Raw genomic sequence first — 71494 nt, 5'->3', positions numbered from 1 at the left:
AGTAGGGACAATGGGCTTAAGAGGTTGGTAAAACAAGCCACTGGATTGGACACAAAGACTGAACTGCTTCCTACTCACACTCACCTGTTCCTCAAACTGATGTTTTCAGGTTTGAATACCTCTCGGTACGCCATCTTGTTGCTAACAATCACGTCCAATCGATGAACTGCATCCACCACAGCCCTGCAAAACAGGTCAGAACAGCTTAAAATAATGTTTATTTCTATAAAACAACATGTACATCTACTTGCACTCAGCAAACTCCCACCAACAGCCGGGTGACAAGTTCAAACTAAATTTACTATCAAAGTACATATGTTACAATATACTACCTTAAGAGTTAATTGCAGGCATTTACAGGATGAAAAAGCAACACAATAGAGTAATAGAGCACTTAAGCACAGAAACAGCTCTTCAATCCATCCAGTCTGTGCTGAACTATTATTCTGCCTAGTCCCATTGACCTGCAGCTGGACCAGAGCCTTCCATACCCCTCCCGTCCACGTACTTATCCAATTCCTTTTTAAAGTGCTGAAATTGAACCCGCATGCACCATTTTCACTGGCAGTTCGTTCCATACACTCACCACTGCTAGCCATGGTTCCCCTTAAATATATAATCTTTCTCCCTTAACCTCTAGTTTTAGTCACACCCACCCTCACTGGAAGAAGCCTGCTTGCATTTACAAACTTTACAAAAAACTATAATTCTACTGTACTTCTTTTTTCCCCTTGTAAGAAAATGAATCTCAAGGTAGTAATTGGATGGAGGACATCAGGGTGACCGTGGAAATGATATTGAGTTGAAGTCCCAGACAAGCCTCAAGCCCAGAATCCAATTTGGCGTACTGTGTAACATCTCATCTTGATGGGGTGAAATATTTGCCATATCACCTTTCACAAATTTGTGGAGATTTCACTCCAGTGAACCAGGACCTATAATTCTTCCTGAGCTACAGTGAAATGATGACACGGGGTCTCAGACTGAATCAGCCATCATTGTTGCTGCCTGATTTACTGGGTTCTTCCAGATTCTGCACCCAATGAAATTGAAATAACCTGGTGATTGGCACAAAGTGTGGTGGGGGGGGGGGGGGCTTACTGCCCACAATGTCTGTGGTGAACATGTCAAAGAGAGCTGAATATCTACTGCCTGCATGTAGTCTACATCCAGCCATTCCCTGCTTGTTCATCTGTCAGTGTAAATGTCCCAACCTCAATCATGTCTGTCCAATTTCCTCAAAGATTCAAGTTCAAAATAAAATTTATTATCAAAGTATATATTCAAAATAGTTTAATATCATTTCCTATACACAAGTGTAAAGGCAAAGGAAATTATTGTTACTCCAATCCGATGCAGCACAAAAGCAAAAGATAAAGAACACTTAAGTATAAATAAATAAGTTTATATACTTAGATTGTTTGTCCATAAAAGCACAGGAGTGTCTGCACAGATAGTACCTGACAGGAAATTCTGAAGCAGTGGTGAAGGTGGGCTTATGGGGTGGAAGTGTTGAACAGCCTTATGGCTTGGGTTTTTGAGTCTGGTGGTCCTGGCGTGGATGTGATGCCTCCTTCCTGATGGGGAAGGAGGCAACACTTATAGCACTGACAGTCATTTGCAGTAGAAATACAATAGAATCCATGAAAAACTACAGACTCACAAGTAACCAATGCACAAAAAAGACAACTGTGCAAATACAAAAAATAATAGGAATAATAAATACATAAATACTGGCCAGCATGAGTTATAGACTCATCAAAGCCTTTCAAGTTTATAAAACATAGCCTTCCCTATACAAAGCAATGCTGGCAATCCCTAATGAGTCTGATCTTCCACATAAGAGTAGATCCCATTCCCAAGAATCTTTCCAATAACTTCCATCACTGACACAAGATTTACCGATGATAATTTCCTGCCTTGTTTCATTTAAAGAAGGTAAAACCTCGGCTCTCTCCAGACTGTGGGACCTTGTCGGAGGCTAAAGAAGATACAAAGATCTCTATTAAGGTCCCAGAGGTCATCAGTCTTAATAATTGTCCATTCAATACCACCACTGTCTGCAAAAAGATTGCGTGCTTTCCCTGTGACTATGTGGTTTTCCTCCGGGTGCTCCAGTTCCTCTCCTTATTCAAAAGATATGCAGGCAAGACAAATTGGTTACATGAATGTAATTGGACTCCACAGGCTTATTGGGTCAAAAGGACCTGCTACCATGCTGTAACTCTGAATAAATAAAATCTATCACTGCAACAACACTTCATTGGCTGTGGAGCAACACTCCGGTAGGTGCCCGATATTGGTCCACCCTTTTTTTTCTGGTAAACAAAAAACAAAATCAGAGATGTAAGCTCATAAACACAAGAGATTCTGCAGGTACTGGAAATTCAGCGAAACACACCCAAAATGTTGGAGAAATTCAGTAGTTCAGGCAGCATCTAGGGAAATTACTAAACAGTCGACGTTTCTGGCCAAGACTCTACTTCAGGACAGGAAAGGAAGTGGGTAAGACACCAGAATAAAAAGTAAGTGGAAGGGGGACTAGCTAGGTGGGTGGAAAAGGTAAAGGGCTAGAGAAGGAGGAATCTAATAGGAGAGTGGACCATGGGTAAAAGAGGAGAGGCACCAGGTGATAGGCAGGTGAGGTGAAAAAATAAGAGGACTGAGTGGGGAAGAAGAGGGAAGGGGTGAGGGAAAAAAAATCAATGTAAAGGGGCAGGTGTTGTTTTTCTGCTGCTTTCAGGGATATTTGCCAGGAGGGAGATTAGTGAGGAAGGATGAAAAGTGAGGTACAGGGAGGTGTGGAGGAGTGACACCAGCCAGTGAACAGCAGGAAAAGCACTTGGCCCCTACGTGACCACATCTATGGTGGAATGCCACACACTCTCAGGTTGTAGGAGCAACTCCTCATTCTATCTGGGTAGTCTCCAACCTGATAGCATGAATGCCAATTCATCTATCTGTAAATCCCCCCCTCTCTCTTTTTCAATTCCTCATTCTGGTTCCCCGTTCCCTTTTCTCTTCTCTTTCCTTTCCCCTATGGACCATTCTCCTCGCCTATTAGATTACCCCTTCTTCTGCCCTTTACCTTTCCACCTATCACCTCCAAGCTTCTTAGGCTACGTCCACACTAGACCAGATAAATCCGTAACCAAAGCTTTTTTTCTTTGTTTTGACCCTCCGTCCACAAAAACGTTTTCCTCCGTTTTCCTCCCCCAAAAACGGAGCTTTTCTAAAACGCCCTCCAGAGCGTGTAAATTTGAAAACGCTGCTTGGGCAAGAGTAGTGTGGACGGGGTAACCGGAGATTTCTAGAAACGCTGTCATGACGTGCCGGAATAGATGGCAGCATTTCATTGCTTTCCTGAACGCAACCCCCCACACAACCTAACAATTTCAAAACAGAAGGCAACAAGACTGAAGCCAGAAGAGTTAGAAATGTACTCACCAAACACTCTTACCCATAATTTACTGAATAAGTATATTCACTTTGCCCTGTTTTCTGTCCTTGCTCGTATGAAGGTGGTTTACCGATTTATGAAAGTACTTCTCTGACAATAGATGTGTCACAGCCTAATGTACTATTGTATGGAAATATAAGATAACACTGATGCAGACATGTTTTATACATTTAACAAGGTGCTTTATTAATGCAACAGAGTTAGTCAGTTTTTCAATGTTCGTCATCAGCCGAGTCATACTGTTCGTGAACTCCCTGTCTCCATACACTCCAGTATTTGTTTTTTTTTGTTTTAAGTCCTCCTGCGCGAGAGCCAACAGCTCTCCATCGTTTGGCAATTTCCTTTTACATTTTCCTAGTCTGTAACTGCACAAACGCGCACTTTCACTGCAAGATTCGACACCAAACATGTCGCTTGTTTTCTGTAGATGTGTCCTGCGCATGCCCAGTAGGTGGGGGGGCAAATTGCCCAAATACCCGTTTTAATGTGCACGGAGGTCTTTTCAAAAACGGTTGGTGTGGACGCCCATTGTTTTTACACGAAACTGATGTTTTCAAAATTATCCGATCTAGTGTGGACGTAGACTTACTTCATGCCAGCTATCATCTGCCAGCTTGTAAACCTTCCCCTCCTCCCACCTTCTTATCCTGTCTTCAGCCCCCTTCCTTTCCAGTATGATGACCAGTCCCAGCCCGAAATGTCAACTGTTTATTTCCCTCCATAGATGCTGCCTGAGCTGCTGATGTTCTCCAGCACTTTGTGTTTGTGGTTGTTTAACAGATACTGGGTTCACCGATGAACAGTTGCACAGCAGTGCTGGCAAAAGAAACAAGCAGGGAGAAAACACAAATATTTCAATCTGCAAACTAATCTTCCTTCAAATAAATCCAACCCAACACTAAACCTCACAGGGGTTTCCCTGCCATATTGAAAAATAAAACCAGCACATGCCTGGAACATCACTATGGAAACAGAAAGTTCCTGTTTCTCAAAAGAAAGCCTAATTTCTAAGAATACCACGACCACTTCTCATGGTTATACTCAAGGTGGTGGTACAAGAGCACTCAACATTTCAAGAACTTGTTCCCCTCCGCCATCAGATTTATGAAAGGAAAATTAATCTAAAATTAATCTATGTACATTATGTCAATATTTATTCATTTTTGTACTAGTTAATTTTATACACATCTATTTCTTACTGTAATTTACATTTTTGTTATGTATTGCACTGTACTGCTGCTACAAAACAACAGACTTCATGACCTATGCCGGTGATATTAAATGTGATTCTGATCGTTTGCCATGTGTACCTCAATGATTTGGACGTGGAATAACTCAATCAGGTGTAAGCTGACCAGAGTCCACAGTGACTGCTCCACCTACTAACCTCCTTTGCCACCAGATCTTCTTGAGCTAGCTAACCACCATGATGAATATTAAGAGGGTTAATGGGATTCTAATGGGCCCTCTGTTGGTCGGATGTTGCATCCTCACTGTCGATGTTCAGTTGATAAGCCAGGGCAGTATGATATGGAGAGAAAGCCATTGCCAATGCAGCACCCCACGTGGCTGATGAATCCAAAGGAATGGCAGAAACTGATACAGTTTGGCACTAACAGCATCACAGAAGTTGCCAGTCAGTGTTGAACTCAACGTAGGTCTGCCTTAGACTCCAGCTCCAGATTTTTCCTAGGTGTTTACTAACAAAACCTTCTCCTTGAGTGAGTATAGCTGCAAGGCAGCAGAGGTTTCAGATGAGAATTTTCCTTCTCCTAAATGAGCTGCTGGCCACAGCTACGAGCCCCATCTACCTGAATCATCAACACAGAATCCAGAACACATAATGTGTGGCTTACAAGAGAGGGACAAAATCTATGGAATAAACTGTCAATATTTCGGGCCAAGAGTCTTCATCAGGACTCTAAAGCAGAATAAACACAAGAGATTCTGCAGATGCCTGAGATCCATAACAACACACACAAAACATTGGAGGAACTCAGTAGCTGAGGCTGCATCTACAGAGGAGAATAAGCAGTCAAGGTTTCAGGCTGAGATCATCAGCTTGAAGTCCTAATGAAACATCTCAGCCTGAAACGTTGACTGTTTAGAAACCAGAATGTAAAAGGACAATCTTATTCTGGCTTCTGCTCTTCTTCTTTCAAGACCTGATGAAGGGTTTAAGCCCAAATCATCAACCATCTATTCCCCTCCAGAGACGCTGCCTGACCTGATGATTTTCTCCAGCATCTTGCGTGTGTTGCTCTGGATCTCCAGCATCTGCAGACTCGTGTTTTCCATTTTTCTCCCAATTCACTTGCTTATCAAGAACCAAATGAATCAAAATCAATTTTCTGAATCTAAAATAATTAAAGAATTTTCCTCAAAGAGATATGGAGAAAGGCTTTTAGAGACTCTCAACCCTAATATTATTGCTTCCTCCATCTAAAATTGGCAACCAGTATTTCTAGATTCCCCAGAAAAGCAGGCTTACAATATATTAGTGGTAGTGTAGTGGTTGGCATAAAACTATCACCGGCCAGTGTTCATCGATCAGGATTGATTTTCTGCCGCTACCTGTAAGGAATTTGCATGTTCGTTCCATGACCACATGGGGTTCCTCCAGGTACTCTGGTTCCACATTCCAAAGACGTACGGGTTAGGGCTAGTGTGTTGTGGTCATGCGATGTTGACAGTGGTGGCACTTGCAAGTTGCCCGGCGCAATCTTTTCTGATTTGATTTGACACAACAATGTATTTCACTGTATGGCGAGGTATGTAACAAATAAAGCTTTTTCCCAAATATTTTGTCTTCACAAAAATCAATCCAAGTATAAAAAAGGGTAACCATATATTCCCCACAACAGGATAACAGCACCGACTAGAAGTCTGCAGACAGTCCCGACTTGAGTGTGAGTCAATGCATCCCTCCTTTCCTCAGGGAGCGAACATTTAATTATTTTATTTGGAGCTAGGGCGTTGACAGACCCTTCCACCCCAATGAGCACAGCAACTCCTGATTTAGCCCTGGCCTAATCACAGGACAATTTACAATGACAGGTTAACCTTCTAACCAGAACTGTGGGAGGAAATCAAAGCGCATATTGGAAAAACATACAAACTTTTTTACCGAGGACATTGGAATTGAACTCTGAACTCTGACAGTGTGAGCTATAATAGTGTTGCGCTAACCGCTAGGACACTGTGGCACCCTATTCTTCACTCACTCCCTGATTCACTGTACCCTTCCATAGGACTATTTTCCCTCCAGATGAGTTTCCTTGCCTTCACTACACCTCCCTCCAAAATCATTCAAAGCATGGTACATTTCCTCTGTCCCAGGGCCCATCAAACATCCCTTCACCAAACCCCAAGGCATTCTTCAATTATGTGAAGAACAAAAGGATGACAGGAGTGAAGATAGGACCGATTAGAGATAAAAGTGGGAAGATGTGCCTGGCTGCTGTGGAAGTGAGTGAGGTCTTCAATGAATACTTCTCTTCAGTATTCACCAATGAAAGAGGAACTTGATTACGGTGAGGACAATATAAGTGTGGTTGAAGTTCTGGACCTGTTGATATTAAGGGAGAGGAGCTGTTGGGAGTTTTTAAAATAAGTCCCCGGGACTTGACAGAATATTCCCCAGGCTGCTCCATGAGGTGAGGGAAGAGATTGCTGAGCCTCTGGCTCAGATCTTTATGTCCTCGTTGTCCACAGGAATGGTACCGGAGGATTGGAGGGAGGCGAATATTATCCCCTTGTTCAAAAAAGGTAGTAGGGACAGTCTGGGTAATTATACACCAGTGAGCCTTTTGTCTGTGGTGGGAAAGCTGTTGGAAAAGATTATTAGAGATAGGATCTACGGGCATTTAGAGAATCATGGTCTGATCAAGGACAGTCAGCATGGCTTTGTGAAAGGCAAATCTTGTCTAACAAGCCTGTTAGAGTTCTATGAGGAGGTGACCAGGCATATAGATGAGGGTAGCACAGTGGATTTGATCTACATGGATTTTAGTAAGGCATTTGATAAGGTTTCATATGGTAGGCTTATTCAGAAAGTCAGAAGGCATGGGATCCAGGGAAGTTTGGCGAGGTGGATTAAGAATTGGCTTACCTGCAGAAAGCAGGGGGTCGTGGTGGAGGGAGTACATTCGGATTGGAGTGTTGTGACTAGTGGTGTCCCACAAGGATTGCTTCTGGGACCTCTACTTTTTGTGATTTTTATTATCAACCTGGATGTTGGGGTAGAAGGGAGGGTTGGCAAGTTTGCAGATGACACAAAGGTTGGTAATGTTGTAGATAGTGTTGAGGATTGTCGAAGATTGCAGAGAGACTGATAGAACGCTGAAGTGGCAGATGGAGTTCAACCCGAAAAATGTGAGGTGGTACACTTTGGAAGGACAAACTCCAAGGCAGGGTACAAAGTTACTGGCAGGATACTTGGTAGTGTGGAGAAGCAGAGGGATCTGGGGGTACATGTCCACAGATCCCTGAAAGTTGCCTCACAGGTAGATAGGGTAGTTAAGAAAGCTTATGGGGTGTTAGCTTTCATAAGTCAAGGGATAGAGTTGAAGAGTCACAATGTAATGATGCAGCTCTATAAAACTCTGGTTAGGCCACACTTGCAGTACTGTCCAGTTCTAGTCGCCTCACTATAGGAAGCATTGGAAAGGGTACAGAGGAGATTTACCAGGATGCTGCCTGGTTTAGAGAGTATGGATTATGATCAGAGATTAAGGGAGCTAGAGCTTTACTCTTTGGAGAGGAGGATGAGAGGAGACATGATAGAGGTATACAAGATACTAAGAGGAATAGATAGAGTGGACAGCCAGCGCCTCTTCCCCAGGGCACCACTGCTCAATTCAAGAGGACATGGCTTTAAGGTAAGGGAAGGGAAGTTCAAGGGGGATATTAGAGGAAGGTTTTTCACTCAGAGAATGGTTGGTGCGTGGAATGCACTGCCCAAGTCTGTGGTGGAGGCAAATACACTAGTGAAATTTAAGAGACTATTAACAGGTATATGGAGGAATTTAAGGTGGGGGGGGGGGATATATGGGAGGCAAAGATTAAGGATCGGCGTAACATTGTGGGCCGAAGGGCCTGTACCGTACTGTGCTGTACTATTTTATGTTCACCCCTACCCTGCTCTCCCCATACCTTCCTACCTCCCTCTGTCCCTCCACTGGTAATTGTGTGGTTCAGCATTGTGCACATGCTATGTCGCTGCTGGAATGCGTAGCAACACTTGCAAGCGGCCCCCAGCACATCATTCAGTTCAAGTTTGTTATTCAACTGTACACATATACACAGCCAAAGGAAACAATGTTCCTTCAGACCAAGCTGCACAACACAGTACATACCACAATGCACAAAGTAATATTACCACAAATTAACAATTAATAAGGTGCATTTATGATACGTTTAATAGTAAACAATATAACACTACTGTGCATCATTGTGTGATGAGACCTCAGCGGTGGCAGGGAGTTCTGTAAGCTCACAGCCTGGGGGAAGAAGCTGTTTCCCATCCTGTTTTTGTCCTAATGCTATGGTACCTCCTGTTCAATAGTACAGGTCAAAGAGATAATTGTACAGATGGTAGGGATCATTGACAATGCTCATGCAGTGCTCCTGATAAATATCTCAGCTGGGTGGAAGATGATGGTTGTGTTGGTTGTAAATGCAAATGACACATTTCACTGTACAGGTGACAAATAAATGAATCTAAATCTGTACTTCTGAGCACACAGGAGTTGACTTGAATTAGGGCACGGGCAATGGAGTTTTGCAGACTTGAGAGAACAAAGAGCAAAATAAAAGTCAAAACCCCACCTCCAAACTTACTGTCAACTCATCAGATTTACAACTGTTCATTCTTGGCACCATCATCTCCCTGACGATTTTATTCTGAGTCTTAACTATGAAGGTCAAACAAAAAAAATTGTGGCTTCCCAAGATCGTCAGCCCAGGCTCAGTGCAAGTGCGTTCACTGCCTGCTGCAATAGAAGTTGAAAGTACGTTCCACTGTCAGAGAGACAATGTGAGGGAACAAAGACCCATGCTGACACATAGGAAGCAGGAAACAGGTCACTGACACTCTGTCTATGTGGGATGTTTCTGTGGCCTCATGCAGTGAGCAGGAAAAGGACCCAAACTCCAGACCCAGCAGTTAAATAGGCACAGTATCATATTACTGTTAAAATCAAAGCTCTCTGACCTCTAACATTTCCTTTCAGTGGTACCAACCTCCTCCTCATTTTATACACCATCATCTCTCTCCTCCACATTCTCTGAATCCCCCCCATCCCCAACACTCATCCCACCTCCACTCCCACTTGCATACCTGGCCTGGAGACAGATGCACAAACACAAGAGGTTCTGCAGATACTTCAAATCCAAAGCAATACACATGAAATGCAGGAGAAACTCAGCAGGTCAGGCAGCATCCACGGAAATGAATAAACAGTCAATATTTCAGGCTGTTCACCCTTCTTTACTAGTTCTAATTAAGGCTCTCAGCCTGAAGAACCAACTGTTTTTTCATCTCCCATAGATAATGCCTGACTTGCTGACCAATCACCCTCCACTCCAGGTACTAGGTCTCCTGTTCCCCACACCCAATCCACCTTGAGACAACAGTTTAAACCACAGAAGCTGGATTGTATTCAATGTCTCCCTCCTTTCTTCAGGAAGGGAGCATTTTTCTACACCTCCCCCACCCCCAAAATTGTTCAAATCAGAATACATTTCCTCTATCCCATTGCCCATCAAATGTTCTCATCCCTTCCCTCCTCAGTTTCTTTCCCCTTGGCACTTCCATTCCCCCTCCCTTCTCTCCACTTCTCCCCATCCCGGCTCTCCCTTCACTCTGGTCTCCTCCACCCCCTCTCCCTGCTCTTCCCCACTCCCTCTCCCCCTTCTCTCTGCTCTTCTCCACCCCTCTCCCCCTTCTCTCTGCTCTTCTCCACCCCTCACCCTCTTCTCTCTGCTCTTCTCCACCCCTCACCCTCTTCTCTCTGCTCTTCTCCACCCCTCACCCCCTTCTCTCTGCTCTTCTCCACCCCTCTCCCCCTTCTCTCTGCTCTTCTCCACCCCTCACCCCCTTCTCTCTGCTCTTCTCCACCCCTCTCCCCCTTCTCTCTGCTCTTCTCCACCCCTCTCCCCCTTCTCTCTGCTCTTCTCCACCCCTCTCCCCCTTCTCTCTGCTCTTCTCCACCCCTCTCCCTCTTCTCTCTGCTCTTCTCCACCCCTCTCCCTCTTCTCTCTGCTCTTCTCCACCCCTCTCCCCCTTCTCTCTGCTCTTCCTCACCCCTCTCCCCCTTCTCTCTGCTCTTCTCCATCCCTCTCCCTCTTCTCTCTGCTCTTCTCCACCCCTCTCCCTCTTCTCTCTGCTCTTCTCCACCCCACTCCCCCTTCTCTCTGCTCTTCTCCACCCCTCTCCCCCTTCTCTCTGCTCTTCTCCACCCCTCTCCCCCTTCTCTCTGCTCTTCTCCACCCCTCTCCCTCTTCTCTCTGCTCTTCTCCACCCCTCTCCCCCTTCTCTCTGCTCTTCTCCACCCCTCTCCCCCTTCTCTCTGCTCTTCTCCACCCCTCTCCCTCTTCTCTCTGCTCTTCTCCACCCCTCTCCCCCTTCTCTCTGCTCTTCTCCACCCCTCTCCCCCTTCTCTCTGCTCTTCCTCACCCCTCTCCCCCTTCTCTCTGCTCTTCTCCACCCCTCTCCCCCTTCTCTCTGCTCTTCTCCACCCCTCTCCCCCTTCTCTCTGCTCTTCTCCACCCCTCTCCCCTTCTCTCTGCTCTTCTCCACCCCTCTCCCCTTCTCTCTGCTCTTCCTCACCCCTCTCCCCCTTCTCCCAGCTCTTCTCCACCCTGGCTTCCCCCTCTCCCCGCTCTTCACCACCCTGGCTCCCCTTTCTCCCTGCTCTACTCCCCCGTTCACGTTCTCTCCGCTGTTCTCTATGCCCTCTCTGCTTTTCTCCACTCCTCTCCCCTTGTTTTCTCCACCCCTTCTCCATTTCGCCTCCTCCCTGCTCTCCCCCTTTCTCACTATCCCCACTCTCACACCCGACCATTCCTTCCCTCTCATGCTCACCCACTCCTCCCGCTGCCTGCCCCGCTCACCGGTACAGCCGCTTGGTGTGGAGCAGCTTGGCGTCGGGCTCGCCCTCAGGCTGCCCATCGCCATCGGGGTGACTCATCTTCAACCACCACTGCCGCCTCAATCTCCCGGGCCCCCCACCACTACCGTCGCCGCCATTCCGGCCCTCAAGACGGCCACCCTCGCGAGATCTGCACCCGCGACCCAGTCTCGCGAGACTCCCACTACGGGATCGAGTTTCGGAGCAGACCGCGGAGGTTGGGGGTGAGCATGTGACGAGCACGGGCCAATCCGGAATACCTTCTGGATAATTCACCCTCCCCTCCCCTCCCCTGCCTCCTCCCCCACCTGCCTCCGGCCCCCTCTCAGTGACTCCCTACACCCTTCCCCATCTCTGTAACTTCCTCCAATTCCTACACCCCTCCAGCCCTTGCAATCCTCCTATCTCTCTGACCCTCTACAACCTCCTCCATACGATGGTGGAATTCTTCATTAAGATGGAGAGTGACATAGTTAATTCAGAAACAAAGGTTCTGAAATTAAAGAAGGGTAACTTTGAAGGTATGAGACGTGAATTAGCTAAGATAGACTGGCAAATGATACTTAAGGGGTTGACGGTGGATATGCAATGGCAAGCATTTAAAGATCGCATGGATGAACTACAACAATTGTTCATCCCAGCTTGGCAAAAGAATAAACCAGGGAAGTTAGTGCACCCGTGGCCGACAAGGGAAATTAGGGATAGCATCAAGTCCAAAGAAGAAACACATAAATTAGCAAAAAAAAAGCGGCACACCTGAGGACTGGGAGAAAGTCAGAGACCAGCAGAGGAGGACAAAGGGCTTAATTAGGAAAGGGAGAAAAGATTATGAGAGAAAGCTGGCAGGGAACATAAAAACTGACTGTAAAAGCTTTTATAGATACGTGAAAAGAAAAAGATTGGTCAAGACAAATGTAGGTCCTTTACAGTCAGAAACAGGTGAATTGATCATAGGGAACAAAGACATGGCAGACCAATTGAATAACTACTTTGATTCTGTCTTCACTAAGGAGGACATAAATAATCTTCCAGAAATAGTAAGGGACCTAGGGTCTAGTGAGATGGAGGAGCTGAAGGAAATACATGTTAGTAGGGAAGTGGTGTTAGGTAAATTGGGGGGATTAAAGGCAGATAAATCCCCAGGGCCAGATGGTCTGCATCCCAGAGTGCTTAAGGAAGTAACCCAAGAAATAGTGGATGCGTTAGTGATAATTTTTAAAAACTCCTTAGATTCTGGATTAGTTCCTGAGGATTGGAGGGTGACTAATGTAACCCCACTTAAAAAAGGAGGGAGAGAGAAACCGGGGAATTATAGACTGGTTAGTCTGACATCGGTGGTGGGGAAAATGCTAGAGTTGGTTATTAAAGAGGTGAAATCATCAGACAAAGTCAGCATGGATTTGTGAAAGGAAAATCATGTCTGACGAATCTTATAGAATTTTTTGAAGATGTAACTAGTAGAGTGGATAGGGAAGAGCCAGTGGATGTGGTATATTTAGATTTTCAAAAGGCTTTTGACAAGGTCCCACACAGGAGATTAGTGTGCAAACTTAAAGCGCACGGTATTTGGGGTATGGTATTGATGTGGATAGAGAATTGGTTGGCAGACAGGAAGCAAAGTGTAGGAGTAAACGGGACCTTTTCAGAATGGCAGGCAGTGACTAGTGGAGTACCGCAAGGCTCAGTGCTGGGACCCCAGTTGTTTACAATATATATTAATGATTTAGACGGAATGAAATGCAGCATCTCCAAGTTTGCGGATGACATGAAGCTGGGCGGCGGGGTTAGCTGTGAGGATGCTAAGAGGATGCAGGGTGACTTAGATAGGTTAGGTGAGTGGGCAAATTCATGGCAGATGCAATTTAGTGTGGATAAATGTGAGGTTATCCATTTTGGTTGCAAGTACAGGAAAACAGATTATTATCTGAACGGTGGCCGATCAGGAAAAGGGGAGATGCAACAAGACCTGGGTGTCATTGTACACCAGTCATTGAAGGTGGGCATGCAGGTACAGCAGGCAGTGTAAAAGGCAAATGGTATGTTGGCATTCATAGCAAAAGGATTTGAGTACAGGAGCAGGGAGGTTCTACTGCAGTTGTACAAGGCCTTGGTGAGACAGTACCTGGAATATTGTGTGCAGTTTTGGTCCCCTAATCTGAGGAAAGACATTCTTACCGTAGAGGGAATATAGAGAAGGTTCACCAGATTGATTCCTGGGATGGCAGGGCTTTCATATGAAGAAAGATTGGATCGACTAGGCTTATACCCACTGGAATTTAGAAGATTGAGGGGGGATCTTATTGAAACATTTAAAATTTCTAAAGGGATTGGACAGGCTTGATGCAGGAAGATTGTTTTCGATGTTGGAGAAGTCCAGAATGAGGAGTCACAGTTTAAGGATAAAGGGGAAGCCTTTTAGGACCGAGATGAGGAAAAACTTCTTCATACAGGGAGTGGTGAATCTGTGGAATTCTCTGCCACAGGAAACAGTTGAGGCCGGTTCATTGGCTATATTTAAGAGGAAGTTAGATATGGCCCTTGTGGCTAAAGGGATCAGGGGGTATGGAGAAAAAGCAGGTACAGGGTTCTGAGTTGGATGATCAGCCATGATCATACTGAATGGGTGTGCAGGCTTGAAGGGCCGAATGGCCTACTCCTGCACCTATTTTCTATGTTTCAATGAACCCTTCTCCATCTCTAACACTCTCCTGTCTCTGCACCCCTCCCCGTCTCTGTAATTTTCCTCCAGCCCTTACACACTTCCCTGTCACTGTAACCTCCTCCTCCAGCCCCTACACACCTCCCATCTCTGTAACCCATGTTGCCCCGTACACCATTCCTGTCTCTCTGAACCCCTATACACCACCCTCTCTGGCTCCTACACCTTTCTCTGACTCTGTAACCACTCGACCCCTACACCCTCCCCAACAGAGTTTTACAAGGTGGCAGTCAGTTCAGTTTTGTCTCATGGCCAGGGAGAATTGAGACTCCGTCTCACAATAATAATATCAACCCTATTTACAGATAATTTTTCATACAGATGCTGCAGTTTAAACTGTTTTACAATAGGATAAAAGTACAAATATGAAAATGAAATGAAAAAATAAACATGAAGATAAAAGATTTTAAAAGTTAGTTAAAAGCAAGGTTACATAAAAGGATTTTATTTAACATGCAGGAGATGGGCAGAAGACCTGAAATGAGCAGAATTATAAAACAAGAAAGATTGAAAGAAAGCCACTCATCACATGAAGGGCCAGTAGATTTATACTGTTGACTTTATAACTTGGATTATAAACACACCTTCTGGAAAATATTTTATAATTGTTAATGTATTTGTGGTAATATTCATTTATGTATTGTGTTAGTTATGCGTATGTGTTGTGCAACTTGGTCCTGATTCATTTGGCAGTATACGTGTATTGATCGAATAATGACAAACTGACTGAATTCAAGATTATGGGAAGCGTAGATAGAGTAGACATCTTTTCCCCATGATCGAAAAGTTTAATACCAGAGGCGTGCATTTAAGATGACAGGAGCAAGTACTTTTTGAAGAGAGTGGTGGGTGCCTGGATTATGCTACCAGGGGTGGCAGTGGAAGCAAATACAATAGCTCAATTAGGCATTTCATAGTGTAATTCATTTGGCACTACACGGGGGCCGTAAGATCTGTTCCTGTGCTGTTTTGTTTCTCTCACCTTCGATCTACGTCTTCTTTTACCCTCCTATACACTAAGAACAAAATGTTCTTTGTGGGGTGGGGGGGGAGTTGTCCCTCAGATCCATTTCAAACTTCCTACAACTCACTTAATAGTAATAAATTATTTATTGAGCACTTTTCATGCAGATGGTGCAATGGGATAAAGTGCAAACATGAAAATAAAACATAAAAAGATGTTTGTTAAAATAAAGGTTAGTTAAATATTTTTGAGCTGGTATTTAAAAGTACCAACTGAGTCTGCAGTTTTTAGGTATCAATTTCACAGTGGAGGAGCACAGTTCAAAAAAGCAGACTTGCCAATTATTTTCTGAGGGAGATGGGTTATATATAAGAGACCTGAGAGCTTGGGGAGGATTATAATGATTCTGTGACGTACTCTCAGCCCAGATCATCCAGACCTTTAAAAGCAAGTAAGAGAAACTTAAAAAACAATTATGCTTGGTCCAGAGGGCATGTGCTATCACAACAGGTTGGATAAACTTGGGTTGTTTTCTTTGGAGCACCAGAGGCTGAGGGGAGATCTGATAGAGGTTTACAAGATTATGAGAGGCGCAGATAGAGTGGACAGAGAGTATCTGTTCCCCAGATTTGAAATGTCTGATATCAGACGGCGTGCATTGAAAGTAAGAGGGATGTGAGGGAGAAGTTTTTTTACTCAGAAAGTCGTGGATGTCTGGTAAGGTGGGAGAAGCAAATACATTAGGGGCTATTAAGAGAAGTTTGGATAGGCACATGGATGTGAAGAAGATGGAGGGATATGGACATGGTACAGGAAGGAGAGATTAGTGTTTGGCCGCTTCTGATTTGCTTTTCAGCTGGTTCGGCACATCATTGTGGGCCAAACGGCCTTTTCTTGTGCTGTATTGTTCTATGTTCAACATCCCTTATTTTAGACATTCACCAGCAAGGGAAAAATTATTTTTACTATCTGTCCCCCTTATAATTTAGTATACCCCTGTCAGGTCATCTGTGAGCTGGTTCAGTCGTGATCCTCACAGCAGTAATAAGGAAATTATTGCAAACCTTTCCGAGGGACAGGATTATTATTTACTCGGTAAGGTGGGGACTAATCAGAAAACGTAATAGCTGTTTAGACAGTTAAATCAGATCTTACATTTTTTGATGCGGTAACAAAGTACAGTGGATTCTGGTTAATTGGGGCACATCGGCACATTTTGGCCCCGTTAAGCAGCTGCCCCATTTAGCCAAAGTTCAACAGGAATAGTTATAAAAGTATAAACAAAGACAAACTAACATTTAACTGGGTAACAAATTATGTATTTAAATGAAGTACAGAATAAATTAGAACACTAACAACACTACTACTGTACTATAAAAGTGTGCAACACCACACAAAATGCCAGAGGAACTCAGCAGGCCAGGCAGTATCTATGGAAATGAATACTGTTGACATTTCGGGTCGAGACATTTCAGCAGGACTGGAGAGAAAAGGGTGAGTAGATTTAAAAGGTGGGGGGAAGGGAGGGAGAAACACAAGGTGACAGTTGAAACCAGGACGGGGTGGGGTGAAGTAAAGAGCTGGGAAGTTGATTGGTGAAAGAGATACAGGGCTGGAGAAGGGGGAGTCTAATCGAGGAGGATGGCGGCCATGGAAGAAAGAAAAGGGGGGAGGAGCTTCAGAGAGAGGAGATGGGAAGGGTAAGGAGATAAGGTGAGAGAGGGAAATGGGTGGGGAATGCTGAAGGAGAGGGGTGGGGAGGCATTATTGGAAGAACATGCCATCAGGTTGGAGGTTACTCAGGCGGAACATAACATGCTGTTCTTCCAACCTGAGTGGAGGAGGCTATGGGAATGGGAAGTGGGATTAAAATGGGTGGTCTCTGGGAAACCCTGCTTCTTCAGGTGGACAGACTGTAGGTGCTCAGTGAAGCAGTGTCCCAATCTACTTTGGGTCTCACCAATTTTCAGGAGGCCACACCGGGAGCACCAGATACAGCAGATGATTCCCAACAAACTCACAGGCAAAGTGTCGCCTCACCTGTGTAGGGCCCTGAATGGTAGTGAGGGAGGGGGTGTTCCACTCGCAAGGGTCAGTGCCAGGAGGGAACAAGTGTGGAGGAACAAGCATAGGGAGCAATCCCTGCAGAAATGCAGAAAGGGGGGGAGGGAAATGTGTGCTTGGTGGTGGGATCACTCTGGAGATGGCAGAAGTTACAGGGAATTATGTGCTGGATGCGGAGGCTGGGGGGGTGGTAGGTGAGGTCAAGAAGAACCCTATCCCTGGTAGGGTGGCAGGAGGATGGGGTGAGGGCAGATGTATGTGAACTGGAAGAAATGCAGTACTGATGGTGGAGGAAGGGGAGCCCCTTTCCTTGAAAACTGAGGGTATCTCCTTCGTTCTAGAATGAAAAGCCTCAGCAGATGCGGCAGTGACAAAGGAATTAGAGAAGGAGATGGTGTTTTTACAAGTAACGGGGTGGGAAGAGGTATTGTCCAGGTAGCTGTGAGAGTCCGTGGGTTTATGATAGACATCAGTAGATAAGCTGTCTCCAGCATTAGAGACAGATCAGGAAAGGGAAGGGAGGTGTCGGAAATTAACCAAGTGAATTTGAGGGCAGGGTGAAAGTTGGAGGCAAAGTTAATGAAGTCGACGAGTTCAGCATGGGTGCTGGAAGCAGCATCAATGCAGTCATCAATGTAATGTAGGAAAAGTGAGGGACAGTCATGTGTGTAGGCTTGGAACATAGACTGCTCAACATAGACAGCAGGCATAGCTGGGACCCATGACTACACCTTTTGTTTGAAGGAAGTGGAAGGAGCCAAAGGAGAATTTATTTAGAGTGAGGACTAGTTGCGCTAGGCAGAGGAGAGTGGTGGTGGAGAGGGACTGGTTAGATCTGGTGTGCAGAAAAACAGAGAGCTTTGAGACCTTCCTGGTGAGGATGGAGGTGTATAGGGACTGGACATCCATAGTAAAAATAAGATGATGGGGGCCAGGGAACCTGAAATCACTGAAAGGATCCAGAGCGTTTGAAGTGTCATGGATGTAGGACTGAACTAGGGGGGATAAAAAAGGTATGCAGATATGAGTTTCAGTGGGGCAGGAACAGACTGACACAATGGGTCTACCTGGATAAGCAGGTTTGTGGGCCTTGAGAAGGAGGTAGAAACAGGAGGATGGGAGATCACCAGAGCTAATAAGGTCGGTGATTGTATGGAGATAATGGTCCCAGAGTGGTCCTGTCCAAGGGGTAAGTAAGAAGAGATGTCTCAAGCTGTCACTGAGTTACAGCAAGGTAATCCAAGAAAACCCCACACCATCACCAACCTTATTAGCTCTGGGGATCTCCCAACAATCTCATAGTTCCCGCACCTATGTGACTCCCTTGTCCATTTATCCCTCCCCACTGATTCTCCCTCCTGGCACTTATCCTTGCAAGTGGAACAAGTGCCACACCTGCCCCTACATCTCCTCCCTCACCACCATTCAGGGTCCCAAACAGTCATTCCAGGTGAGGTGACTCTTCACCTGTGAGCCTGTTGGGGTCAGTCCAGTGCTCCTGGTGTAGCCTCCTGTATATCAGTGAGACCCAATGTAAAATGGGAGATCAATTCCCGAGCACACATTCCATCTGCTAGAAGAAGAGGGATCTCCTAGTGGCCACCCATTTCAGTTCCGCATCTCATTTCCGCTCCTATACGTCAATCCATGCCCTCCTCTATTGTTGCGATGAGGACACATTCAGTTTGGGGAAGGAACATCTTATATTCTGCCTGGGTAGCCTCCAACCTGATGGCATGAACATCGATTTCTCAAACTTCCGGTAATGCCCGTCCTCACCATTCCCATCTGTTCTCGTTCGTTCTCTCTCCTCTCCTCTCCTCTCCTCTCCTCTCCCCTCCCCTCCCCCTTACCTCCTTGCCCACCCATCACCTCCCTCTGGTGCTCCTCCCCACCTTTTCTTTCTTCCATGGTCCTCTGTCCACTCCTATCAGATTCCCCCTTCTCCAGCCCTGTATCTCTTTCACCAATCAACTTCCCAGCTCTTGATTTCACCCCTTCCTCTCCCAGTTTCACCTACCACCTTGTGTCTCTTCCTCCTCTCCCCCCACCTTTTAAATCTACTCCTCATCTTTGTTTCTTCCATCCTGCTGAAGGGTCTCAGCCCAAAACGATGATTGTTTACTCTTTTCCATAGAGGCTACCTGGCCTGCTGAGTTCCTCCAGCATTTTGTGTGTGTTACTTGGACTTCCAGCATCTGCAGATTTTCTCTTGTTTTTGATTGGATTACTGTAAAACTGTGTATTAGTTTCAGCTAAATGGCCCCATTGCCCCAGGAGAGATGAAGGCTACGGGAGTAAACCCAGATAGCAAATCCAGAGTGGAGCCCCTAAAGCGGCTGGACGTCATTGAACACACACAAAACGCTGGTGGAACGCAGCAGGCCAGGCAGCATCTATAGGGAGAAGCACTGTCGACTTTTCAGGCTGAGACCCTTCATCAAGACCCTTCTTCCTATAGATGCTGCCTGGCCTGCTGTGTTCCACCAGCATTTTGTGTGTTGTTTGAATTTCCAGGATTTGCAGATTCCCTCGTGTTTGGACGTCATTGAACATCCTTCTGGCAGTTCCTTCGGCCAAGCTGGTGCCAAACATATTGCTTCATAAGCTTTCCTTTGGACTGCGCAGGTGAGGCCGAAAGGGGGATCTTGACGATTGGGCATCTCAGGATCTCCATACCATCCACCTAGGCTAGTGACGATCATCATCATCACCCATTGTCCTTCGAGACAAACGGATGCCAACCAGTTGCTTATAGTTATAGGCAAAAGAATGAATTCAATCGATGCTGATGTGTTCCTTTAATTGATAGTAAATGAACAAAATCAGTGCAGACACCGAGTACAGATTGTGGACTGCCTTCAGACAGCTACATCCTCCAAATCTTCACTTTCATTGTAACATTCGAGATGATTGTCAATACCTTCAAATTCTTTGTAGTGCCCAACTTGTCGAAGTAGTGAAATTGACTCTGGACTCTACAAGCCTGAATGCTTGAAACCAAAGTGAACAAAAGTGGTTTAGGATCTGTTTACCGTTTATTTCTCACCAACTATCAGTGACAAAAATCACTGCCTTTCCAGCACGAACATACAACGGATGCTATTTAAAAACTCTTTGCTCCAAGCACCGTGTAGTGTCTAACAACCACACAAATACACACAACTGACATGAGATAGAAACTGTTCAGCAATAATCTCCTGCCCCAATTATGCAGCATAATGTATAAGATATAGGAGCAGAAGTAGGCTATTCAGCCCATCAAGTCTACTCTGCCATTCAATCATGGGCTGATCCAATTTTTCCAGTCATCCCCACTCACCCGCTTTCACCCCATACCCTTTGATGCCCTGGCTAATCAAGAACATATCTATTTCTGCCTTAAATACACCCAATGACTTGGCCTCCACAGCCACTAGTGGCAACAAATTCCACAGATTTACCACCCAATGACTAAAGTAGTTTCTCCACATCTCAGTCCTTCAATCCTGCAGTTGTGCCCTCTTGTCTTAGACTCCCCTACCATGGGAAATAACTTTGCCATATCTAATATGTTCAGTCCTTTTAAAATTCAGAATGTTTCTATGACCTCATTCTCCTGAACTCCAGCCCAAGGGCTGCCAGACGTTCCTCATACAGTAACCCTTTCATTCCTGGAATCATTCTAGTGAATCTTCTCTGAATCTTCTCCAATGTCAGTATATCCTTTCTAAAATAAGGAGCCCAAAACTGCACACAATACTCCAAGTGTGGTCTCACAAAGTGCCTTATTGAGCCTCAACATCACATCCCTGCCTTTCATTCCATACCTCTAGAAATGAATGCCAACATTGCATTCGCCTTCTTTACAACCGACTCAACCTGGAGGTTAAACTTTAGGATATCTTGCACAAGGACTCCCAAGTCTGCACTTATAAATCTCTCCCCATCTAAATAATAGTCTGCCTGTTTATTTCTTCCACCATACATTTTCCAACCTTGTATTACATTTGCCACTTCTTTGCCTGTTCCCCTAAACTATCTAAGACTCTCCGCAGGCTGTTTCCTCAACACTACCTGCTCCTCCACCTAACTTTGTATCATCAGCAAATTTAGCCACAAATCCATTAATACCATAGTCCAAATTATTGACATACATCGTAAAAAGCAACGGTCCCAACACCAACCCCTGTGGAACTCCACTGGTAACCGGCAGCCAGCCAGAATAGGATCCCTTTCTTCCCACTCTCTGTTTTCTGCCGACCAGCCAATGCTACACCCACGCTAGTAACTTCCCTGTAATTCCACGGGCTCTTATCTTGCTAAACAGCCTCATATGTGTTACCTTGTCAAAGGTCTTCTGAAAATCCAAGTACACCATGTCTACTGCATCTCCTTTGTCTACCCTGCTTGTAATTTCCTCAAAGATTTGTAGTAGGTTTGTCAGGCAGGATCTTCCTTTCAGGAAACAATGCTGGCTTTGGCCTATCTTGTTATGTACCTCCAGGTACTCAGTAATCTCATCCCTAACAATTGATTCCAACAACTTCCCAACCACTGATGTCAGGATAACAGGTCTATAGTTTCCTTCTGCTTCCTCCCACCCTTCTTAAATAGCGCAGTAATATTTGCAGTTTTCCAGTCATCCGGCACAATGCCAGAATCTATCGATTTTTGAAAGATCATCATTAATGCCTCTGCAATCTCTCTAGCTGCTTCCTTCAGAACCTGAGGGTGCATTCCATCAGGTCCTGGAGATTCATCCAGCCTCAGACCATTAAGCTTCCTGACCATCTTCTCAGTCATAATTTTCACTGCATAAACTTCACTTCCCTGACACTCCTGATGTCCACTGTGAAGACTGATGCAAGATACACATTCAGTTCCTCTGCCATCTCAGCATCTCTTATTACAATATCTCCAGCGTCATTTTGTATTGGTCCTATATCTGCCCTCAACTCTCTTTTACCCTTTATATACTTAAAGCTATAAGTATCTTCTTTGTTATTAGACACCAGCTTCCTCTAATAATTCATCTTTTCCTTCTGAATGACCTTCTTAGTTTCCTTCTGCAAATTTTTAAAAGCTCTCCAATCCTCTATCTTCCCACTGGCTCTGGGTCCCTTGTATGCTCTCTCTTTTGCTTTTACTTTGGCTCTGACTTCACTTGTCAGCCACTCTAGTGTCCTTCTTCCCTTTGAAAATTTCTTCTTATTTGGAATATATCTGTCTTGTACTTTCCTCACTTTTCGCAAAAACTCTGCCATTACTGCTCTGCTGTCTTTTCTGCAAATGTCCCTTTCCAGTCAACTTTGGCGAGTTCCCCTCTCATGCCATGGTAATTTCCTTTATTCCACTGAAATACCGACACATTGGATTTTATTCTTTCCTCTCAAATTTCAATGTGAACTTGATCATATTGTGATCACTGTTCCCTAAGTGTTCCTTAACCTTAAGCTCTCTTATCACCTCTGGATCATTGCACAACACCCAATCCAGCACAGCCGATCCCCTAGTGGCCTCAACAACAAGCTGTTCTAAAAAGCCATCCCTTAGACATACTAAAAATTCTCTCTCTTGAGGTCCAGTACTGACCTGGTTTTCCCAATCCACTTTCATGTTAAAATCCCCAACGGTTGTCATGACATTGCCTTTCTGCCACGCCTTTTCTATCTCCTGCTGTAATTTATAATCCACATCCCAGCTGCTGTTTGGAGGCCTGTATACAACTGCCATTAGGGTCCTTCTACCCTTGACATTTCTTAACCCAACCCGTAGAGACTCTACACCTTCCAATCCTATGTCATCCCTAATGATTTAATGTTATTTCTTACACACAGAGTCACACCACCCACTCTGCCTACTAACCTATCTTTCCGATACACTGTATATCCTTGGACGTTCAGCTCCCAAAGGCAGCCATCCTTCAGTCAAGTTTCAGAGATGGACACAATGTCACATTTGCCAATCTGTACCTGGATTTCAAGATCATCCATTTTATTCCTTATGCTGTGTGCATTCAAATATAACACTCTTAGTACAGTATTTGTTGATTTATGCATCATGCCTCTATTGCCCTGTAACATGCCACTAGCTTTAATTAAACTTCATCTCCTGCCTGTTCTTTCTATAATCTCTGCTGCAGGCTATCTTTATTTATTTCTGTTTTCTCCTTCCTCCGCTCTATCACTCTGGTTCCCATCCCCCCTGTCAAATTAGTTTAGACCCTACTTCTATTAAATGTACCCACTAGCATATTGGACCTGTTTGGGTTCTGGTGTAACCTGTCCTTTTTGTACAGGTCGTACATCCCCCAGAAGAGGCCCCAATGATCCAGGAATCTGAATCGCTGCCCCTACACCACTCTCTCAGCCACACTAATACGACTGATCATGCTATTCTTGCACTCGCTAGCACGTGGCACAGGCAGCAGTCCTGAGAGTACAACCCTAGAGGTCCTGCCTTTCGCCTTCTTCCCTAACTCGCTGAATTCTCTCTTCAGGACCTCCTCCCTTCTTCTACCTATGTCATTGGTACTAACATGTACCAAGACTTCTGGCTGTTCAGCCTCTCCCTTCAGAATACTCTGCACCCAATCCAAGACATCCCGTACCTTGGCACCTGGGAGGCAACACACCATGCAGGTATCTCTATCCCCGCACTTTAGATACAACACTGAGTCATGTCATCTGCAGAAATGCTCTGATGACTTAACAATAGTTGTGTGTATAAAGGGAGGACCGGAGGATGAATACAGGGCTCTGGTGGAGGACTTTGTCGAACGGTGCAAGCTGAATCATCTGCAGCTCAGCATCAGTAAGACAAAGGAGATGTGATGGACTTTAGGAAGACTAAGCCTGCATTGCTCCCTGTTACTATTGATGGTGAGGACGTGGATGTGCTGAGGACCTACAAGTACCTGGGGGTGTACTTGGATGACAGATTTGAGTGGAGCACCACCTCAGAGGCTGTGTACAAGTAGGTCCAGAATTACCCCTACTTCCTGAGGAGACTGAGGTCCTTTGGAGTATGCAGGCCTCTCCTTCTCATGTTCTACCAGTCTGTTGGCACCAGTACAATCTTCTATACAGTGGTGTGCTGGGGCAATGGCATCAACACATTGATGGGTGGGTGGGGAGATTGTGATGCCAACAGGCTCAATAAACTTTTGGGAGGAGCTTAGAAGGGTTAATGGTGCCTAACGGCAACTCCTTTGCTTGCATCTTCAGAAACAGCTCTATTTCCATCTTTAGTATCTCTATTCTCCCCTTTCAGGGTTCTTTTGAAGACCCTGACCAAGAGTTACACACTGACTACGGATCTTTATCGGAATGGGACCTGCTCTCGGGGTTTGACGAACGGCCGTCGTTCGGCACGCCAAGGGCTCAGTCTGAGAGCTTTGCTTGCCTTCGGAGGGCCGAGATCTCGTGGCTCTGGAGGTGGGGCGGTCGGAGGTCGGTGCCTCTACAGGAGATCGGTGTGTCGTTGGAGATAGAAGATCTCCGGCTGTTGCCCAGAAACCCAAGATCTTTGGGCACAGAGCTCGGAAAAAGCAACGCAACAGACTTTTAACATTGTAAACCAGCGAGTTGTTTGTTACGTCTCCCCTCTCGTTATGAAATGGAGACATCTCCCTTATGAGGGAGAGGGAGAGCGAGAGATTCTGTGGTATGTTGAATACCGGGTGAACAAACAGTCTTTGGGGTACTGCAAGGCTGTGTCTTTGCTCACCATGCTTGAGTCCTCGGTGGTGGGTGCCGATGCTTTTTTTTTGCCATTTGGGGGGGGTGGGGAGATTGTGGCTTACTGCTGCTTATGTGTGGGAGGTAGGGTCGCTGGGGGGAGTCTTTGGGGTTCTAACATTTAACTGTCATTCACTCTTTGGGGCCACCACTCCGTTTTCGTGGATGGTTGCGAAGAAAAAGCATTTCAGGACGTACGTTTCTCTGACATTAGATGTACCTTTGAAACCTTTGAGAGAGGCTGGCTCTGTTACAGGAGTCAAACTGGACGCACTGGAGACTCTGCTAGAACAAAGGACCCTACGGAAAATCCTGGCAATTCTGGACAATGTTTCTCACCCTCTGCAAGCTACCTTGGCTGAGCAGAGGAGCATTTTCAGTAACAGACTGAGACAATGGCACTGCTCCAAAGAGCAGTGTATGAGGTAATTCTTACCCTCGGCCATTGGGCTCTATAATGAGTCAACCTATTGTAGGGGAAATGATGACCCCCCCCCCCCCTCCTGTTAGACTGTCTGAGGTAACTTATTTTTTATTCTTTCTTACTTCTCTTCTAATATTTGCACTTGTCATGCAACTGTGACACTGTAATTTCCTTTGGGATCAATAAAGTATCTATCTATATATATATACAGATTAATAGATACTTTATCACGTAGCATTATCAGCAGCTTGCACCAGAAATACATAAATTAAACACATAAAATAATATTTTACATGAAAGAAAACAATTAGAACAAAAAAATCAAACACAAGGCAATCTGCAGATGCTGGAAATTCAAACAACACACACAAAATGCTGGTGGAACACAGCAGGCCAGGCAGCATCTATAAGAAGAAGTACTGTCGACGTTTCGGGCCGAGACCCTTTGTCAGTTCTAACTGAAAGGAAAGATAGTAAGAGATTTGAAAGTCCTCCCCCCCACTACTTTCACCACTTTTATTGCAAAGTGGTCACAGTGTTACTCAACTGTAGTGCTCAGCAATTTGTCAATTGGTTCAAGAACCGGATGATTGAAGGGAAGTAGCTGTTCTTAAATCTGTGGGCAGAAATGGACAGTTGACATTTTGGACTAGGACCCTTCATCTGGACTGAAAGGTGACAGTGAGGTAATTTCCAAGTTCATGTCCTGGCTGAAATCTTGACTCTTTATTCCTCTCCATAGATGCTGCCCAACTTGCCGAGTTCCTCCAGCATTTTGTGTGTATTGCTAGGGAGATAATGTTTATGCTGTTAAGCATTCTCTCTTCTCCTTCATTTAATTGGGCAAAAGATTTTAAAAACGGACTTTATTCATGATTAAGCAAATTTGCAGAGAAAGAAACAGTGCAGAATGAAAATGGTAACATTTACGGTCATTACGTTCAGTAATGTAAACACTAAAGAAAAGCCACAAACACACGTACATGTCTCCCTGAGGTGACACACCTGTCATTATTTTTTTCATTTATTTTTATTGAAGGAATGACACAATACAGAATACATAATGGATTACATTTTCCTTCATTTTGCTTTTATATCTTACCCCTAAACCTCCCCTCACCCTGCCTCACCATGGCAGCTAATGTATTTACAATACTGTAGCGGTGTGCTACGAGCAGCGCTAAAATTACGACACGGAGTCGGTAACTGCAGTCGAAGGAAAAACTTTATTCGAAAACTTCAGCCTCACTTTTAAGCCTCTGTCAACCGGCCCCCCATGGCGAAGAGGCTCCAAAGCCTGTGCTCGCAAACCCCCATAGGCTATCTAATTGTGAGTCGGTTCGGATACGCTAGGAAATGAGGCGCTACATAACCCCCCCCCAGAACCGGCGATACACCCCCCAATGTCCACAGCCTGGGCCAGAACCTGCTTGGGAGGTCGGCCTCTGCGCCGAGGCGCCGGAAACTCGGCCGGTCGCGCCAGGTCCACATGGGCCGGCTTGAGGCGGTCCACCGTGAAAACCTCCTCCTTCCCCCCAACGTCCAGCATGAATGTGGACCCGTTGTTCCGGAGCACCGTAAACGGCCCCTCGTATGGCCGCTGCAGCGGCGTCCGATGCCCGCCCCTTTGTACAAACACAAACTTACAGTTCCGTAGGTCTTTGGGTACGCAGGTCGGGTGCCGCCCATGCTGTGAAGTGGGTATGGGGGCCAGGTTACCGAGCTTCTCGCGAAGTCTGCCCAGGACTGCAGCGGGTTCTTCCTCTTGCCCCCTCGGGGCTGGTAGGAACTCCCCGGGGACGGCCAGGGGCGCGCCGTATACCAACTCGGCCGACGAGGCGTGCAGGTCGTCCTTGGGCGCTGTGCGGATGCCGAGAAGGACCCAGGGAAGCTCGTCCGCCCAGTTGGCTCCTCGCAGGCGGGCCATGAGGGCCAACTTCAGGTGACGGTGGAAACGCTCCACTAGCCCGTTCGACTGTGGGTGGTAGGCAGTGGTGTGGTGCAGCTGAGTCCCCAAAAGGCTGGCCATAGCTGACCACAGGCTGGAGGTGAACTGGGCGCCTCTGTCGGAGGTAATGTGGGCTGGTACACCAAAGCAGGATATCCAGGTGGCGAGCAGGGCTCGGGCGCAAGATTCGGAGGTGGTGTCGGTGAGCGGAACCGCCTCTGGCCATCTTGTGAACCGGTCCACGATAGTCAGGAGGTAACGCGCTCCACGCGACACTGGCAGGGGGCCCACGATATCCACATGAATGTGGTCGAAACGCCGGTGGGCGGGATGGAACTGCTGCGGTGGGGCTTTGGTGTGCCGCTGAACCTTGGCCGTCTGGCAGTGCATGCACGTTCTGGCCCATTCACTGACCTGTTTGCGGAGACCGTGCCAAACGAACCTGCTGGAAACCAGCCGGACAGTTGTCCGGATGGAGGGATGCGCCAAGTTATGAATGGAGTCGAAAACACGTCGCCGCCAGGCTGCGGGGACGACCGGACGGGGCCGGCCGGTGGCGACGTCACAGAGTAGGGTCCTCTCACCTGGGCCCATGGGGAAGTCCTGGAGCTGCAAACCAGAGACTGCAGTCCTGTAACTCGGAATCTCCTCATCTACCTGCTGTGCCTCTGCCAGTGCCTCAAAGTCTACCCCTTGGGAAAGGGCATGAACGGTAGGGCGAGAGAGCGCATCCGCCACGACATTGTCCTTACCCGAGACGTGCCGGACATCCGTTGTGTATTCAGAGATGTAGGACAGGTGGCGTTGCTGGCGGGATGACCAGGGGTCGGATGCTTTCGTAAACGCAAAGGTAAGCGGTTTGTGGTCCGTGAACGCGGTGAAGGGCCGGCCTTCTAGGAAGTACCTGAAATGCCGGATTGCCAGGTAGAGCGCCAACAGTTCCCGGTCAAAAGCACTGTACTTGAGCTCGGGTGGCCGCAGGTGTTTGCTGAAAAACGCCAGGGGTTGCCAGCGACCTGCGATGAGCTGCTCCAGCACCCCACCGACTGCCGTGTTTGATGCGTCCACTGTGAGGGCGGTAGGGGTGTCCATTCTGGGATGTACTAGCATTGCGGCGTCAGCCAAAGCTTCCTTCGTTTGAACGAAAGCGGCGGCGGACTCCTCGTCCCAGGTAATGTCCTTGCTCGGACCCGACATCAGGGCGAACAGGGGGCGCATGATCCGGGCAGCTGAAGGGAGGAAGCGGCGGTAGAAATTGACCATACCTACGAATTCCTGAAGGCCTTTGATCGTGGTGGGTCGGGGGAAGTGGCGGACCGCATCTACCTTAGCGGGCAGAGGGGTTGCCCCGTCTTTAGTAATCCTGTGGCCCAGGAAGTCAATGGTATCAAGCCCGAACTGGCATTTGGCAGGGTTGATTGTAAGACCGTACTCACTCAGTCGGGCGCAGAGTTGACTGAGGTGGGACAGATGCTCCTGACGACTGCCGCTGGCTATGAGGATGTCATCCAAATAGATGAACGCGAAGTCCAGGTCCCGTCCCACCGCGTCCATTAACCGCTGGAACGTCTGTGCGGCATTCTTCAGGCCGAACGGCATGCGGAGGAACTCGAAGAGGCCAAACGGGGTGATGAGAGCCGTTTTGGGGACGTCGTCAGGATGCATCGGGATTTGATGGTACCCTCGGACAAGGTCGACCTTGGAGAAGATCCGGGCGCCGTGCAGGTTTGCCGCAAAGTCCTGAATGTGCGGCACAGGGTAGCGGTCCGGTGTGGTAGCCTCGTTCAGCCTGCGGTAGTCGCCGCACGGTCTCCAGCCCCCCGTCGCTTTGGGCACCATGTGCAGGGGGGAAGCCCAGGGGCTGTCGGACCGCCGGATGATCCCCAATTCCTCCATTCTCTGGAACTCCTCCTTCGCCAGTCGGAGCTTGTCCGGGGGAAGCCGCCGAGCACGGGCATGGAGGGGTGGTCCCTGTGTCGGGATGTGGTGCTGTACGCCGTGCCTGGGCATGGCTGCTGTGAACTGCGGTGCCAGAACCGATGGGAACTCCGCCAGGACCCTGGTGAAATCGTTGTCGGACAGCGTGATGGAGCCGAGGTGAGGGGCTGGCAACTGGGCCGCGCCCAGGGAGAACGTCTGAAAGGTCTCGGCGTGTACCAGTCTCTTCCTGGGCAGGTCAACCAGCAGGCTGTGAGCTCGCAAAAAAATCCGCACCCAGAAGCGGTTGGGCTACGGCGGCCAGTGTGAAGTCCCACGTGAACTGGCTGGGGCCGAACTGTAGCTGCACCTGACGGGTGCCATAGGTCCTTACTGTGCTGCCATTCACGGCCCTCAGGGGGGGACCCGGTGCCCTGCTGCGGGTGTCGTAACCCGTCGGAGGTAAAACGCTGATCTCAGCCCCAGTATCGACCAAAAACCGGCGTCCCGACCTTCTATCCCACACATACAGGAGGCTATCCCGATGGCCAGCCGCCGTAGCCATCAGCGGCGGCTGGCCCTGGCGTTTCCCGGGAACTTGCAGGGCGGGCGGCAACGGCGGGCTTCTGCGCCCCACCTCTGGTGGTAGAAGCACCAGTGGTCATCGGGCCGGGGGTTAGCGGGCTCTGCGGCCGGGCCTGGACTGGTTTGCTGCCGGGAGCGTGGCTGGGAGATCTGTGCGATGGACGCCCCGCTCACCTTTTTGGCGTTCCACAGCAAGTCCGCCCGGGCTGCCACCTTCCGGGGGTCACTGAAATCCGCGTCGGACAGCAGCAGGCGTATGTCCTCGGGCAGCTGCTCCAGGAATGCCTGCTCAAACATGAGGCCTGTGTGTCCCTCGGCCAGAGACAACATCTCATTCATTAAAGCCGATGGAGGTCTGTCGCCCAAGCCATCCAGGTGCAGTAAACGGGCAGCCCGCTCGCGCCGTGAGAGTCCGAAAGTCCTGAGGAGCAGAGCTTTGAATTCCGTGTACTTGCCGTCTGCCGGGGGCGACTGTACGAACTCCGCGACCTGGGCAGCTGTGTCCTGGTCGAGGGAGCCCACCACGTAGTAGTAGCGGGTGTCTTCTGAGGTGATCCGGCGAACGTGGAATTGGTCTTCGGCTTGCTGGAACCATAGGTCCGGGCGCTGTGTCCAGAAACCCGGCAGTTTCAACGAAACCGCATGAACAGAGGCGGCGTCGGTCATTTCTGGTCCAAAAATCGTTTGGACCGTCGGGGTCACCAATTGTAGCGGTGTGCTACGAGCAGCGCTAAAATTACGACACGGAGTCGGTAACTGCAGTCGAAGGAAAAACTTTATTCGAAAACTTCAGCCTCACTTTTAAGCCTCTGTCAACCGGCCCCCCATGGCGAAGAGGCTCCAAAGCCTGTGCTCGCAAACCCCCGTAGGCTATCTAATTGTGAGTCGGTTCGGATACGCTAGGAAATGAGGCGCTACAATACAACAATTCACAAATACATGTATGGACATTTCACAGCCACACCCCCACACTACTTCAAGACGAATATCTACAACATGTCAGATGATCCAGAATACACTCATATTACAATTCATCAGCCACCCTGTGAGGTAAACCATATGCTTGTTAAAAGGGAGGCAACTTCCCAAGTACAATCAGATGCCCTCAACTAGTAGGTAATTCCTTAAGTCTCCCAAAATATGGCAAGAAAGGTCCCCATTTCGAATAGAACTTTTTCACAAACCCCCTCAAAGTGAATTTAATCTTTTCTAATTTCAGAAGAAACATTATGTCCTCTAATCAAGCAGCAGCAGGTGGGGAGTGGCAGATTTCCAGACCAGCACCTTTCATTGTTGGTGGAGCTTCCCCACCTAACTCAGTCCTTCCACTTGCAATAGCGAAAGAAGCCCAGACTGCTCACTCCCTCACAGAGGCTGCACCGAGATCCAGCAAGTCCCTCAGCACTCCCTCCTGCATCCTGGACTGTGCCACTTGGCAGCATTCCCTTACAAACACCTCGCTGTGCTGGAAGAACAAGAGGGCCAGGAGGGTTGATAATCTTCCAGGATCACTTGGTGTGTGTCCCCTGGATCAATCCCTAGTTCAGAGACTCCTCTTTTACCCAGCTGCATGGGATTTAACCCGGACTCTGAACCTTGCATCTGTCTCCCTGCCCGGTCAGCAAACCCAGGGTCTGCAAGGAGGTGGGTGGCTGTCTCTGACCCACCACAGCCTCTCGCAGGGAGGGCCCCTTTTACCGCAGGGTCTTGGTGCTCTTTGGTTACATCTGATGATGAGGCGTTCTGCCAAATAGTTTGCTTGGGGAACATAGTTCAAAGTTCAACATAAATTTATTATCAAAGTACATATGTGTCACTATATAAAACCCTGAGATTCAATGTCTTGTGGGCATTCATGATAGATATAAAGAAACAGAATAGAACCGAAACTGCATACAGCAAAGACAAACAAGCAACCAATCCAGAAAAGACAACAAACACAAATAAATAAATAGATAGATAGATAGGTAGGTAGGTAGATAAATAGGTTGCCGGGACTTGAGAAACTGAGTTACAGAGAAAGGTTGGATAAGTTAGGACTTTATTCCCTGGACCGTAGGAGAATGGGGGGTGATTTGATCGAGGTGTATAAAATTATGATGGGTATAGATAGAGTGAATGCAAGCAGGCCTTTTCCACTGAGGCGAGGGGAGAAAAAAAACAGAGGTCATGGGTTAAGGGTGAAGGGGGAAAGTTTAAAGGGAACATTGGCGGGGGGCTTCTTCACACAGAAAGTGGTGGGAGTGTGGAATGAGCTGCCAGATGAAGTGGTGAATACGGGTTCACTTTTGACATTTAAGAAAAACTTGGACAGGTACATGGATGAGAGGGGTTTGGAGGGATATGTCCAGGTGCAGGTCAGTGGGACTAGGCAGAAAAATGGTTCAGCACAGCCAAGAAGGGCCAAAAGGCCTGTTTCTGTGTTGTGATGTTCTCTGGTTCTAAATATGCAACAAATATCCAGAACATGAGATGAAGAGACCTTAAATGTGAGTCCATAGGTTGTAGGACAATTGAATGTTGGGTTGGGTGAAGTTATCCTCTCTGGTGCCAGATCCTGATGGTTGAGGGCTAATAACTGTTGCTGAACCTGGTGGCTCCTGTACCTCCTCACAACAAGAAGAGAACATGGTGGGGGTGATGATTGATGCAACACTACTCCTTGACAAGCCCACAGGATCCACAGAGCCCCTATCCCACAGTGTCTGCAGGACATCCGCACTGACCACTGCCCGATGGATGTGATCAAAGGTCAAAAAAACTCTTCCACAAGGACAGGTAATGCAGCAACTTCCAGCTGACTGGGCCGTTGTGTGGTAACGGGGCCGGGTCAATCCTCAGCAAGACCAAGGACACAGAGAGCCCTCAGCACGTGGTGGTATTTCGAACAGAGAACAGGAACAGGTCCATCGGCTCCCAATGTAGGACTAGACCAACTACGTTAGTAATCAAATGGCCAACTAAATTAATTTCTTCTGCCTACACAGTGATGTCCACATCCTTCAATTTTCCTCACATTCATGTGCCTATCTAAGTGTCTCTCCAATGCCTCACCCCAGGCAGCACAGTCCAAACACACACCACCCTGTAAAAAAATCTTGCCTCTCACACCTCCCTTGAAATTAACTCCTCTCACCTTAAATGCTGCCCTCTGATATTAGGCAGTTCAACCCTTGGAGAAAAGATATTGACTGCCTACTGTATCTATGCCTCTCATAATCTTATAAACATCTATCAGATCTCCCCTCAGCCTCTGCCACTCCAGAGAAAACAACCCAAGTTTGACCAGCCTCTCGAGATAACACATGCCCTCTGATCCAGGCAGCATCCTGGTAAACCTCTTCTGTACCCTCTCCAAAGCCTCAACATCCTTCCTCTAGTGGGGTTGGCAGAACTGTATGCAATACTCCAGGTGTGGCCACATTCTCTCAATTCCTCCATCTCTGCTACATCTGCTCTCAGGATGAGGAAATGCCCTCCTCTTCAAAGAAAGGGGCTTCCCTTCTTCCACCATCGATGCTGCCCTCAAACACATCTCTTCCATTTCACACATGTCTGCCCTCACCTCATTCTCCCACCACCCCACCAGGGGTAGGTTTCCTTTTGTCCTCACCTACCACCGCACCAGCCTCTGCGTCCAGCCCATAATTCTCCAAAACTTCTGACACCTCCAATGGGATCCCACCACCGAGCACATATTTCCCCCCGCTTTCTGCTTTCCACAGGGATTGATCCATATGCGACTTGTCCATTCATCCCTCCCCACTGATCTCCCTCCTGGCACTTATCCTTGCAAGCAGAACATGTGCCACACCTCCTCCCTCACTACCATTCAGAGCGCCAAACAGTCCTTCCAGGTGAGGTGACACTTCACCTATGAGTCTGTTGGGGTCATCTACTATATCTGGTGCTCCCTGTGTAGCCTCCAGTATATCCATGAGACCCTTTGTTGAGCATCTAGGCTCAATCTGCCAGAGAAAGCGGGATCTCCCATTGGCCCCCCATTTTACTCCCACTCCCCATGCCCACTCTGACATGTCAGTCCATGGCCTCCTCTACTATTGCGATGAGGCCACACCCAGGTTGGAGGAGCAGCATCTTATATACGTCTGGGTAGCCTCCAACCTGATGGCATGAACATCGATTTCTTGAACTTCTGGTAATGCCCTCCCTTCACCGTTCCCCAATCCCATTTCCCTCTCTCACCTTATCTTCTTACCCACCCATCACCTCCCTCTGGTGCTCCTCCCCTTCCCTTTCTTCCTTGGCCTTCTGTCCTCTCCTAACAGATTCCCCCTCCTCCAGCCCTGTATTTCTTTCCCAGCTCTTTACTTCACTCCTCCCCCCTCCCAGTTTCACTGATTACCTTGTGTTTCTTCCTGCCCTCCCCGCATCTCCTTACTCTGACACCTCATCTTTTTCTCCCAGTCCTGGTGAAAGGTCTCGACCCAAAATGGTGACTGTACTCTTTTCCATATATGCTGCCTAGCCTGCTGAGTTCTTCTAGCATTTTGCATATGTTGCTTGGATTTCCAGCATCTGCAGATTTTCTCTTCGTAGAGTTTTTAAAAGCTGCAACATAACTTCCTGACTTTTGAAATTAACGCCCCAACTAATAAAGACAAGCCTGCCATATTTTTTTCTTTTCTTAACCACCCAGTCAACCTGAGCAGAGCTCTTGTTGCCTATGAACTCTACATCCACACACTAACTGATACATGAAGGTGGTCATCGGGAAGAGGTAATATTGGGCACACTTTTGCCCCCCAGTCTCTGTGGATTTATGCATTGTGACCCATTGGACTCACTCCATCTTGGACCCCTAGATAAACTGGAGGACCTCCCAGGTGATAGCTGAGGCAGAGCATTGGGGAACGGGCCACAACTGCGCCAGGTGCAGCAGCCCTGAGACCACAGGAACTTTCTCACTTCCTGTCAGAGTCACTTTATGTACAGACAATCCTAGCATCGCTTTATGGACATACAATCAGTCTATGTATATAAGCTTTCTTATGGATCTATGTAGTGTTTATTGTGTTATTGTGTTTTTTGTGCTGCATTGGATTAGAGTAACAATTATTTTGTTCTCTTTTACTCTTGTGTACTGCAGATGAAATTGAACGATCTTGAATTTTGAGTATAGTACCTGATGACTAGGTCCTTCCCAGTTATTGACAGAGTGCTGTTTTCACAGACCCATTTTTAGTTTCACCTTTTCAATCTGCTCAAACCCATTCTCAGTCAACACCTCAACCACTCCAAATCAGATCCCCCAGTGCCCTCAGGTTATTGAACCTGACGGTGAAGGGGGCACTCGATCAGTTTGGCCATTTGCTGAAGAACTTGGCCTGTCTCTGGCCCCCTGATGCCAACTCACACTGGTCGCAGGTTCTGATCAGTCTGAGAACTGATGAAGGATCCAAACAGAAGATGTCGACATTGTCCATGTACAGGGAGGTTTTCTCCTAGATCCCTCTACTGCCTGGCAACATCACGCCTATTACCTTCTCGTCCTTCCTGGTGGCTTCAGCAAACTGTTCTAAACAGCAAACAGTAGAAAGGGAGGGTGGGCAACCCAGTTTGTCCTCTTTTGCACGCTGGTTCTTGGTCTGTCTTGTGTGTGGTATTTCATTGACTCTGTTGTGTTTCTTTGTATTGACTGTGAATGCTAGCAAGAAAATGAATCTCAGGGTAGTATACGATGACATATATGTAATTCAATAATAAACTTACTTTGAACTTTGCGCCATGCCTGACTTCAGACGCGATGTGGAAGCTGTCTGTATCCCACCTATTGATCATGACTGCACTAAAGACACCTGAGAGGGCACCCCTCACTGAGGAGTGCTTGGATCCACGGTCCTCTTCCCAATCCTGATGCAGAGGGTTGATTATGGCAGAAGATATGATCGACCCTGACCAATTATTTAACAATTTTAAAAATTTAATAGCAAGCATTCTGTCCAGATACATAACAGGTTGGTTTGGGAACTGTTCTACATGGACACAGCTTAGCACATCGTGGAAACAGCTTCCCCTCCCTGGAACTTCACTCGCCCCACCACTGAAGATTTCCTACAACCTACAGACTCACGGTTAAGGACTCAACATCTTATGTTCTCAATAATAATTGCTTATTTGTTATTATCATATTTTCCCTTTCTTTTTGTATTTGCACAGTTTGTTGTCTTTTGGATGTTGGTTGTTTGCCCGTCCTGTTGGGTGCAGTCTTTCATTGATTCTCTTGTGTTTCTTCTATTCCTTGTGATTGCCCGCAAGGAAATGAATCTCAGGGTTGTATATGGTGACAACATGTATAATAACTTTGATTAATAAATTTACATTGAACTTCAAACTTTGTTAGATTTCTTAACAGCCTGTTGCCACCCATCACACACGTACACCCTGTCTGAATGCTCCCAACTCCTCAAACACACCCTCATCCTGAACTGGTCACTTTTAGACAATAGACAATAGGTGCAGAAGTAGACCATTCGGCCCCTCGAGTCTGCACCGCCATTCTGAGATCATGGCTGATCATTTACTGATCATTCATCTTTTAATACTGAGGCTTGCCAGCTTTGTTTGTTTTTCCTTTTCATGTGGAGGGGGGGGTGGGTGTCTTTTCTTTCAATGAGTCCCGTCATTGTCTTTTTTTTATTTTTAAAGATACAATTCAAGATAGAGTGGATGTTTCCTTTCTTGGAAGAAATCCAGGACCAGAGGGCACAGCCTCAGAATTGAGAAACATCCATTGATGAGGAAAAATCCATGGTGGAGTAGACTCGGAGGAATGAATGGTCTAATTCTGCTCCTATATCTTATACAACAACCCCCGAATTAACCCTAGACTAATCACAGCATGGTTTAGAACGATCAATCAACTTACTAGCCAGTATGTATTTGGACTGTGGGAGGAAACCCATGCATTTCAAGGGGGATGACATATAGACTCCGTAAAGATTACGCTGGAATTGAACTCCAAATTCCTAGGCCCTGAGCTGTAATAGGATTGTGCTAACCGCTACATCACCATGGGACCATTTGGCCATGGGGGGGGGGGGGGTTGAGGGTTTGATGTTATTTTTACTGATTGTTTTTCACAAGGCAGGGTGTTCCAGCCACCGTTATCCATGTGGGTGATCTGTACGCTTTGTGTGAGGGAGGGGGTGGGGGATTGAGGTTTGCCAGTTTTGTTTTCTTTTTCCTTTTCATGTGGGGGGGGGGTCCTGTGAGTCCTGTGAGTCCTGTGGGTTTTTTTTCCATATTTCGTGACTATCTGGAGCAGATGGATATCGGAGTTGTATTGTACCTGCATACATTGACGATAACCCTTGAACCTTTGATTTTGTTATAATAGCGCCAGTGACATACTGTCTGACATAATCATGCAGCTTGCATTTATGTCAACCTGTCAATCTTCAGGCCATACCACTCAGGGAGTTGTGTTAATATGTGACTGTATGTGCTGGATCATAACTATGTGTGCTGTGTGTGACTGTGTATATTGTGTCTTGAGCTTTAGCCCCACAGGAACGATATTCCGTTTAGCTGTATACAAGTGTATGATTGACAATGAACTTGAACTTAACCCGCAAAGAAGTAATCACTACACCGTCCTCCCCATGTTGCATTAATAATTATTAATACACCTATTCCTTTCAGAGTTCCCTGTCCCTTTAAGTTGCATGCCCCGCCCCTCTAAGGAGATCGATTACGGTTCTGGTCCAACAGGTTTGTGGACTGCAGGAAGTAAGGTATGAAAATAGGGTTGTTTTTCCCCCATGGAAGGCGGTGATGTAGTTTATTAGAACGCGCTGAATGTCAGAACAAGGTTTGAAGTGAATCTAAATTCATCAGTTTCGGTGTATCTGCTGGAGGATTAAGGTAAGAATTGTTTCCCTAAAATTGCTTCTGGTTTCGCTGCGACGTTCAGCAAAAAGTTTTCGTTTCCTGACGCCTGCCATTGGTTCTTCCCCACCTATTTTATAACTAGCAGCAACAAGAGTCAGTCCGAGTGGGGGTCATGAGGACGGTTCGCCAATGAAACGCTCGGATGCGGAAGTTGCTGGGCGAGAAGGCTATCCCGGAGTGGGACATATGGTGTGGGGACAGTGAGCTGTGTCTCTTCACGGGAGACCGTTCCCGCAGGGTTCTCCCACCCTTGGGTCCCAATTTACCATCTCACCTGAGAGATGTAACTTCCGACGCGTTGCGCTGCTCCACCCTCTCAATCCTCGCCTTTCGCAACGAGGAGTACAGATGTCGACATGAGTCGGACCTAAGTCGAGGAGGGTGAAATCTCACGGGAAGAATGTGTAGGTTCACGAATCTATCCCTCTCTCACCCTCCCCATAGAGTAACGGAATAGTACAACACATAAACAGGCCTTTCTGCCCATCTAGTCCATGCCGACACCATTTAAACTACCTACTCCCATCGACCTGCACCTCTACCTGCTGCTCTCCTCCCTTCACCCCCTCTTCCCACGTCCTTCTTTCCTTCCTCCAACCCCACTCACCTCTTCCCCTCTCCCTTTCACCTATTCCCTTCCTTCCCTCCTCCCCATCCCACTCTCCCACTCATCTCCTTCTCCCACCACCCCACACTCCCCTCCCAATCCTCCATCTATCTCTCTCTCTCTCTCCCTCCCTCTCTGCCCTAATTTATTTAGTGATACAGTGTGGAACTGACCCTCTGAGCCTCACCGCTCAGCAAACCACCTATTTAACCCTGGCCTAATCACAGGACAATTTACAATGACCAATTAGTCTACTAACTAGTACGTCTTTGGACTGTGGGGGGAAACCGGAGCACCCGGAGGAAACGCACACAGACACAGGAACCATAAAGATGGTGCCAGGATTGATCTCTGAACTTGGACACCCTGAAATGTAATAGAATTTCCTTCACCCCTACGCTACCTTGGTGCCCTGTTAGATTGCCCTCCGTGCCCTGAGCTTTGCGTGAACTGCCCGGGCATGTTCTGCATCGGGGCCTGTTGAACGGCTGACTGAATGACTGCCGTCCTTACTGAGGAAACGAGCGGCCCCATTCCGCCGCATCACAACCTTGCCTCGAGAAGATCTGTGGGCTACGAAAACCCCACAGAAACGTCAGACTCATGCCCAGGAGCCAGTGGCCCGCTCGGCAGGCAGCTGTTGACTTGTTGAGGGCAGATATTACGGGAGGAGGGGTGAGGTTTAAACCACGGGCACCTGTTGTGAAACTTGGTGTTTGGTGGTAACAGTACATTGCTATACAATAAGTAGTGCAAAAATACTGAGGTAATATTTGCGGATTTATTGTCCATTCAGAAATTGGATGGTGGAGAGGAAGAAACTGTTCCTGAAACATTGAGTGTGTGTCTTCAGGCTCCTGTACCTCCTCCCTGACAGCTATGAGAAAAGGGCATGTCCTGGGTAACAGGGGTCCTAGCAGATAGATGCCGCCTTCTTGAGATGTCCTCGAGGCTAGTGCCCATGATGGAGCTGGCTGAATTGTGATGGTATGATTCTTTTATGGAAGGGAATAAACACTTGATGTTTCAGGCCAAGAACCTTCATAAGGATATTTTGGTCTTGGCCCAAAACGTCAACTGTTTATTCCTCTCCATAGATGCTGCCTGGCCTGCTGAATTTCTCCGGCATCTTGTGTGTATGTGTTGCTCTGGTTTTCCAGCATCTGCAGAATCTCTTGTGTTTATAACAAGCTTCTTTACTCTGGGAGAATGCTGGGAAAACAGAGGAGGGGGCAGAGGAGGATTGGGGAGAGGCAGGAGAGAGCAAGGTAACAGTGGTAGGGAGTCTAGAATGGAGAGTGAGGGGGAAATCATTCTCACTGTCTTTTATGACATGAAATTTCCTATTTTGCAGTACAGTGCAAGTCATAAAAATTACAATAAATTACGAAGGATAGAGATAATGCAAAAAAAAGAGTAATTAGAGTTTAGATAACATCCAGAAATCCCATAGTAGAAGGGAAGAAGCTATTCATGGAAAGTTGGGTGTGTGCCAACTTTAGGTCTGTAGGTCTTCAGGCTCTTGTATCTCCTCCCTGATAGTAGTAACCAGAAATGGGTATTTCCCAGACGGTGAGGGTCCTTAATGATGGGTGCTGCCTTCTTGAAAATGCCCTCTCCTCATTACTACCATTAGGGAGGAGATACAGGAGCCTAAAGACCTACAGTCAATAAATAACTTATTCCCATCTGCCATCAGGTTTCTGAATGAACCATGAAATTTACCTCAATATTTTTGTTATTTTTGCAGTATACTATGGTATATAATACATATACAGTGTGAGTGTATACGTATATATACTGTGTATGTATATATATATATATATATCTTTGCACTAATTTAATTTTATACAGCATATATATTATTGTAATTTATAATATATTTTATTCATTGCATATATTGCAATGTACTTCTGCCAAAAAACCCCATCAAATTTCAGGACATTATCAGTGATAATAAACTGACTCTTATTCTGATGATGTGGTGGGTTGAGGAGGAGATGGTGAACCGAGCGTGGATCAGAGTAAGTAAGGAGAAAAACAGGAACTCCTGGAAAGACTCAGCAAGTCAGGCGGTGTCTGTGGAGAATGAAACAGCTACTGTTTTAGGAGCAACAAACTACCTGCTGGGGAAATCACCGACAATTCCTTCCCCTGCCGACCTGACTTGCTCCAGGCTCCAGCATCTGTTGTCTCTTGCCTCTCCAGCCGAGTCCGCAATCCTTAAAGTCATACAGCTGGGAAACAGGCCCTTCGGCCCAACTGGCCCATGCTGACCAAGATGCTCATCAGAGCTAGTTCCACTTGACCACATTTGGGCCATATCCCTCTAAAGTTCAAAGTAAATTTATTATCAAAGTGCACATATGACACCACTGACATTCATATAAAAACTCTAAACCTTTTGTTTTCACTTTTGAAAGATTCTAAACTTTTCCTTTCCACGGACCTGTCCAAGTATCTTTTAAATATTATTTTAGCTGCCACTACTACTTCCTCTGTCAGATCAATGCACATCTGCATGACCCTGTCATTCAGATCCCTTTTAAATCGCTCCCCTCACTGGTTAAGCCAGTGCCCTTTGGGTTTTGATTCCCTTACCCAGTATGCAATCTTTGATCATTTAAGGCAGGGAAGTGGGACTGAGGAAGACTGTGTCTTTGTGTGTGTATGCCTATCTGTGTGCACATGTGTGTGTCTGTGTTCATGTATTGCACCCTGGTTCTCAGTCTGGGGTCTCCTTGCCCTGGCACATAGTTTCAGACCACATAATACTGATGTCCACCAGTATTAAAATAATTTATTCTGAGGACCTTCCTCTTTGTAGTTGAAGGGAATTCACTCGGAAACCCTACAATAAGATGAAGATTTGCTTTATTTATCACACGTACATCGAAACATTTAGTAAAATGCGTTGTATGCAACAATGACCAACAGAGAACGGGGGTGTGTTGGGGGCAGCCCACAGGTGTCACTACACTTCTGGCACCAACATAGCAAGCCCATAACTTATTAACCCCAACCCATACATCTTTGGAATGTGGGAAGAAAGCAGAGCGTCTGGAGGGAACCCAGGCATTCTTGGGGAGAATGTACGAACTCCTTACAGAGAATGAAAGGGATTGAGCCTGGGTCACCTGTAGTGTAAAGCGTTTGGCTAACCACTACACAGCCTTGGGCCAACTTCAAAATCCGCAACCAATTTTCTGTTATCAAAGTCATGTTAAACTCTCTCTCCCAATCTTGCTTAACAGTTTCATTTAACCTCATTATTAGGAGCTTCTCTGCCTGTACAACTGGCCAAAATTACTAACTTAAATTTACATCCTGTGATTAAGCAGTCACTACAAATTTGGTTCCAGTTTCATAATTTTTTTAATCTTAAAATATTTAAACTTTTTAGCTTAATTTATTGAAATTATTTATTTAAACCTTCATTAAGTGATCCTACTTTTCTTCTTTGAAGGAATAAAAGGGTTTATTCCTTCATGGATTTGTTCCAAGATGGCCGACTGGTGTCTTTTGAGAAATTAGTAACTAAATACTCTCTCATATTCACATTTCCTGCAATATCTTCAGGCCAGACACTTCTTACAAAAATACTTCTGTATTTTTTCATATATACAAGACCTGTTAGATATTATTTTAAAAATGGATCCTTTAGTGAAGGGTTTTATTGGGAAAATTTATAATTTATTGTTATTGTCGCTTTCCTATCAGCTTGAAACAGTCTGGCCATTCTCTTCTGACCTCTCTCAACAACAAGGTGGTTTCACCCACAGAGCTGCCACTCACTAAATGTCTTATTTTTCACACCATTCTCTGTAAATGTTGTTATCCATGAAAGCCCCAGGGGATGAGATACTCAAACCACCCCATCTGGCACTGACAATCATTCCGTGGTAAACACTAAGTACACTGCAGTTGCTGTGGTCAAATCAACACGTACAAATTAACAACAAGTCACTTAGATCACTTTTCTTCCCCATTCTGATGTTTGGTCTAAACAACAACTGAACCTCTTGACCATGTCTGCATGCTTTTATGCATTGAGTTGCTGCCACTTGATTGGCTGACTAGATATCTGCATCAACAAGCAGACATACAGGTATATCTAATAAAGTGACCACTGATTGATATAGAACCTAAATTACACAATTGCAAGATCGGTATAAAAAGAGGGAAGAAGTTATACTTACATGTTTGTGTATTGGACGTACTCGGTTGAATAATACCTTATTAAGAATTAATATGCCTGATACAGGCATTTGAAAGGAGTGTACTTGTCTAGAACTGGTGCTGCAAATATTGTTTGAATGCTGTTTCTATGAAGAGCAAAGGAAACATCTAATTGCTAAATTGAGATCTTTGGGACGAACAAAGTTTCACCTGGAAAGTTTGATAGGATATCACTGCTATCTCCCCATTTAGAAAACAGTCCGCACCTTTATTCCTTCTGCCAGAGTCCATGATCATACATTCCTCGACACTATATTCCACCTGACGCTTCTTTCCCCATCCCGCCAGCCTAAGTCCCACTGCAGTCTCCCTGCTTCCTTAACACTACTTGCCTCTCTACCTGAAAACTTGGCCACAAAGTCTTCATACAAATCATTGACATACAACATGAAAAGAAGTGGTGGCAACACCAACCCCTGCTGAATGCCACTAGTCACCAGCAGCCAATCAGAGAAGGCTCCCTTTACTCTGATTCTTTGTCTCCTGTCAGTCGGCCAATCCGCTATCCACGTTAGTATCTTTCCTGTAACATCTTGTCTCTTACCTTGTTAAGCAGCCTCATATTTGGCACCTTGTCAAAGGCCTCCTGAAAATCCAAAAAAACACCACCCACTGACTCTCCCTCATCTATTCTGCCTATTATTTCCTCAAAGAATTCCAATAGATTTATCAGGCAAGGTTTTCCATTTAGAAACCATACTGATTTTGGCCTACTTTATCATGTGCCTCCAAGTACCCTGAAATCTCATCCTTAGTAATATACTCCAACATTTTTCCAACCACTGAGGTCAGGCTAACTGGGCTATAATTTCCTTCTGCTTCTCTCCCTTCTTGAAGAGCGGTGTGACATTGCAATTTTCTAGACCTCCAGAACCATGCCAAAAACTATTGATTCTTGAAATATCATTATTAATGCTTCTGCAATCTCTTTAGCCACCTCTTTCTGAACTGAGGCGTAGTCTGTCTGGTCCAGGTGACTTATCTACCTTTCAGACCTTTCAGCTTCCCAAGCAAACCTCTCCTTAGTAATAGCAATCAAACTCACTTCTGCCCCTGATACTCTCGAATTTCTGGCATACACAGTGAAGACTGATGCAGAATATTATTTCTGTTACTGCACTACTTATTTAAATATTCGATATACATATGTATACTTACTGTAATTCAGTTTTTAATGTTATCATGTACTGCTACTGCAAAGTTAACAAATTTCAGTGATATTAAACCTGAATCTGATTCTGAAAATATTTATGAATTTCCTTGGCTATTTCTTTGTCCCCCATTACTACCTCTCCAGCATTATTTTCCAACAGTCTGATATCTACTCTTGTCTGTCTTTGACCCTTCACAAATCTGATAAAACATTTTAGCCCCTTTTATATTTTTGGTTAACTTACCTTCATATTTCATATTTTCTTTCCTTCTGGCTTTCTTAGTTGCTGTCTGTTGGTTTTTAAAAGCTTCCTAATCTTCTACCTTCCCACTAATTTTTCTATACTGTTGTTTTATGCTGTCTTTGATTTCCCTTGTCATCCTCACTTTACAATACTACTTCATCTTTGGGATGTATCTTTCCTGCGCCTTCCAAATTCCCCCAGAAACTCCAGCCATCCCCGGTAGTGTCCCCTTACAAAACTTTGGCCAGCTCCTCTCTCAAGCCTCTGTAATCCCCTTTACTCCACAGTAATATTGATACATTTGATTTTATATTCTTCTTCTCAAACTGCAGTGTGAACTCTCTCATATTATGATCATTCTCTCCTATGGGTTCTTTTACCTGAAGTCTCCTGATCAAATCTGGGTCTTTACAGAACACCCAATGCAGAATAGCTGATCTTCTAGTGGGCTCAACCTCAAGCTGCTCTAAAAAGCCATCTTGTGGCATTCTCCAAACTCTCCCTCAAATCCAGCCACAACCAGATTTTCCCAATCCACTTGCATATTGAAATCCCCCATGATAATTGCAACATTGCACTTTTAACATGCCTTTTCTATCTTCCGTTGTAATTTGTAGCCCACATCCTGGCTAAGGTTCGGAAAACTGCAGGTAATTCTAATTGGTTTTACCCTTGCAGTTCCTTAACTCTACCCACAAGAATTCTGCATTTTCTGATCCTTTGTCACCTCTTTCCAAGGATTTGATTTCACTTTTTAGCAATAGAACCACCCACTCCTCTGCTACCTGCCTTTCCTTGGATGTTAAGCTCCCAGCTGTGATCTTCTTTCAGCCATAACTCAGAAATGCCCCCAACATTGTACCTGATAATCTAAATGACCGCGAGACTTTATTCTCTAACACCTTCAGTCCTGTATTCAACACCCTTTTTGATTTTGATCCCCTGTTACACTTTAACTCACCCCACTGCCTGCAATTTTGTCCTATCATTTGCCGTCCTTCCTCACAGCCTCACTGTGTTCTGCATCTAGTTGTAAACCAACCTCAGTCCCATCACTCCAATCCCCATCTCCCTGCCAAATTAGTTGAAACCATCCCCAGCAGTTTTAGTGAACCTACCCATAGTGCACTTTTTGTTGGTCACTAACTGCATTAAACTTTACAAGAAGAATAAGTAGAAAGTAAAATATTGGGGCTCAGCTGTGCAGAGATCTCTCAACACTTTCATTGCTTGAAAAACCATGACCTCAGAAGAAAAACAATGATCTGACATTGAACTGTTCTGCATTGTAAGTGTTGACAATTCATTGTAGTTCAAGTTCAAATTTAGTTGTCACTCAGCCATACGTGAATACAGCCAAACGAAACCGGGCCCAGGTGCAAACATTCATACACGTAGGGCACACGTACCACATAAAAGATAGCAGTAAAATGCAGCCACACAAAAAAATCGTCCGAGTCCATGAATGCTGCAGCAGTTTGCAGTCCAACACAGTACAGCTTGTATTCTGCCAGGTGAACACTGGGGGGCAACACCAATGCTGCTCACCTGGATGTCTGCAAACAAGCGACACCTCAGTTTGAGGCCTCGTCCTCGCTCCCCACTGCCTGCACAGCTGGCTTGAGCATTTTTTTAAATACGAAGTATCGAAAGTATTTTGGGCAGCTCAGCAGTGTAGCAGTTATTGCACTGCTTCCAACACCAGCGACTGGGGTTCAATTCCTGATGCTGTCTGTGAGGAGTTTGTATGTTCCCCCATGACCACTCGGGTTTCCTCTAGGAGTCCCGCTTTCCTCCCACATCCCAAAGACGTCTGGGTTAGTAAGTTAATCAGTCACATGGGTGTAATTGAGCTACGCTGATCGTTGGGCTTCAAGGGCCTGTTACTGTGCTTTGTTTCTAAATTAAAATTAAAACAGAATGTGTGAGAGGAGTGCATCCTTCCTCCTCTGGTAAAGTTTGGATCGGAAGGTGTTGTGGTTACTTGAAATGACCTGGAGACACAGACAATTCTTCAAGAAAATTAAACCTTTATTTGCAAACAAAGGCTGAGGCAATCAATGAACTTGTCACCGAAAGCCCACCGAGCTCCAGTGTACAGCATTCTTCATAGTAATTTCTTACCTCAGTTACATTTCAGTTTCATCAGCATACCCAATCAATTTTTAATTGCATATCATCTCTTTATTAACTAATCAATCGCTGTTGCCTAGCCCGCGGTGCGCCACCATTATGTTTCACCCGTTCGCATTGGGGCCTTGTTCCTGGCCAAGATTATGTTTTCCAGACAACCTCCCTCACATTACATTTCCTGCTCGCACCATCCTGTCCGCCACAGTTATCTCTTACTAAACAAAGGCTGAGTGTCATACATGGGGTATATTTCAGCTAATAGTGCTGCTAGCTAAACAGGTGTCCTGTAAGTGCCACAGTATGCAGCTTAGAGAGTACAATGTATCTCGTTAAAACAATACATAGCAAAATGTGTCTAGTAAAATAATACATAGTAATATTCAGTACCTAGAAGTGATTACATAGTATAGTAAATAGCTAATACATAGTGATTATATTTCAGGTATATGTAATGATTATGTCAGGTATATTTCTCAATATAATCCCCCATTTGGGACCCACAGGGTCTCACACAGAAAGAGAACACTCAGAGGCTGTGCACCAAAGCCAAAATAAAGTCCAGCATTTTAATCCCAAATTTGGGTCAACTACAATTTCCATACTCGGAGCTCAAAATGATCTCTCTCTGTTATCCTAGGCTGCTGAGCCAAAAACCTGTCCCTTCGTAGCTGAGACAGGAAAAAAGACTCAGACACCCTTACAGACTAGTGTCCACATCATTAACACCTTCCATTCCGCTTGGTGCATCGTGCAGACTGTAACAGTACATCATCGGCTTTTCTCCTTGTCTGGGGTCAGATTCAACAATTCCCAGGAGCATCGGGAATTGTTTTGCTGTCGCACGCATTATCGAAGTCTTGAGACATGGAAGAAAACAGCACAGAATAAATGCACAACTTATCAGCACAATGCCTGCAGTCATTGCCAATTTAGTCAGCCACGCACCCCATCCCCCTAGTCTGCTTTCTAACCAGTCAAACCACTGATGCCCAAATCCTGCATTCTGTTTGACCTCCTTCCGCAGATTTTTTCATTTACTCATTGCTCTGGTGAAAGACCCTTCTGGGCTAGTTTTGTTCGGTATGAAAGTGCAGCATTGATCTCCAAACATCACACACACACACACCCTTTTTCTGCCAAAAGCCAATCCAGAACCTATCTGTTTTGCCACGCCATCCTGCTAGTTGCATCCAGCTGTTGCCCTAAGGCCTCCAGCACATCATCGGTGTAGTTGATGAACCTCTGTTGATTGTAGTATATATAATTTATCCATTCAACATTTTTACTTATCCCTATCATGGGTATGAGAGCTTCCCAGCCTGCAGCAATCTCATTCCACGCCTTGAATTCGTTAGGTATACCTCTCGGCCGTCCTATACTGTCAATCCAGATTGTCGGGTTAGGTTCATATTTTCTCTTCCGCCGTAACAGTGTCCGCTACTCAGGGAAGTTAGCGCTGGACTGTACTTCAGGGGACATTATAACTTCCTGAAGCAGCATGACACGCGTCCATGTTCCTGCCCAACTGAGGGGGAGGGTAGATCTCAGACCTCCTTCCTGTCCACACAGCCACCAAGTGTCTGCTAATGGGATAGTCTGAGAGTCCAATGCACCCTCAGGAGGAGGGGTACCCATTGTATGTTTTCTACCTGGGGTGACATCCCACGTCTGAGTGCAGTTGCCTTGGAAATGGCCAACCGGGCGAGTGCCCACCCACATGAAGAATTCATAACTCAGATGATCCTGCATTATAATTTGTTCCTGCATAGGTGTTTGGCTCCTTTTATTTATAGCCCAGGGTCTGCTATAATTACAGTGATAGGCAAGCTTGTTTTGATCAAACTGCGAAGGCGCCTGATATACCATACACCAATATGGGCACATTGGTGCATTGTTCAGACAGTTTCGATAACAGGGATCAGTGTTAACACAAATCCTCATACAACAAGCCCTGGCACTGACTAGACCAGGACATCATTGCCCACATCACTCCCTGTGATCCCGACGCCACTGCGCACAAGTGGAAGAATGATAAGGCATGGGGACTACATGCTGCGCAGGGGTTGCCCTTGACCACAGGTAGCAATTCTGTCTTTCCATCGTGCTTGCTGTATACATTGCCCATTGGTACTATGTGTTCTCTTGTCATGGCAAAATGGTGCGTGTGCCACTTCTCTTACTGCGTGCTCCCGGGTTTCCCAGGGTTACATCATTCCCTGTTGGTGAGAAATGAGATTCAGTCCTGAGCAAGAGGTGACTTGGGAACAGGGGAAGTAGAGTCTGTGTGGATTGAGCTGAGGAACAGTAAGGGTAAAAAGACCCTAATGGGTGTTGTGTACAGGCCCCCAAACAGAAGCGTGGATATTGGGTACAAGTTGATTAGGGAGTTAACACTGGCATGTGCTAAAGGTAATGCAGTCGTTATGGGAGATTTCAACATGCAGGTGAACTGGGAGAATCAGGTAGGTGCTGGACCCCAGGATAGGGAGTTTGTGGAGTGTCTAAGGGATGTATTTTTGGAACAGCTTGTGCTTGAGCCAACCAGGAACCAAGCTATTTTGGACTTGGTGATGTGTAATGAACAGGAATTGATAAGTGATCTTGAAGTAAAGGAGCCATTAGGAAGTGGTGATCATAACATGATAAGTTTTTATCTACAATTTGAGAGGGATAAGGGCAGATCAGAGGTGTCAGTGTTGCAATTAAATAAAGGAGACTACGGAGCCATGAGGGAAGAGCTGGCCAAAGTTAAATGGGCGGATGCCCTGGCAGGAAAGACAGTGGATCAGCAGTGGCAGATATTCTTGGGCATAATACAAAAGATGCAAAAGCAGTTCATTCCAATGAGAAGGAAGGATTCAAAGAAGGGGAAGGGGCCACAGTGGTTGACAAAGGAAGTCAGAGATTGTATAGCATTAAAGAAAAAGAAGTATGACAGGGTTAAGATGAGTGGGAATACAGATGATTGGGAAAGTTTTAAGGAACAGCAGATCTTAACTAAAAAAGCAATACGGAGAGAAAAAATCAGGTATGAGCTCAGTCTAGCCAGGAATATAAAAGGGGATAGCAAAAGCTTTTTTAGCTATGTGAAGAGAAAGAAGATAGTTAAGAACAATGTTGGCCCCTTGAAGAATGAATTGGGAGAAATTGTTATGGGAAACAGGGAAATGGCAGAATTTAATGCGTACTTTAGATCTGTCTTCACCAGGGAGGACACAAGCAATCTCCCAGATGTATGGATGGGCCAGGGTCATAAGATATCAGAGGAATTGAGACAGATTGACATTAGGAAAGAAACTGTGATGAGTAGACTGGTAGGACTGAAGGCTAATAAATCCCCAGGTCCAGATGGTCTGCATCCGAGGGTTCTAAAAGAGGTGGCTCAGGAAATTGCGGATGCATTGGTAATCATTTTCCAATGTTCCTTAGATTCAGGATCAGTTCCTGAAGATTGGAGAGTGGCTAATGTTATCCCACTTTTCAAGAAGGGAGGGAAGGAGAAAACGGAGAACTATCGCCCTATTATCCTAACGTCAGTCGTGGGGAAGATGCTTGAGTCCATTATTAAGGACGAAATAGTGGCACATCTTGAAGGCAGAAATAGGATTAGACCGAGCCAGCATGGATTTACCAAGGGCAAATCATGCTTGACTAATCTGTTGGTTTTTTGACGGTGTAACAAGGATGTTAGATGAGGGTAAGCCAGTGGATGTTGTGTACCTAGATTTTCAGAAGGCATTCGATAAGGTGCCACATAGAAGATTGGTGAGTAAAATCAGAGCTCATGGCATTGGGGGCAGGGTTTCAACATGGATAGAAAACTGGTTGGCAGATAGAAAGCAAAGGGTAGCAGTGAATGGGTGTTTCTCGGACTGGCTGGAGGTGACTAGTGGGGTACCACAGGGCTCTGTATTGGGACCACAGCTCTTTACGATTTATGTCAATGATTTAGATGAGGGCATTGAAAACTATATCAGCAAGTTTGCTGACGATTCTAAACTGGGTGGCAGTGTGACATGCGAAGAGGACGTTAGGAGAATACAGGGAGACTTGGATAGGCTGGGTGAGTGGGCAGATGTCATTCAATGTGAATAAATGTGAAGTTATCCACTTTGGAAGCAGGAACAAGAGGGCAGAGTATTGTCTGAACGGTGTAGAGTTGGTAAGGGAGAAATGCAAAGAGACCTAGGAGTCCTAGTTCACCAGTCAATGAAGGTGAATGAGCAAGTGCAACAGGCAGTGAAGAAGGCAAATGGAATGTTGGCCTTTGTTACAAGGGGAATTGAGTACAAAAGCAAGGATGTCCTTTTGCATTTGTACAGGGCCCTGGTGAGACCACACCTGGAATATTGTGTACAGTTTTGGTCTCCAGGTTTAAGGAAGGACATTCTGGCAATTGAGGAAGTGCAGCGTAGATTCACTAGGTTGATTCTTGGGATGGCAGGGCTGTCTTACGCAGTGAGATTGGAGAGATTGGGCTTGTACACGCTGGAATTGAGGAGATTGAGAGGGGATCTGATTGAAACGTTTAAGATAATTAAAGGATTTGATAAGATTGAGGCAGGAAATATGTTCCAGATGTTGGGAGAGTCCAGTACCAGAGGGCATGGATTGAGAATAAGAGGTCAGTTATTTAAAACAGAGTTGAGGAAGAGCTTCTTCTCCCAGAGAGTTGTGGAGGTGTGGAATGCACTGCCTTGGAAGACGGTGGAGGCCAATTCTCTGGATGCTTTCAAGAAGGAGCTAGATAGATATCTGATGGATAGGGGAATCAAGGGATATGGGGACAAGGCAGGGACTGGGTATTGATAGTGAATGATCTCAGAATGGCGGTGCAGACTCGAGGGGCCGAATGGTCTACTTCTGCACCTATTGTCTATTGTCTATTCCCATGCCATATCATCCATATTGACGGTTTCCAAATCTGCGCTATAGTAGGCGGGTGTGTTATCCTGTGGGGCAAAACTGATTGTACCCAAACCATCCCCACTATCTGGAGGACTACTACTATCTCCAACTTCATTCTCAGAGTCATCAGAATTACCAAAGACTTCCCCTACCACCTGGTCGAATTCCTGTGTTGCAGTGTCTTTCAGTGGTTCCCCCTTTAAGGCTTTGGGGTCCACTCTGGGTGGATAAAGCTTCCTGAGGGCCTGCCATACCCTCTGCCTCACTGGATCAGAATTGGTCCCATCAGTCTGTGGGCTGTCCACATTCTGTAACTCAGCCATTTCCATCAGTTCTTTCAGCTTGGAAGTTCCCATCAACCTTATCAGCAGTGCCTTCAAATCTCCCATAGCCAACAATCGTCCCGTTGTTTCCTCCTCAAAGGCTCTAATCCACTTTCCTGCCCCCTCGTACAGACCAGGCAGAGTATTTTTCAGCCCTTCCAGGTCCTGGAATCCCCAGGGGATATACTGTACTTGTCCTGATCCCTTTACCAGCAATGGCAGCATTTCCTTCTCCCCGTTCCATGTAAACAAGCTTCCTTCCTCACCTGATTCTTCTCTATTGCTGACCCTATTTCTACTGGCTGCCACTCATACCTCCTTGGAGTATAACTTCTTCCTTGCTCCTTCTCCACTCTAGTCCCCTCTTCCATCTCCAACATCTGCCTCTCCGTCCTCTCTCATACTTCCTCCAAACTCTCGTCTCCTACCTTGCTCCAACTTCCTCTTAACTCACTCCGTTCTTGCCATCGAGATGATTCCTGTTCTCTTCTAGTCTGTCTGTCTCTACAGTATAACAGATACTCCCCATAATCCCTCTTCTCTCTCAGCTGCTGTAGCCTTTCCACTTCTCTTTCCATCTCCCTTCTTTCCTGTTCCATCCTTATCCTTTCTCCCTCTATCTCGTTCTTCAGCACCTCTCTCACCCTCTCATATTTCCTTCTTTCCTCCTCAGGGTCCCAGACCTCTACTTCCCCCTGCAGGCTTACTGTTCCTGATATTATGGGGCATTGCTTGGGTGTTCCCTGCTCATTATAGGGAGGGGGTCTTTCTACTTCTTTCAGATCCGGGTATAGAGCTGAAGCCGGGCTTCTGTTTTAATCCAAATTGTCGCAAAAAGCGCTTACCTTTTTCTGGGTGCACCCGTAATTCTATTAGCTCTGTAAGGGCTCCCGAGGGACCGAGAAGCGGCCTCAACCCGCCGGATCTTTTCCTCGGGTCTCTTCCCGGTCCTGCCGCGGTCGCCAATATTGTCATGGTTACTTGAAATGACCTGGAGACACAGACAATTCTTCCAGAAAATTAAACCTTTATTTGCAAACAAAGGCTGAGGCAATCAATGAACTTGTCACCGAAAGCCCACCGAGCTCCGGTGTACAGCATTCTTCATAGTAATTTCTTACCTCAGTTACATTTCGGTTTCATCAGCATACTCAATCAAGTTTTAATTGCATATCATCTCTTTATTCACTAATCAACCGCTGTTGCCTAGCCCGCGGTGCGCCACCATTATGTTTCACCCGTTCGCATTGGGGCCTTGTTCCTGGCCAAGGTGATGTTTTCCAGACAACCTCCCTCACATTACATTCCTGCTCGCACCATCCTGTCCGCCACAGTTATCTCTTACTAAACAAAGGCTGAGTGTCATACATGGGGTACATTTCAGCTAATAGTGCTGCTAGCTAAACAGCTGTAAGTGCCACAGTATGCAGCTTAGAGAGAACAATGTATCTCGTTAAAACAATACATAGCAAAATGTGTCTAGTAAAATAATACATAGTAATATTCAGTACCTAGAAGAGATTACATAGTATAGTAAATAGCTAATACATAGTGATTATATTTCAGGTATATATAATGATTATGTCAGGTATGTTTCTCAATATAGGCTGCTTGCCCCTGTTGCAATTCCTTGGCTTGGCTTTGGCAGTGGAAGTTTGTTTCCGGTCTCTCGTCCAACCAGTTGAACGAGCTCTTGCTCCGTGGCAAAACTGTCAATGAGAAAGCACTGCCAGCCCTGCCTGCTGTAGGTATGTACAGTGGACACACCACCTACAGCAGCCAGGAACTCACCCAACACCTCCAGGTAGACGCGGTGTTGTGTTAAAACTGTTGGTTCACTCACTTCATCATTATTATTATTATTACGTATGCCCACAAGGAAATGAATCTCAGGATTGTTGACGTACTTTGATAATAAATTTACTTCGAACTTTCATGTCTACGGATAGTGCTTAGCTGTAAAGTGATGAGGTTTCAATTCCCACTGCTGTCTTTAAGGAAACTGTCTGGGTTTCCTTGGGATTCCCCCCACTTTCCCAAGACATAAGGGTTAGGATTATTAGATTGTGGGCATGCTACACCGCCGGAAGCATGGTGACTCTGACAAGCTGTCAAGCACAGTCTTAGCTGCTTTGATTTGACACTAAACAAAGCACTTTACTGTGACAAATATAACTAATATTAGTTATGACCTAACATAAGAAGGGATCGCCGTGCGGTGGTGAAGTGGGGTGAAGAAGTCTTGGTCCTCCACATCTCACGGTCCTCCACATCTCACGCGATGTTCCCTCTTTGCTGTCCCCCCACGGTGCCCGTCCCGCAGGGCTGCGCCCCCTCCTCACCGCCGGTCCCGCAGGGCTGCGCCCCCTCCTCACCGCCGGTCCCGCAGCGCGGCGCCCCCTCCTCACCGCCGGTCCCGCAGCGCGGCGCCCCCTCCTCACCGCCCGTCCCGCGGCGCGGCGCCCCCTCCTCAGCGCCGGTCCCGCGGCGCGGCGCCCCCTCCTCAGCGCCGGTCCCGCGGCGCGGCGCCCCCTCCTCAGCGCCGGTCCCGCGGCGCGGCGCCCCCTCCTCAGCGCCGGTCCCGCGGCGCGGCGCCCCCTCCTCAGCGCCGGTCCCGCGGCGCGGCGCCCCCTCCTCAGCGCCGCTCCCGCGGCGCGGCGCCCCCTCCTCAGCGCCGGTCCCGCGGCGCGGCGCCCCCTCCTCAGCGCCGGTCCCGCGGCGCGGCGCCCCCTCCTCAGCGCCGGTCCCGCGGCGCGGCGCCCCCTCCTCAGCGCCCGTCCCGCGGCGCGGCGCCCCCTCCTCAGCGCCGGTCCCGCGGCGCGGCGCCCCCTCCTCAGCGCCCGTCCCGCGGCGCGGCGCCCCCTCCTCAGCGCCCGTCCCGCGGCGCGGCGCCCCCTCCTCAGCGCCGGTCCCGCGGCGCGGCGCCCCCTCCTCAGCGCCGGTCCCGCGGCGCGGCGCCCCCTCCTCAGCGCCCGTCCCGCGGCGCGGCGCCCCCTCCTCAGCGCCCGTCCCGCGGCGCGGCGCCCCCTCCTCAGCGCCGGTCCCGCGGCGCGGCGCCCCCTCCTCAGCGCCGCTCCCGCGGCGCGGCGCCCCCTCCTCAGCGCCGGTCCCGCGGCGCGGCGCCCCCTCCTCAGCGCCGGTCCCGCGGCGCGGCGCCCCCTCCTCAGCGCCGGTCCCGCGGCGCGGCGCCCCCTCCTCAGCGCCGGTCCCGCGGCGCGGCGCCCCCTCCTCAGCGCCGGTCCCGCGGCGCGGCGCCCCCTCCTCAGCGCCGGTCCCGCGGCGCGGCGCCCCCTCCTCAGCGCCGGTCCCGCGGCGCGGCGCCCCCTCCTCAGCGCCGGTCCCGCGGCGCGGCGCCCCCTCCTCAGCGCCGGTCCCGCGGCGCGGCGCCCCCTCCTCAGCGCCCGTCCCGCGGCGCGGCGCCCCCTCCTCAGCGCCGGTCCCGCGGCGCGGCGCCCCCTCCTCAGCGCCGGTCCCGCGGCGCGGCGCCCCCTCCTCAGCGCCCGTCCCGCGGCGCGGCGCCCCCTCCTCAGCGCCGGTCCCGCGGCGCGGCGCCCCCTCCTCAGCGCCCCCTCCTCAGCGCCGGTCCCGCGGCGCGGCGCCCCCTCCTCAGCGCCGGTCCCGCGGCGCGGCGCCCCCTCCTCAGCGCCGGTCCCGCGGCGCGGCGCCCCCTCCTCAGCGCCGGTCCCGCGGCGCGGCGCCCCCTCCTCAGCGCCGGTCCCGCGGCGCGGCGCCCCCTCCTCAGCGCCGGTCCCGCGGCGCGGCGCCCCCTCCTCAGCGCCGGTCCCGCGGCGCGGCGCCCCCTCCTCAGCGCCGCTCCCGCAGCGCGGCGCCGCTTTTGACAGACAGACAGACATACTTTATTGATCCCAAGGGAAGTTGGGTTTCATTGCAGCCGCACCAAGAATATTGAAAAAATATAGCAATGTAAAATCATAGATAATTAAATAATAATAGGTTATTATAATACACAATAATACGTTTCTTATTATTTTTCAATATTTTATTGATTTTTACATAAAAGTATATAGTACAATATATACAGTGCAGTATGTAATACAATATATAATATTCATATAATATACACAAATTATATTACATATATTGCAATCACATTACCCCATATCTCATTACCCCATATCCATAGAAATTAAATTTAAACATAATACTAAAAAAAGATAATTTTATTATACAAAAACATCTAAACGCACTACCGGAAGAAATTTAGTTTAAAAAAATGAAAAGGAAAAAATCCATATCATGTAGCAAAACATATTATTAGCTGTGCTTAATAGCAAATCAAAGATTTTGAAAATTATTCAAAATGTTAAAAAATCTTGACTGGGTTCAGAAATTGAGCAGCAAATCTCTAAATTTCAGCAAGACACAACATCATTTAACCAATGAGTATGAGTCAGCGGAGTGGCATCCTTCCACTTAAGCAACAATTCCCTCCTGGCTATAAGAGGAATAAGGGCCAAAATATGCAAATCGTGTGTCTCCAAAATAATAACATTTCCTCCAACAATACCAAATAAGGCAGTCAAAGGATTAGGTTTAAAATTTACTTTAAGAAGCACAAGAAAGTTTGGAATACTTCCTTCCAATATTGTTCAAGACTCGGTCAAGTCTATCACAATAGAGAGATATATCAGAATAAAAATGAGACAGTTTATCTTTAGTCATGTGGGCGCTATGAACCACTTTAAATTGTAGAACGGAATGACGGGCACATAACGATGAGATATTAACCAATTTAAAAATCTCATTCCACGTATCCTCAGAAATTGGTATCTGTAAATCTTGTTCCCAGAGATTTTTAATTTTGTCTAAAAGAATATTTCTCATTCCCAACAACATACCATAAATATTAGGTATAGGTCCATTATAGGTGGGTTTCAAATTTAAAATTGTATCAAGTAATTTCTTATCAGGGACTCTTAGGAAATGTATATACTTGAGAATGCAAAAAGTCTCAAATTTGTAAATATCGCAAACAGTGGGTTTTGGGTGGGCTATACCTAGCTGACAGTTGTTCAAATGAAGAGAGACTATCGCCAACAAACAAATCCTGAAAACATTTAACATCCAATCTATTCCACTCTTTAAAACCTGTATCAGTCATAGAAGGTTTAAAAAAAAAGTTAGAACAAATGGGACTTGAAAGTGAAAAATTCAATAAACCAAAATATTTTCTAAATTGTACCAAAATCCTCAAAGTGTGATGAACTACAAAATTATCAGTTAAATTACTTAAAGATAAAGGAATTGAGAATCCGAGAAGAGAAATGATAGAAAATTTATTAACAGAGTTAGCTTCTAAAGAAACCCAGACCAGACAGTCCTCTCCATTAAGATAATGTAAACAAAATATAAGATTCAGTATATTGACTGCCCAGTAATAAAACCTAAAATTGGGTAAGACTAAACCTCCATTCTTTGAAGATTAACTTTATTTAATCAAGAGATTTTATTTTTCCATATATAAGAAGTTATAATAGAATCCAGAGAATCAAAAAAGGATTTAGGAATAAAAACAGGTACGGCCTGAAGTAAATATAAAAATTTAGGCAAAATATTCATTTTAATAGAATGAATTCGTCCAATCAACGATAAAGGGAGGGGTGACCAATATGATAGTGCCTTCTTAACATAATTCAGAAATGTAAGAACAATTTCTTTAAAAATGAATTTATAATTCCTAGTAATTGTTACGCCCAAATAAGTAAATTGATTTCTTACAATTTTAAAAGGAAAGTTAGTATTAACTAATACCAAATTATTCAAAGGAAAATATCACTCTTATGAAAGTTAAGTATATATCCTGAAAACTGACTAAAGCAGGAGAGTAAAGAAATTATGGAAGGTAAAGAAGACTCCACATTAGAAATGTAGAGCAAAAGGTCATCAGCATAAAGCAAATCTTTGTAAATACCAGTGATATCATTAGATTCTCAGAAAGCAATAGCTTTAAGCTTTAGTTCTAAGACCACATTAAAAAGCAAAGGACTCAAAGGACAACCTTGTCTAGTTCCACGTTGAAGTTTAAAAGGTTTAAAATTCTGAGAGTTAGTAAGAACCTGAGCGGAGGGAGAGAGAAGGATTTTGATATATCGATATATCTTTAGAAGGAGAATAAATAACATTCAATAAATGAGGAATATTAAAGTGGGAGTATCGATTCTTACAAAGTCGATGCTAGCATCAGAAATAATAGATGGCAAAATATTTTCAATCCTATGAGCCAAAAGTTTAGTATGAACTTTAAGTAAAAACATTGGTCTTTCAAAGGAACATTCAGAAGGAGCCTTATTCTTTTAAAGAATAAGCGAAATAGAGGCTTCATAAAAAGATTGTGGCAACCTACCTAATGTAAAAAATTCTATAAGCAAAGAGGAAAAAGCCTTCTTAAACTGTCCAGAAAATCCATCAGGATCCCGAGTGCAAAGAGTGAACAACCTCGGCAATTTCCTCATAAGAAATGTGTTTAATCGATCGAAGCAATTATTCATTAAGAGGATCAGAGCCACCGCCGTCCCAGCGTGGCGCCCCCCCCCACCATCGTCCCGCAGCGCGGTGCCCCCCCTCACCACCGTCCGGCTCCCCCCTCACCGCCGTCCCACAGCGCGGTACCCCCCCTCACCACCGTCCCGCTCCCCCCTCACCACCGTCCCGCTCCCCTCTCACCGCCGACCCGCAGCGTGGCACCCCCCTCACAACCGTCCCGCTCCCCCCTCACAACCGTCCTGCAGCGTGGCACCCCCCCTCACAACCGTCCCGCTCCCCCCTCACCACCGTCCCGCTCCCCCCTCACAACCGTCCCGCTCCCCCCTCACCACCGTCCCGCTCCCCCCCTCACAACCGTCCTGCAGCGTGGCACCCCCCCTCACAACCGTCCCGCTCCCCCCTCACCACCGTCCCGCTCCCCCCTCACCACCATCCCGCAGCGCGGCGCCCCCCCCCTCACAACCGTCCCGCTCCCCCCTCACCACCGTCCCGCTCCCCCCTCACAACCGTCCCGCTCCCCCCTCACCACCGTCCTGCAGCGTGGCACACCCCCTCACCGCCGTCCCGCAGCGCGGCGCCCCCCTCACCACCGTCCCGCTCCCCCCTCACCGCCGTCCCGCAGCGCGGCGCCCCCCCTCACCGCCGTCCCGCAGCGCGGCACCCCCCCTCACCACCATCCCGCAGCGCGTCGCCCCCCCCCTCACCACCGTCCCGCTCCCCCCTCACCACCATCCCGCAGCATGGCGCTCCCCCCTCACCGCCGTCCCGCAGCGCGGCGCCCCCCCTCACCACCGTCCCGCAGCGCGGCGCCCCCCCTCACCACCATCCCGCAGCGCGGCGCCCCCCCCACCGCCATCCCGCTCCCCCCTCACCGCCGTCCCGCAGCGCGGCGCCCCCCCCTCACCGCCGTCCCGCTCCCCCCTCACCGCCGTCCCGCAGCGCGGCGCCCCCCCCCCCCCTCACCAGCATGCTACAGATTCCTGAACACTCCCTGTATCCCTGCGGTTAAGTTCAAATTTATTGTCACTGAACACAGCCAAATGAAACAGTGTTCCTCCAGGGCCAAAGATAACTAGAAAACAAGAATAAGAATAATAACCTGTGAGGCTTGACTGTAGATTGACAGATTGTCTGTTTTTTGGTCAAATTGTCTCAAATTTGTCTGGGAGAAGAACGTTCCTCCTTTCCTGCCTCAGGCCAATCTGCACAATATCCATCCACCCCCTTGACTCACCCTTCAAATCCCCATATTCCCACAGGCTAGTTTGCAAACCACCAACAGCTGCGTTCTGGCCTCAACGCAGAGTCGCACCTCCAACTCTGCCTATCCAGGTCCTCGTGACCAGGAGAGTGTTGGAAACCATCGGGGAGTGTCACACAGTGGCTCTAGCCCTCAGGGATTCCGGGAGTTCCCAAAGGCAAGACCCTATCCTTTGGATGCTCTAACCTTTGGAAATTGGGTTTCGTTACAGCCGCACCAACCAAGAATAGTGAAGAAATATAGCAATATAAATAATAATGTTAATCATGCCAAGTGGAAATAAGTCCAGGACCAGCCTATTGGCTCAGGGTGTCTGACACTCCGAGGGAGGAGTTGGAAAGTTTGATGGCCACAGGCAGGAATGACTTCCTATGAAGCTCAGTGTTATATCTCGGTGGAATGAGTCTCTGGCTGAATGTACTCCTGTGCCTAACCAGTACATTATGGAGTGGTTGGGAGACATTGTCCAAGATGGCATGCAACTTGGACAGCATCCTCTTTTCAGACACCACCGTCTGAGAGTCCAGTTCTACACCCACAACATCACTGGCTTTACAAATGAGTTTGTTGATTCTGTTGGTGTCTGCTACCCTCAGCCTGCTGCCCCAGCACACAACAGCAAACGTGATAGCACTGGCCAACACAGACTCCTAGAACATCCTCAGCATCGTCCGGCAGATGTTAAAGGACCTTGGTCTCCTCAGGAAGTAGAGATGGCTCTGACCCTTCTTGTAGACAGCCTCAGTGTTCTTTAAACAGTCCAGTTTATTGTCAATTCGTATCCCCAGGTACTTGTAACCCTTCACCATGTCCACACTGACCCCTTGGATGGAAACAGGGGTCACCGGTCCTCAGCTCCACCACCAGCTCCTTAGTCTTTTTCACATTAAGCTGCAGATGATTCTGCTCACACCATGTGACAAAGTTTCCCACCGTAGCCCTGTACTCAGCCTCCCTTGCTGATGCATCCAACTATGGCCGAGTCATCAGAAAACTTCTGAAGATGGCAAGACTCTGTGCAGTAGTTGAAGTCCGAGGTGTAGATGGTGAAGAGAAAGGGAGACAGGACAGTCCCCTGTGGAGCCCCAGTGCTGCTGATCACTCTGTGTTGCAAGCAGGTAATCAATAATCCATGAGACCAGGGAAGCATCCACCTGCATCACTGTCAGCTTCTCACCCAGCAGAGCAGGGTGGATGGTGTTGAACGCACTGGAGAAGTCAAAAAACATGACAGTGTTCACAGTGCTCGCCGGCTTGTCCAGGTGGGTGTAGACACGGTTCAGCGGGTAGACGATGGCATCCTCAACTCCTAGTCGGGGCTGATAGGTGAACTGGAGGGGTCTAAGTGTGGCCTAACCATAGGCCGGAGCTGCTCCAGAACAAGTCTCTCCAGGGTCTTCATGATGTGGGAGGTCAATGGCACCGATTTGTAGTCATTGGAGCCACTGGGGCGCGGCGTCTTTGGTACAGGGACGAGGCAGGACGTCTTCCACAGCACAGGAACCCTCTGGAGACTCAGGCTCAGGTTGAAGACATGGTGAAGTACTCCACATAGCTAGGGGACACAGGCTTTGAGCACCCTGGGGCTGACACCATCCGGGCCTGCAGCCTTGCTTGGGTGGAGACGTTTCAGCTGCCTTCTCACCTGTTCAGCTGTGAAGCCCACCGTGGTGGTTTCAGGTGGGGGAGGGTGTAGTCACGAGAGCAGGGTGGGGGGCTGTGAGGAGGGGAAAGTGGAGTATGTGTTGATTGGGGGCTGACAACAAATGAATCATGTGGGGGATGGGCAGAGGCCACAAGGAGTGTCTGTGTTCGGGTCCAGTGCCCTCACTACAGGAAGAATGAGGAAGCTTTAGAGAAGGTGCAGAGGAGATTTACCAAGACGCTGCAGGAAGTGGGGAGCATCTCTAATGAGGATAGGTTGAGTGAGCTGGGGCTTTTTCCCTTTGGAGTGAAGGAGGATGAGCGATGACTTGACAAAGAGGAACAAGATGATAAAGGGGTAAAGGAGAAGTCTTTTAGGACCGAAATGAGGAAAAACTTCTTCACACAGAGAGTGGTGAATCTGTGGAATTCTCTGCCACAGGAAACAGTTGAGGCCAGTTCATTGGCTATATTTAAGAGGGAGTTAGATATGGCCCTTGTGGCTAAAGGGATCGGGGGTATGGAGAGAAAGCAGGTACAGGGTTCTGAGTTGGATGATCAGCCATGATCATACTGAATGGTGGTGCAGGCTCGAAGAGCCAAATGGCCTACTCCTGCACCTATTTTCTACGTTTCTATGATGAAAGAAATTGATTGAGTGGGCTGCCAGAGACTTATTCCCAGGATAGAGAAGGCGAATATGAGGGGATATAATTTTAAGGTGATTATGGGGAGGGGGGTGTCAGGTAGATTTTTTTACGCCGAGGCAGTGCTAGAGGCGTTCATATTGGGGTCATTTAAGAAACTCTTAGATAGGCACATGGACAACAGAAAAACAGAGGGCTGTGTGGGAAGAGGGGTGCGATTGATCTTGGTATAGTTTAAAAGGTCAGCACAGCATTGTGGGCCAAATGGCCTGTGCCGTCCTATATTCTAAACGCGCTGCACTAGAGGAGGCAGTGGGTTTCCTGCTTTGAGGAGTCTGGCTTAGATGGGCGTCATGGGCCAGGTGGGCTGAATGGCCTGGTTCTGTTCTTTATGACTCTGACTCTGGGGGGGTGAGTCTCTGGATGATGTGGGGTGGGGGAAATCTGTGCCCCCGGCTCCGATCCCTGCACAAACATCACTGTCTCTCTGCGGCAGGCCCAGCTTGGAATGTCAGCCATTCTGCCACTGGTCCAGATCGACCCCGCGGACCGAAAGGACAAGGATGGGGACTCGGATTCCAGGCGGATGGGGAGCTCCACACCTCCGGAGGAAGCCAGCAGCCCCCTGCACAACTCCGAAACCCTCGAATACCCGAGTGACCAGCAGCACCCCAACTGCCTGGAGCTTGACCTGTGGGCTGAGAAGGAGCCGGGCAAGGCCCCTCCCCTGCTGGAGGAGAAGTCGGAGACCCCACCCCCACATCTCTGCGACCCCAGTGTCCACGTGCGGGTGGTCCCCAGAGGGTCGCTGCTGAGGACGCAGAGGAGCAGTGAGGAGGAGGAGGAGGAGGAGGAGGAGGAGCAAGTGTGTGTCTTGGCCAACGGAGGTGGGGCCTTGGAAGGGGGCAGCACCCCTGAGCACCGACCCTTCCTGACGTTCCGGAGCCGCAGCCGGGCTGCGATGGACAGGGAGGGGCCGGACGAGGAGGCGGCCTGCGAGGCCCAGGGGGACAGGGCGGAGAGGGGCTCCTGCGGGTGCTGCAGCCGCTCCAGCCTAAAGGGCACAGCGGCCCTGGCGGGCTCCCTACTCATCTACCCCTGCTTCCTGTACGGCGCCTACGTCTTCCTGCCCTTCGACGTGCCCCTGATGCCCGACCTCAGCGCCCGCCTCATCTACACCCTCCGCTGCAGCATCTTCGCCACCGTCCCCATCCTGATGGGTAAGAGCAAAGGCCCTTCGGCCCATCTCAACCATGCTGGGCAGCTGGTGGCTGAGCTGGGTCGGGCAGCATCGGGTGTGGGTACGAGTTTTGGGAGGTAGTCAGATGGGTTAATGGGTTAATGCAGATGGGGGGCAGTGGGAAGTGGGGTGGTGACCAGGGTAGTAAGAGCACCAAAGTTTACAAGAAGGCAGGAGATTGGGGTTGAGAGGGAAAATAAATCAGCCATTACGAATTGCTGGAGCAGAGTTGATGGGCCAAATGGCCTGGTGCTGCTCCTATGTCTTATGGTTCAGTGGGTGTTTCACAGAGAGGGGCAGAGATTGGTGGGGGGGGGGTGTGGAGGAGGAGTTGGGAATGCAGGCTGATGAAGGGTTGTGGAGAGGTGGGACTGGAGAAGGGAAGCTCTGACAGGGTGGGGTGTCGTGGCCCGAGGGAGATTGATACAGAGAACACCGAGCCCCGCCCAAGAGAAACCAGCTGCAACTCCCCCCACCACCCTCAGCTGATTGACAGCCCACCCAGAAAACCTGCCTCGGCTTCTGTTCACTACCGGGGCTTTGGTTACAGAGCTAACCACCTTCAAGCTGCACTCTCTACCTGCCCCTCTGCACCCCCCCACCCCATGTGACTCCCGCACTGCTCGACAGGCAACGCGTCCTTCCCCTCCCCGGAAGGTCTGGGTGGTGTCACGGTGAGGATCTATGCTTCGCACAAAGTGGAATCCCATCGACAGGTTACGGGCAATGCCCCAATGCTCCCTCGCCCCCTCCCACGCAGCGCCGAGCTCCCACGCCCCCTCCCATACAGCGCCGAGCTCCCTCGCCCCTCCCACGCAGCGCCGAGCTCCCTCGCCCCCTCCCACACAGCGCCGAGCTCCCTCTCCCCCTCCCACACAGCGCCGAGCTCCCTCTCCCCCTCCCACACAGCGCCGAGCTCCCTCGCCCCCTCCCACACAGCGCCGAGCTCCCTCGCCCCCTCCCACACAGCGCCGAGCTCCCTCTCCCCCCACACAGCGCCGAGCTCCCTCGCCCCCTCCCACACAGCGCCGAGCTCCCTCTCCCCCTCCCACACAGAGCCGAGCGCCCTCGCCCCCTCCCACACAGAGCCGAGCTCCCTCTCCCCCTCCCACACAGAGCCGAGCTCCCTCGCCCCCATCCCACGCAGCGCCGAGCTCCCTCGCCCCCTCCCACACAGCGCCGAGCTCCCTCTCCCCCTCCCACACAGAGCCGAGCGCCCTCGCCCCCTCCCACACAGAGCCGAGCTCCCTCGCCCCCTCCCACACAGAGCCGAGCTCCCTCGCCCCCTCCCACACAGCGCCGAGCTCCCTCGCCCCCTCCCACACAGAGCCGAGCGCCCTCGCCCCCTCCCACACAGAGCCGAGCTCCCTCGCCCCCTCCCACACAGAGCCGAGCTCCCTCGCCCCCTCCCACACAGAGCCGAGCTCCCTCGCCCCCTCCCACACAGAGCCGAGCTCCCTCGGCCCCTCCCACACAGCGCCGAGCTCCCTCGCCCCCTCCCGCGCAGCGCCGAGCTCCCTCGCCCCCTCCCGCGCAGCGCCCAGCTCCCTCGGCCCTTCCCACACAGCGCCGAGCTCCCTCGCCCCCTCCCACACAGCGCCGAGCTCCCTCGGCCCCTCCCACACAGCGCCGAGCTCCCTCGGCCCCTCCCACACAGCGCCGAGCTCCCTCGGCCCCTCCCACACAGCGCCGAGCTCCCTCGGCCCCTCCCACACAGCGCCGAGCTCCCTTGCACCCTCCCACACAGAGCCGAGCTCCCTCGCCCCCTCCCACACAGCGCCCAGCTCCCTCGGCCCCTCCCACACAGCGCCGAGCTCCCTCGCCCCCTCCCACGCAGCGCCGAGCTCCCTCGCCCCCCCCGCTCAGCACCGAGCTCCCTCGCCCCCTCCCACACAGCGCCGAGCTCCCTCGCCCCCTCCCACGCAGCGCCGAGCTCCCTCGCCCCCTCCCACGCAGCGCCGAGCTCCCTCGCCCCCTCCCACGCAGCGCCGAGCTCCCTCGCCCCCTCCCGCGCAGCGCCGAGCTCCCTCGCACCCTCCCGCGCAGCGCCGAGCTCCCTCACCCCCTCCCGCGCAGCGCCGAGCTCCCTCAACATCTCCCCCACCCCACTCTTTCCTCATTATCCCTGTACCCCCAGCTCACAGTGCAGAGCTCCTTCAGCAACCCCTCACATAGTGCCAAACTCCCTCACCGTCCCTCCATTGCACTGTTCCCTCAACCCCACCCCTCCCAATGCTGCAGAGCTTCCTCATGCCACACCTCCCACAACGAGACCCTCCCTTGTTGCCCCTCCCACAGGGTGATGCTCCACCACCCTCTCCGCACCAGGTTGGTGTCGGTTGTACCCCCAGGTTTGTCTCCGGGGCCAGCTCACGGTGAACAGTCCTACAACCTCCGCTGACCCTTGTCCCCCCCCCACAGGAATCGTCGTGTACGGGCTGGCGCGCCTGTGCTCCTCCTCGGTCGACCCGTTCGATAAGCGGAAGGAGGATGTCGAGATCCACCTGCGCTTCGTCACGGACTCCGTCCACCTCCTCCTGCTGTTCCTCATGAACCTGCTGGTGCTCTCCACCTACCTGCCGCACGAGGTGCTGAAACTGCTGCCCCTCCTCACGGCCTTCTTCGCCCTGGCCAGGTGAGTCTTCCCCCATCTTCCCACTCGACTCCCTCCGAACGGATGGCGAGGACGGCTTTCCCGGACAAGACCCGGGACACCAACAAACTGAAGTTCACGGTCAGTTTATTGTCATTCAACCATCTGTATGCATGCATACCGCCAAACAAAGCAGGGTCCCTCCGGACCAAGGTGCACACGTAACTCACACACATAACAACTCACACAATTATATTAGCATAAATACATTAACAAACACATAGACAACACAAGTTAAAAAGTAAACAGTATAATGCTAAAGGGACTTAATAAGTGTTGAGGCCTGGGTGGTGACAGGGAGTTCAGTGTCTCACAGCCTGGGGAAAGAAGCTGTTTCCCATCCTAGCAATCCTTGTCCTAATGCCACAGTACCTCCTGCCTGTTGGAGAGATCAGGCAGGTCAGTTCAGATCAAAGAGATTGCTGGACAGATGGGAGGGATCATTGACAATGCTAAGGGTCCTGCACACCAGTTAACTCCCTTTGTATGAATGAATTCAAACTCTAATGTACAACATACAACCCTCCAATTCTACCCTTTATGTACTTGAACGCTCCCCAGGGGGAAGTTCTCTGTCGGGAGTAACCTGGTAAACAGACTGTAGAGACCCCAACCACATGTCCAGACACCCAGCAAGGAGCAGACTGAATGGTAGAAATGACCTCCAGAGACTTATGCTGTCCCTGTGTCTGACCTCGGGAGTGTGTGATGGGACGGTGTGGAGGGAGTTTCACTCTGTGTCTGACCCCGGGAGTGTGTGATGGGACGGTGTGGAGGGAGTTTCACTCTGTGTCTGACCCCGGGAGTGTGTGATGGGACAGTGTAGAGGGAGTTTCACTCTGTGTCTGACCCCGGGAGTGTGTGATGGGACTGTGTGGAGGGAGTTTCACTCTGTGTCTGACCCCGGGAGTGTGTGATGGGACGGTGTGGAGGGAGTTTCACTCTGTGTCTGACCCCAGGAGTGTGTGATGGGACAGTGTAGAGGGAGTTTCACTCTGTGTCTGACCCCGGGAGTGTGTGATGGGACAGTGTGGAGGGAGATTCACTCTGTGTCTGACCCCGGGAGTGTGTGTGATGGGACAGTGAGGAGGGAGCTTCACTCTGTGTCTGACCCCGGGAGTGTGTGATGGGACGGTGTGAAGGGAGCTTCACTCTGTGTCTGACCCCAGGAGTGTGTGATGGGACAGTGTGGAGGGAGTTTCACTCTGTGTCTGACCCCGGGAGTGTGTGATGGGACGGTGTGGAGGGAGATTCACTCTGTGTCTGACCCCGGGAATGTGTGATGGGACGGTGAGGAGGGAGTTTCACTCTGTGTCTGACCCCGGGAGTGTGTGTTGGGACAGTGTGGAGGGAGTTTCACTCTGTGTCTGACCCCGGGAGTGTGTGATGGGACGGTGAGGAGGGAGTTTCACTCTGTGTCTGACCCTGGGAGTGTGTGATGGGACAGTGTGGAGGGAGTTTCACTCTGTGTCTGACCCCGGGAGTGTGTGTTGGGACGGTGTGGAGGGAGATTCACTCTGTGTCTGACCCCGGGAGTGTGTGTTGGGACGGTGTGGAGGGAGAATCACTCTGTGTCTGACCCCGGGAGTGTGTGATGGGACAGTGTGGAGGGAGTTTCACTCTGTGTCTGACCCCGGGAGTGTGTGATGGGACGGTGAGGAGGGAGTTTCACTCTGTGTCTGACCCTGGGAGTGTGTGATGGGATTATGTAGCGGGAGCTTCACTCTCTGATCCATGCTGACTTAAGTGAATGTGTCTATGTAACTCTGTCTCCTCAGGCTGATTTACTGGCTGACCTTCGCCATCAGCAGCACCTTCAGGGGTTTTGGCTACGGCCTCACCTTCTTCCCCATCCTGGGCCTACTCATCTGCAACCTGTACTACATGTTCGTGCTGGCCCCCGACCAGATGTTCTCCACCTCTCTCAGCAACGGGGAGCAGGAGGAACAGAGTCAGTCCCCACGCCAGAGGTTCTGGGGGTGAAGGGTATTTGGAGAGTGGGCATCAACCTGTCTTCTTGAGTTTCTTTATCGGTCAGCGTCCTGGCCGTCTGGTTTAATATCACTGGCATATGTCATGAAATTTGTTATTTAGCAGCAGCAGTACAATGGAATTCATAATAAAAAAAACTAAATTGCAATAAGACACACACACACACACACACACACACACATAAATATATATATATATATATATATAAAACTTTATTATGTAGTACAAAAAGAGAAAGAATAGTGAGGTTGTGTACATGGGTTCATTGTCTCTTCAGTAATCTGATGTCAGAAGGGAAGAGGCTGTTCCTGAATCATTGAGTGTGTGCCTTCAGGCTCCTGTACCTCCTCCTTGATGGTAGCAGTGAGAAGAGGGCACGTCCTGGGCGGTGGAGATCCTTAATGTTTTTGAAGCTGGAGAGGCTGGTGTCTATGATGGTGCTGGCAGAGTTTATAACTTGCTGCAACTTTTTTTAATCCTGTGCAGCACCCCCCCCCCCCCCATATGAGACGGTAATGCATCCATTTAGAATGTTTTCTGTGGTACCTCTGTAGAAATTTGTGAGCCTTTGTTTAATATTGTTTCAAATTAATAAATCAGCCATGAATTATTCAATGGGCCGAATAGCCTCAACCTGCTCCTGTGTCTTATGGCCTTATACCTTCAAGTGTCGCATCTACGCATTCTTGGCTGCAGTAGAGTGCCGACTGGCACCCGGGCAAACTTTGAATAAACTAACCATTCTGGGAGGTTCTCCGGTTTCTGATTTACCCCAGTTACCACCTAAGGCTGCGGGGGAAGGTTGGCCTACAGTTTGGAAACGCCTGCCTTGTCCCTTTCACAGATGTCCGGAAGCAGCTGGGAGTTTCAAGCAATCGTGGGAAATGGTTGGCTCAGGGAGATCCCACAGGTGCAGAGGGAGCCGTGGCTGGGCTCTTGGCCAGTGGTGAGTGAGTATCATGTGCAGTGCTGGTCAGGAAAGCACTGGAGTTGAGATGTTCTATTGAAGTTGCATAAGATGTTGGTGAGGCCAAATTTGGAACATTGTCTGCAATTCCGGTCACCTACCCCAGGAACGGTTAAAATAAAATAGAAAGAGGTTGGAGACAAGGATGTTGCCAGCACACGAGGACCTGCGTTATAAGGAAAAGTTGAATAGGTTTGGACCTTATTCTCTGGAGCACAGGAGAATGAGGGGAATTTTCATAGAGTTTACGAAATTATGTGGTGTATAGAATGGGAAATGCAAGCAAGCTTTTTCTGCTGAGGCTGAATGAGACTAGAAGCAGAGGTCATAGATTTAGGGTGAAAGGTTAAGGGGAACCCGAGGGGGATCTTCTTTGGAGAGTGGTGTGAGTATAGAACGAGCCACCAATGCAAGTGGGTTTGAATGCAGCATTTAAGAGAAGTTTGGCTAAGTGCATGGATGGGAGGGATATGGAGGGCTATGGTCCAGGTGGGGGCCAATGGGACTGGGCAGAATAAGTTTGGCATGGACATGATAGGCCATAGGACCTGTGTCTGTGCTGTGGTACTCTACAACAGTCAGGGACACACACTGAGGTCACAGAAACCTGGAGCTGCTGAGAAACTGACCAGCACCTGGGTGGGGGTGGAATGACAATCAACATTTTATAGACTCACACGTCTTGGATAAAGGCCCTTCAGCCCATCTAGTCCAGACAAACCACGATGCTAATACAGGCAAGTCCCATTTTCTCATGTTTGACCCATATCCCTCCAAACCCTTCCAGTCGATGTACTGGTCAAGTAGTGTTGTGGTTAGTGCCGTTACAGCTCAGGGGCCATATTTCAGAGTTTGTAAATCCTACCCATACAATGCGTGGGTTTCCTCTGAGTGCTGAAGTTTTTTCCCACAGTCCAAAGGCATACTGGTTAGTTACTTAATTGTCCATTGCAATTGTGCCTTGATTAGGTTAGGGTTAAATTGGGGGCAATAACAGCTCGAAGGGCCGGAAGGGTCTATTCTGCATTGTATCTCTAAATAAAATAAAAATGGTGTTAAGGTAACTACCTCAGCCACCTCCTTTGGCACTATTGGACATGGTAACCAACACAATACTTTGGTCTCTCTATCTCTTTATTGGGATTGGTTTATTATGGTCACGTGTACCGGGATACAATGAAAAGTTTATCTTGCACACTGTTCATGCGGGTCAGGTCACTACACAGCTCACTGAGGCCGAACAAGGGACAACAGCAGTGGAATGCAGAATGTTGTAGAAATTGGGAGTGTTGCGGAACAGAGGGACTTGGAGCACAATTTTAAAATTCACTGGTGGAGGAGGAGTCACAGGTGGCTTTTATCGGTCCAGACATTGGTGAGACCACACTTGGCACGAGCTCCATGTTCCGTTTAGGACACACTTGCAATATTGTGTTGAGCTGTTAGAAAGATAGCTCCGCCCTAGACGGTCCCAAGCCCGGCTGTGGAAGGAATAGACTTGGGCAAGGGGCTAGTAACCCCATCCCATAAAAACCCAGAGCTACAGAATCGGCAGGTCCAAAGGCCGCATCCTCGGGAAAGGTAGGATCTTGGAAGATTAGCTACAACTGTACAGCACAGAATAGCCCCAGCTGGCCCTTTGAACTATGCTGCCCAGCAACCCTCTGATTTAACCCTAACCTAGTCACAGGAACATCCACAAACAACCTACTGACCGGTACACCTTTGGACTGCAGGAGGAAACTACAGCACCAAAGACATTCACTGGGAGGACACACAACCTCCGGACAGATTACTTTGGAATTTAACCCTCTAAGAGCATCAGGCTAACTTGAAAGTCTGTCCCAGGATGGAGAACTCTGTCGGTGGTCAGTAGGGGTGACGGGCTTCAGAAGAAGAAGGATTGGAAAGATGTTTAAAAGTCCTTAAAAGAGTTACAGGGACGTGAGGTACAGAAGAGCTCGGACAGTCTGGGACTTCATTCTTTGGAGCGGAGGAGACTAAGAGATGATTATATAGAGGTGGATAAAATCACGAGGAGCGTAGATAGAGTGAAGGTACACAGGGTCACCCAGGTTTGGGGAATCAAGAACCAGAGGGATAATGTTTAAGGTGAGGGGGAAGAGATGTAATAGGAATTTGAGGGGCAACCTTGTTCACAATAAGCTGCCAGAGGAAGTGGTTGAGGCAGCTTCAATAACTTTTAAAAGATACTTCTACAGGGAAGGTTTAATGCGTACAAAGGGGAGTGGATAGGATGGAAACAAATAGACAATAGGTGCAGAAGTAGACCATTCGGCCCCTCGAGTCGGCACCGCCATTCTGAGATCATGGCTGATCATTCAATATCAATACCCAGTCCCTGCCTTGTCCCCATATCCCTTGGTTCCCCTATCCATCAGATATCTATCTAGCTCCTTCTTGAAAGCATCCAGAGAATTGGCCTCCACAGTCTTCCGAGGCAGTGTATTCCACACCTCCACAACTCTCTGGGAGAAGAAGCTCTTCCTCAACTCTGTTTTAAATAACTGACCTCTTATTCTCAATCCCAGAGTACTGGACTCTCCCAACATCTGGAACATATTTCCTGCCTCAATCCTATCAAATCCTTTAATTATCTTAAACATTTCAATCAGATCCCCTCTCAATCTCCTCAATTCCAGCGTGTACAAGCCCAATCTCTCCAATCTCTCTGCGTAAGACAGCCCTGCCATCCCAGGAATCAACCTAGTGAATCTACGCTGCACTTCCTCAATTGCCAGAATGTCCTTCCTTAAACCTGGAGACCAAAACTGTACACAATATTCCAGGTGTGGTCTCACCAGGGCCCTGTACAAATGCAAAAGAAGATCCTTGCTCTTGTATTCAATTCCCCTTGTAACAAAGGCCAACATTCCATTTGCCCTCTTCACTGCCTGTTGCACTTGCTCATTCACCTTCATTGACTGGTGAACTAGGATTCCTAGGTCTCTTTGCATTTCTCCCTTACCTAACTCGATACCGTTCAGACAATACTCTGCCCTCTTGTTCCAGCTTCCAAAGTGGATAACTTCACATTTATTCACATTGAATGACATCTGCCAAGTATCTGCCCACTCACTCAGCCTATCCAAGTCTCCCTGTATTCTCCT

The 71494-nt window shown here is 48.2% G+C and overlaps 2 protein-coding genes and 1 long non-coding RNA gene across 5 annotated transcripts in view; 1 reads left to right on the top strand and 2 right to left on the bottom strand.

Annotated features, from left to right (window-relative positions):
• Positions 1-11762, bottom strand: part of smg5 (SMG5 nonsense mediated mRNA decay factor) — a 76818-nt gene extending 65056 nt beyond the window's left edge. The window contains exons 1-2 of the mRNA XM_059980231.1: positions 11576-11762; positions 85-183 (exon numbers count right to left, since the gene is read on the bottom strand). Coding sequence (XP_059836214.1) covers positions 85-183; positions 11576-11652 — 176 coding nt within the window. The 5' untranslated portion in view covers positions 11653-11762. The remainder of the gene's footprint in view (positions 1-84; positions 184-11575) is intronic.
• A 25899-nt stretch (positions 11763-37661) lies between these two features.
• Positions 37662-67605, top strand: LOC132399640 (transmembrane protein 79-like). Of its 3 annotated transcripts, none has more exons than XM_059980235.1 (5): positions 37667-37821; positions 53062-53203; positions 62008-62731; positions 65173-65386; positions 67183-67605. In XM_059980235.1, the coding sequence occupies exons 3-5, from the start codon at positions 62020-62022 to the stop codon at positions 67385-67387; spliced, it is 1131 nt and encodes a 376-aa protein (XP_059836218.1). In that variant the 5' UTR covers positions 37667-37821; positions 53062-53203; positions 62008-62019; the 3' UTR covers positions 67388-67605. The 3 variants fall into 3 exon arrangements, with proteins under 3 accessions (XP_059836217.1, XP_059836218.1, XP_059836219.1); XM_059980236.1 differs by having other exon boundaries at positions 37670-37821; positions 53044-53203; XM_059980234.1 differs by lacking the exon at positions 53062-53203 and having other exon boundaries at positions 37662-37821.
• LOC132399648 (uncharacterized) lies at positions 37829-58225 on the bottom strand. The gene is made up of 3 exons (XR_009514030.1): positions 57820-58225; positions 52301-52446; positions 37829-47080 (listed from the first exon to the last, which is right to left on the bottom strand). It is a non-coding gene; the product is annotated as an uncharacterized LOC132399648 (long non-coding RNA).
• Positions 67606-71494: the final 3889 nt, after the last annotated feature.

Source organism: Hypanus sabinus, chromosome 9 (assembly GCF_030144855.1).
Source record: "Hypanus sabinus isolate sHypSab1 chromosome 9, sHypSab1.hap1, whole genome shotgun sequence".
Classification (NCBI taxonomy): Eukaryota; Metazoa; Chordata; class Chondrichthyes; order Myliobatiformes; family Dasyatidae; genus Hypanus; species Hypanus sabinus.
Note: the sequence above shows the minus strand (reverse complement) of the source record. Positions and strands in the feature narration are given on the sequence as shown.

Bases quoted from the DNA above. Each gene is read 5' to 3' on its own strand.
- LOC132399640 (XM_059980234.1), top strand. From the start codon at position 62,020: ATGTCAGCCATTCTGCCACTGGTCCAGATCGACCCCGCGGACCGAAAG. The intron at 62,732-65,172 runs GTAAGAGCAAAG...CCCCCCCCACAG, and splicing joins CACCGTCCCCATCCTGATGG to GAATCGTCGTGTACGGGCTG. The intron at 65,387-67,182 runs GTGAGTCTTCCC...CTGTCTCCTCAG, and splicing joins GCCTTCTTCGCCCTGGCCAG to GCTGATTTACTGGCTGACCT.